General features: G+C 33.7%; 5 protein-coding genes, 1 long non-coding RNA gene and 1 pseudogene across 7 annotated transcripts; 5 read left to right on the forward strand and 2 right to left on the reverse strand.

The window, feature by feature from the left end:
- Positions 1-5,512: 5,512 nt before the first annotated feature.
- LOC140888567 (serine carboxypeptidase-like 18) lies at positions 5,513-7,356 on the forward strand (annotated as a pseudogene).
- Positions 7,357-7,361: 5 nt separating this feature from the next.
- LOC140892593 (uncharacterized) lies at positions 7,362-7,920 on the forward strand. Its single transcript, XR_012152858.1, has 3 exons — positions 7,362-7,458; positions 7,685-7,750; positions 7,831-7,920. It is a non-coding gene; the product is annotated as an uncharacterized lncRNA (long non-coding RNA).
- Positions 7,921-13,553: 5,633 nt separating this feature from the next.
- LOC140887432 (2-oxoglutarate-dependent dioxygenase 19-like) lies at positions 13,554-17,354 on the forward strand. Its single transcript, XM_073294675.1, has 4 exons — positions 13,554-13,837; positions 13,931-14,166; positions 16,052-16,379; positions 16,820-17,354. Exons 1-4 carry the CDS (start codon positions 13,604-13,606, stop codon positions 17,066-17,068), a joined length of 1,047 nt encoding a protein of 348 aa, XP_073150776.1. The 5' UTR covers positions 13,554-13,603; the 3' UTR covers positions 17,069-17,354.
- A 965-nt stretch (positions 17,355-18,319) lies between these two features.
- LOC140886882 (2-oxoglutarate-dependent dioxygenase 19-like) lies at positions 18,320-30,024 on the forward strand. The gene is made up of 4 exons (XM_073293790.1): positions 18,320-18,646; positions 18,732-18,967; positions 29,100-29,427; positions 29,508-30,024. The coding sequence occupies exons 1-4, from the start codon at positions 18,389-18,391 to the stop codon at positions 29,763-29,765; spliced, it is 1,080 nt and encodes a 359-aa protein (XP_073149891.1). The 5' UTR covers positions 18,320-18,388; the 3' UTR covers positions 29,766-30,024.
- A 42-nt stretch (positions 30,025-30,066) lies between these two features.
- LOC140886881 (BRAP2 RING ZnF UBP domain-containing protein 1) lies at positions 30,067-34,205 on the reverse strand. Its single transcript, XM_073293789.1, has 11 exons — positions 33,804-34,205; positions 33,212-33,320; positions 32,997-33,111; positions 32,737-32,834; positions 31,913-32,019; positions 31,545-31,791; positions 31,370-31,423; positions 31,013-31,156; positions 30,825-30,889; positions 30,560-30,614; positions 30,067-30,475 (listed from the first exon to the last, which is right to left on the reverse strand). Exons 1-11 carry the CDS (start codon positions 34,106-34,108, stop codon positions 30,317-30,319), a joined length of 1,458 nt encoding a protein of 485 aa, XP_073149890.1. The 5' UTR covers positions 34,109-34,205; the 3' UTR covers positions 30,067-30,316.
- Positions 34,206-37,035: 2,830 nt separating this feature from the next.
- LOC140886134 (probable ubiquitin-like-specific protease 2A) lies at positions 37,036-46,100 on the forward strand. The gene is made up of 15 exons (XM_073292640.1): positions 37,036-37,295; positions 37,926-38,155; positions 38,258-38,333; positions 38,433-38,482; positions 38,752-38,940; positions 39,057-39,132; positions 39,884-40,001; positions 40,695-40,835; positions 41,303-41,503; positions 41,583-41,638; positions 41,722-41,815; positions 42,786-42,876; positions 43,471-43,578; positions 44,582-44,947; positions 45,460-46,100. The coding sequence occupies exons 1-15, from the start codon at positions 37,055-37,057 to the stop codon at positions 45,796-45,798; spliced, it is 2,376 nt and encodes a 791-aa protein (XP_073148741.1). The 5' UTR covers positions 37,036-37,054; the 3' UTR covers positions 45,799-46,100.
- A 74-nt stretch (positions 46,101-46,174) lies between these two features.
- LOC140886136 (serine carboxypeptidase-like 13) lies at positions 46,175-51,943 on the reverse strand. Of its 2 annotated transcripts, XM_073292642.1 has the most exons (14): positions 51,816-51,943; positions 51,576-51,721; positions 49,956-50,032; positions 49,656-49,778; positions 49,135-49,237; positions 48,967-49,004; positions 48,793-48,894; positions 48,131-48,217; positions 47,604-47,738; positions 47,138-47,209; positions 46,915-47,036; positions 46,653-46,766; positions 46,523-46,577; positions 46,175-46,412 (listed from the first exon to the last, which is right to left on the reverse strand). In XM_073292642.1, the coding sequence occupies exons 1-14, from the start codon at positions 51,941-51,943 to the stop codon at positions 46,329-46,331; spliced, it is 1,386 nt and encodes a 461-aa protein (XP_073148743.1). In that variant the 3' UTR covers positions 46,175-46,328. The 2 variants fall into 2 exon arrangements, with proteins under 2 accessions (XP_073148743.1, XP_073148744.1); XM_073292643.1 differs by lacking the exon at positions 46,653-46,766.
- Positions 51,944-53,340: the final 1,397 nt, after the last annotated feature.

Raw genomic sequence — 53,340 nt, forward strand, 5'->3', positions numbered from 1 at the left:
GTCGAGGACATGGGCGTGGACGTAAAAATGATCGCGGTCGTGGTCGCGGCCGTGGATATGAAAATAATCGAGATAGTTATTTCAATAACTCATCTCAAAATAACGTCACGAACCACCCACCAAAAAGGCAGCATGAAAATACGAGTGAAAATGAAAATCACTAAAAAAGAACTGAGAGTGTTTGTTATAGATGTGGCACTCCAGGACATTGGTCACATATTTGTCGAATCCCTGAGCACCTATGTAAGCTCTATAAAGTATCGACAAAGGAAAAAGGAAAAGAGACCAATTTTGTTGAAAATAATGACCATTTAATTGGTTCAACTAGTTTCAATGCTGCAGATTTTTTCAAATGATTTCGAGAACATTGATTAATATATTGGTGGGACTGAAATGTAACATGCTATATTTTTCATGCATTCTTATGAAACATGCTATATTTTGCATATATATATTATCCTTGATTTTATTTATTGCATTTTTTAAGTATGGAAAATGCTATGAGCAAAAATAAACCCATGGAAGTTTGCATACCCGATAGTGGTACAACGCACACCATTATCCGAGATAAAAGATATTTTTTGGAATTAAAACCAACAAATACAATGGTGAATACAATATCAGGTCATGTAGACTTGATTGAAGGTTGTGGAAAAACACATTTTTTGTTACCTAATGGTACAAATTTTTTTATAAATGATGTTTTATATTCACCAGGATCAAAAAGAAATTTGTTGAGTTTTAATGACATATATTCTCATGGGTATGATACTGAGACGATAACTGATGGAAATCAGAAATATATGTGTCTTACCACATATAAATCAGAAAAGAAATATGTGGTTGAAAAATTATCAATGCTCCCTACTGGATTGCATTATACACATATAAGGTCAATCGAATCAAATATGGTGGTTAATAGTTCTTCAATATTAACCAATTGGCATGATCGATTGAGACATCCTGGTTCAATAATGATGCGAAGAATTATTGAAAATACGCATGGTCATCCGTTGAAAGACCAGTAGATCTTTCAGAATAATAAGTTTCAATGTAAAGCATGTTCTCTTGGAAAACTTATTATAAGACAATCGCCAGCTAAAATCCAAACAGAATCACCCATATTTCTTGAACGCATTCAGGGTGATATTTGTGGGCCAATTCATCCACCATGTAGACCATTTTGATATTTTATGGTATTGATCGAAGCTTCTAGCAGATGGTCACATGTATGCTTATTGTCAACTTGAAATGTGACATTTGCAAGATTAATGGCTCAAATAATAAAATTGCGGAATCAATTTCCCGATTATACAATCAAGAAAATAAGATTTGATAATGCTGGAGAATTTACTTCCCAAACTTCCAATGACTATTGTATGTCAATGGGAATTACTGTTGAACATCATGTTGCTCATGTTCATACACAGAATGGATTAGCTGAATCATTGATTAAACGCCTACAACTGATTGCTAGACCAATGATTATGAGAACAAAACTCCATATTTCTATATGGGGACATGCAATTTTACATGCTGCGGTATTAATTCGCATCAGACCAAGTGCATATCATAAATTCTCCCCATTGCAGCTTTCATTTGGTAAAGAACCAAATATTTCTCATCTGAGAATTTTTGGATGTATGGTGTATGTGCCTATTGCACCACCTCAACGATCAAAAATGGGTCCTCAAAGAAAAATCGGTATTTATATCGGTTATGATAGTCCATCAATCATTCGATATTTTGAGCCTCAGACAAGCGATTAGACTTGTCAAATTGGGCTAGGCCCGTCGGGCCGGCCCGCCCGCCATGGAAATGGGTTGGGTTGGGTTGGCCAAATCTCAGCCCGTTTGGAGGCGGGCCAAACGGGCTGAGCCCGCACGGGCCGCGGGTTAGGGCAGGCTGGCCCGCCGCGGGTTGGGCTGGCCCGCCAAATATTTTTTTATTTTTTTTTTGCAAAATTGTACTTTTTTAGTGTTTTTTATACATATTTTTTAGTTTTATTGAACTTATTTTGAATGAATTTTGATGATAATAAACTATGTAGTATTTTAAAATTTTTTCATATTTTTTTTTACTAATTAATTTTATATATTATTAAATTTTAATATTAATATTTTTAATATTGATTAAACTATTTGATTAAATTTTATTTTTCATTTTCTTACCATTTCAAGTGTTTTTAATTTTTTTTTGAATTTAAAAATTAACATTTATTTTATAAAAAAAATTAATAAAAAATTAGGCGGGCCGGCCCGCCCTACCCGCGGCCCAAGGCGGGTTGGGTTGGGCTGAGCATTTGGAGGCCCGCCCAAATGGCGGGCCGCCGCGCCCCGCCTAAAGGCGGGTTGAGGCGGGTTGCGGGCCTCCCCGCCCTGCCGGCCCGTTTTGACATGTATACAGGCGATGTGTTTATAGCATGCTTTGCTGATTGTCATTTTAATGAAGAAATTTTCTCAATATTAGGGGGAGAAAAGAAACACATCAAAAAAAAAATCACATGGTATGTACCATCATTGTTACATTTGGATCCAAGGACCAAACAATGTGAGAAAGAAGTACAACAAATTGTACACTTGCAAAGAATTGCAAATCAAATGTCAGATGCATTTGCAGACACAAAAGGGGTAACAAAATCATATATACATGCTGTAAATGCCCCTGCTCGAGTTGAAATTCCAAAGAAACAAATTGAAGACACTCATGATGTCATAAAACGCTTGAAGCATGGAAGGCCAGTCGGTTTCAAGGATAAAAATCCTCGGAAAAAAAAGGCATAGAAAAGTACGATGATCATAAAATAGAAAATGGTGTTCCAAAAAAAACACCTGATGATGAAAATGTTCTGTCAGAACCACAAACTGACGAGAATCGTGAAATCTCTATCAATTATATTAATACTGGAAAAATATGAAATCGAAAAGATATAGAAGATATTGATGAGATATTTTCTTATAATGTGGCATGTGACATCATAAATGAAAACGAGGACCATGAACCAAAAACCTTTGGTGAATGTAAAACTCGTCATGATTGGGCAAAATAGAAAGATACCATTCAGGTTGAATTGGATTCGCTGAATAAACGTAATGTTTTTGGATCTATAGTCCTCACACCTGAAGGTGTAAAACCTGTTGGATACAAATAGATTTTTATTCGAAAGCGAAATGAAAAAAATGAAATAGTAAGATATAAAGCTAGACTTGTTGCACAAGGTTTTTCTCAAAGGCCTGGAATTGATTATGAAGAAACGTATTCTTCTGTTATGGATGCAATTACGTTTCGATATTTGATTAGTTTGGCAGTGTCTGAAAATTTGAAAATGTGTCTGATGGATGTTGTTACGGCTTACTTATACGGATAACTTGATAGTGATATATACATGAAAATCCCTGAAGGATTTAAGATGTCTGAGGCACAAAGTTCAAAATCTAGAGAATTTTATTCTGTAAAATTGCAAAGATCATTATATGGGTTGAAGCAATCCGGCCGAATGTGGTATAATCGGCTAAGTGAGCACTTGATGAAAAAGGGATATGTAAATGATCCAATATGTCGTTGTGTTTTCATCAAGAAAACAACATCCGGATGTGTAATTATTGCTGTATATGTTGATGATTTAAACATCATTGGAACGAATAAAAAAATTCAAGAGGTTATGATGTACTTGAAGGAAAAATTCAAAATGAAGGATCTTGAAAAAACCAAGTATTGTCTGGGTTTGCAAATAGAACAAAAAGAATGTGGAATTTTTATTCACGAGACAAATTATACAGAAAAGATCCTTAAATATTTTAATATGGATAAATCAAATTCATTAAGTACACCAATGGTTGTAAGATCATTAAACATAGAAAAGGATCCATTCCGTCCATGTGAAGATGATGAAGTTATTCTTGGTCCAGAAGTACCATATCTAAGTGTCATTGGTGCCCTTATGTATCTTGCAAATTGCACTAGACCAGATATATCTTTTGCTGTAAATTTATTGGCAAGATTCAGTTCATATCCAACAAAGAGGCACTGGAACGGAATTAAACATATATTTCGTTATCTACGAGGAATGACAGATTTGGGACTTTTGTACTCAAAAGACACCAATCAAAGTATCATTGGTTATGCCGATGCTGGATATTTATCTGATCCACATAAGGCACGTTTCCAAACCGGATATGTATTTACTCGTGGAGGCACCACAATTTCTTGGCGTTCACAGAAACAAACACTCGTAACAACTTCATCAAATCACGCTCAGATTATTGCGCTACATGAAGCAAACCGTGAATGTGTTTGGCTAAAATCAATGACACAACATATCCAAACTTCTTGGGATTATCAGTAGACAAGAAGCCTATGACGTTGTATGAAGACAATGCTGCATGTATTACTCAAATGAAAGAAGGATACATCAAATGTGACAGAACAAAACATATACCTCCAAAGTTCTTTGCCTACACTCAAGAGCTTGAGAAGAATAAAGATATTGATATCTGTTATATTCAATAAAGTGAGAACTCATCTGATCTCTTCACAAAGGCACTTCCCACGACGATATTCAGAAAGCATATATACAACATTGGGATGCGCAATCTACGGAATATGTGAAGAATCACTCATGTTAACATGAGGGGGAGTTTACGTGGCTGCACTCTTTTTCCCTTACTATGGTTTTTATCCCACTGGATTTTTCGTAGTAAGGTTTTTAACGAGGCAGTATAAAACACGTAATAAATACAGTCATCATATCACGATCATCATCACAAGGGGGAGTGCTAAAAAATATATTATTATTATGTTGAATATTGAATATTGAATGTTGAATGTTGAATATTGAGTTGTAAAATGTGGAAAATTAGTGTGTGATGATGTAGATGATGATGTATTTATTTTTAGACTAATCTCAAATGTGAATCTATAAATAAGTCTTTATTTGTGATGAAAAATACAATTGAGTTGAAAGAAAAATATTATAAATTGTAGAGTTTGATATATTTTGAGTTTTGGAGTATTTATTTTTTACCGTAAATTTTTACTTTTTCACAACAGTGGACTAATTATGCTATGAATTGATTATTTGATCGAACATAACAAACAATGGTACATGTGAAATGTTGGATATATGACTTTCAGAAATTTTTATAAACCCAAGGTTTTTTCGACCCATTTTGATGGTCATGACATAATTGACCGATTTTCATGTGGGGTCTCATGTTAAAAATTGACATGATCTCATATGGACACTGCATGCTTAAATAAGAATCTAACGACTTATATATATCAAATGTCAAGAACCCAAAAAACAAAAGAAAATTAAAAAAAATAAATTTTTTCTGACGCTGATAAAAAATTTAATGTTGCTAGCTGCAGAGTTTTGAAAATGGAGATTGACCCAAACAAGGCGGTGGCACGAGCCCACATTTTGTACGTATACAGACAGTATCAGTATCTTTTGGCGGTGACTGATCATATTCATATATAAATCAATAACACAAAATCCATGCATTCAAACATGGAAGCAAAATCAAAGCTCAGTTTCCATATTCTTCTCATCCTTTTCCTCACCACTATTTCTTTTACTGCAGTTGCTGCACTATCAAATATCGTCGAGGCTCTGCCGGGTTACCCCGGCCCGCTGCCGTTCAAGCTCGAAACCGGGTCGGTTCAAATCTTGAATTGAATGTATGGTACTACGGACTGAGTTCATTAATTGGGTCACTGCTGATTGATTTTCTTGATTTCGTTTTCAGGTACATTGGGGTGGGATAGGACGAAGAGGTGCAGCTATTCTATTACTTTGTTGAATCCGAAAGAGATCCGGAGGAGGACCCGGTTCTGTTTTGGCTGACGGGTGGACCCGGCTGCACGGGTCTTTCGGGTTTCGTTTTGGAGATCGGTACTCGATTTATGTATTTCCCCTTGTCCATCTTCTTAGGTAGTGTTTGGAAATTCTCCGCAAAATTCTGATATTTTGTTAAGGAAAAGTCGAGAAAGCTTTTTCAAACACTATTAGTTTCTTTGTTCTTGGTTTAGGAAATCAAGAGGCATGTATATTTTACGTGTGTAGGCCCATTGAGGTACAATGTTTCAAGTGCTGATGGAAGCTTGCCTTCTCTGGCATTAAATCCACATTCTTGGACAAAGGTGGAGAAAATTTTGTTACTCTCTTGATTCCTAGTATGTATTTGACGGAATAGTTTACGCTACAGCGGAAGTAATATTTGTGATTAGGGCGCCATGACTTTTAAGTCTACATTCCTTGTGTTCTTCCAGATTGCGAATATTATATTCATAGACTCCCCGGTTGGAACTGGATTTTCACATGCAAATGCTCCCCAAGCATACATTACATCTGACACTAAGTCAAGTAAGGACAACTACATATTCTTGAGGAAGGTAAATCCTAAAAGGAACTTGTTGTCAGCACTCAGCTCCACCTATTTTTTGATTTATTTAGGGATATATGCATCTTATTTGTTGGAAGCTAATGGTTTTGTTTAAGATACAGTGGCTGTTGAACCACCCTTCGTTTATAAGAAATCGAATGTATGTTGGCGGGGACTCCTACGGAGGCAAAATCGTGCCAATGGTTGCTTTGGAGATATCAAGAGGTAGGATGTATACAATCTGACAATATATGAACTTGGAGTAGGTGGTTTGTATGAGATTTTGGATTTCTTATTCGATGCATGTATATTCTAATATGACTCCTTATACTAGGAAACAGAGCAGAGCTTGAGCCATTGATTCCCCTCCAAGTATATGAAAAATCATTTTATTTCAATACCGTCGAGGTTAATTTCTTCTTAATGATATTCCAGTTCACAAAACATTAATGCTTTTGAATACCGAACCAGGGATACCTCGTTGGGAATTCGGTAACTGCTGAGTCCAAAGATTTTAATGAAAGGGTTCCATATGCTCATCGAATGGCATTCATATCAGATGAATACTTTGAGGTATCTCTTCTCATACCCCACACCCTCTCTCATTTTTTCACTGTCGTATAGGTGAGAATTGTCATCACTTACACGATTATATTGTGACTATAGTCAGATAAATCAATAGCTTAGCAATCTTTTTTCAATAAAACCAAATGTTTCCTGAGATTGAATACTAATGCATATGGAAATTTGCAGCTAGCAAAGAGTAGCTGTAAAGGGGAATTTATCCATCCAGATCCAAATAACAAGCAATGTCCTTACGCACTTTCACTCATCGACGAGGTAAAATTTATATTTTATATGCTTGCAAGTTTGAGACACCTGGACTTGGTGAATTTTGCTAAGCAATCGATTGCAGAGCACCGAAAAAATAAATATGGGCTGCATTTTGTACCCAAACTGTGAGTTAATTTCACCAGAAAAGGATCATGGTCCGATTCAGGACAGAGCAATGCTAGAAGATGATCCAGATAACTTCCATTTACCATCCAAAGAACGGCCACCTTTCTGCACTGTAATGTCCTTATTCAGTCAAATCATTTGAAATCAATGGAAATCTGAAATGCATTAATGTTTTAGTTCAGAAGATGGACGTAATTGAAGTTGGTGGTTTGAAATCTTTGGATTTCAAAATAATCTACGCAATTCTTGTAAATTTGAGTCAAAAATTAAAACTCACACACACACACAAACCAAATCCTTCCATTCTAACAAGGGTTATTGATATATCATACTTGCAGACCGACTTGAACTCGAACGTTTGGGCTAACCATCAATCTGTCCAAAGAGCTCTTCACATTCGAATGGTACGCCAAACGTATGCGTAAGTAACAACTATGATTGAGTTCATTTATGGTGATCTCAGACGTGTGTATTTTTTGACAAGGGGACAATAAAAGAATGGGTAAGATGTAATTACAGTTTGACTTATGAACATGATGTGCCAAGTGTTTTGCCTTGTCATCGAATTCTGAACGAAGAAGGATATCAAATCTTGGCATACAGTTGAGCCTCATTTTCTTTCTAGTTAAGTATACTGGATCGAGCCGCTAACTCTTCCTACATTTTATTGAAAGCGAATTATATGATCTTTCAGTGGTGATCATGACATGGTTGTGCCTTACACGAGTACTTTAAAATGGATATGTGCTCTCAATCTCACCGTCGATGAACCCCGGAGACCTTGGACCGTCGATGGCCAAGTTGCGGGGTTAGTTTCCAATTCTTGACAGAGTCAGACATTTGGATTTGTTTACTTCTTCAAAAAAACAATAACACAGCTATTATATTTTATCACAGATACACAATGAAATACAAGAACAGGGGAGGCTATATCACATTTGCTACTTTGAAGGTAAAACAAGCTTGACTTTCACTTTTAAATCAATATACTTGGATTAGACAATGGTAAATGACACTAATCCTTGGAAGAACTTGAGCCAAGTATTGGACAAAGCAATGATGATTAATCAATCAATATGTTATCATTCATACCAAACCCTGACAATAATGTCTAATCAATCAATCTGTTATCCTTAAAGGTATATGCAAGACGTAAGAATATGATTTGATTCTCTGGGTAGCAGGGTGGGAGCCATACACCTCCGAAAGATATGCCAGAAGAATGTTTTGCCTTGGCAAATCGATGGCTCTCTTCATATCGGTTATAGATCACGAAAAGTGTTTGGTTTGTTACTCTAGCACTAATTTTCATTTTAGACATTAAGGTTTTTTCCCGATATATACGAAAAGTATACATCGTCATGACGTTTCGATTGACCCTAAATCTCCAATAGAATCGGCATGCTATGTGTACGACAGAGATTTGGGTATATCGAAATTTCATTATGATATACGTATGAGCGAAAAATTTTTGTGTACTGTACCAAACCACTCTGTTATGCGATGGTTCTAGATTGAAATATGTCAGCGGATCCTAAATACATATAGTCCCACATTTAACTCTTCTCTTTGTAATAATTTTATTTGAGGGAGGAAATTCCAAGAATATCCAAGGGGGGCGAAATCCAATACTAAAGATAATGAGCCCGTTTGGAAACAAAAGTTATTGGCTTAAAAAAGCACTTAAATACGTTCAGCTTTTTAAAGTGCTTTTATTAAAAAAAAAAGCAGAAGTAGTTTTAGTGTTTGGATAAATGTTAAAAAAAGTGCTTTTTAAATTAAAACATAAGCAGAAGCCAAAAAACCAAAATTTTTGGCTTTTAAAAAAGCACTTATTTGGGTTTAAATAAGTGTTTTTAAAAAAAAGTCTATTGTAACCAAACACATAATTTTTTAAGAAAAACACTTTTTTTAAAAAAATAAGTGTTTTTTTCCAAAATGTCTGCTGTTCCCAAACGGGCTCAATGTCTCAAATAGAGCTTGAAACAAAGCAATAATACATTGACAAATTAAACAACTTTCTCATATAGCCAAAGTTAACATGTAAATTAAATGGCTTCGAGTAGCCTACGTACAAATTTTATTTTTCCTATATAGCTATAGTTTTTTTTTTTTTTATTATTTTACTTTGATCACGAGAATTTCAATATGCAACTTAAGTTAATTATTATACCTGCCTACAATTGAAGCTTTCTCAAGATAAGAGATTAATATATCTTGAAGCTTTTTTTTTTATTATTTTACTCTGAAATGTCTTTTTCTTTAATGAACTTTGCAAAAAGTAATGGGTCGTGACGGAGAAAATGGACTCCTATGGCATGTGCTTTATGGTCAATTATTGAGTTTAGATGGAGACTTCTACAATTCCAATAATGCCGTTAAACTTAAGTTCATGTCATGTTTATTTTTATACCATACGGTCATGTGATCATCTTGTAGGTATCATATTTTTTGTTATGAATTTAGATGATCACTTCATGACCATGACCATGACCATCTTGTACAAATAAAAGTATATATTGAATGATCGAAGAGGTAACACCAATAATATAATGCATAGGCAAATATATATTTACTAAAGTTGGTCATATCATATTATTTCACTCAATCAAACGTGTTCTAAACATCTCATTTAATGCATTAATAAGATCTTTTTTACTAAATTCATCAGAAGTAAAATCAAGTACCTCTTCATTATCTGGAATGCCAGAGTCATTAGCCATAAGACATTTGACAGCATCATCTTCACTTTCACTTGACGATGTCTCTGAGTCAGATGAAGTAGAGTATGATTCAGCCCACTTGCTGATGCTTTAATATGCTAATAGAGCCTTTTGTTTTTTCTTCCTTCTGAATCTCTTCCTTTCTTCTCTGGAAATATTTTTGTATGATGTTCTATTCTCATCCTTTAGGTTTGGTACAATCAGCGATGAAGTGTCATTTTCCACAGTTGTAGCAAACTCGATTTTCTTCAATTGGTTCTTTTGGTTTGAAGCTTGTTCTGTTTGCTCTTTGAAAATTCTTGTGATTCTTCCTCATGAATCTTTCAAACTTTTTAACAAATAATGACATTGCATCACTACTGATTTGTTCTGTGGTTTTGGTTGCTGAGATTTCATCTGCTGCAGTGAGGGCCTTGGTAACTTGTGATGTTGATGTCTCTTCCTCAGTTCGAACACCCAGCTCGAATTCATAGACTTTGAGATCTGCAAAAAGATCATGTAATTCGATCTTATTGAGATCTTTGGATTCTCTCATAGCTACTGTCTTCACATCCCATTCACATGGTAGAGCTCTCATGACTTTGAGTGCTACTTCACGGTTGCTATAACTCTTTCCAAGTGCATTCAGCTCGATCATATTGCTGTTGAATCTTTCATCGAATTCATTCATTGTTTCTCTTGGTTTCATCTTTATGTTGTCAAACTTTTGGATGACCACCATGAGTTTGTTTTCCTTTGTTTGATCATTTTCTTCACATAATTGAGTGAGCTTCTCCAATATTTCTTTGGCAGTAGAACAACTTTTGATCTTGCTAAACATGTTTTTGTCCAAAGTCTTGTATAGTATATCTCTGACTACATTGTCTAGATTGGATTTCTTCTTATCTTCAGAAGTCTATTCAGCTCGAGGCTTTTCAATCATTTGAGGAGCACCATCAGAAATGGCAATGGCAGTGTTAGTCTTCATAATCTTCATGGGTCCATCTGTTACCACGAACCCATATCATCATCCTGTGCTGATAAATGTGTCTGCATACGAATTTTTCATTCATCATAATCTTCTTTTGAGAACATATGAATTTTACTAAATGAAGCCATATCTAAGAGAAGATTCAGGTGATAAGCAAGAACCTCCCTGATACCACTTGTTAGGATCGAAATACGTGTAGAGGGGGGGTGAATACACTATTTAAAATTTTAAAGATTCTTCGATCTAATTTGTGAAAATCAGACGGAAGTTTTATTGCTTAAAAACTTTGATCTGCTCAAAAGATCTGAAGTGATTAGGCGGAAGAAATCTTCCTCGCAAATTTGAATTGTTAAAAAACTAAGGCATATAAAATGATATAAATGCAGTATGTAAAGAGGGACAAAATTTTTTATGGATGTTCGGAGATGAATTCTCTTACGTCACCCCTTCTTCTGTTTTCAGAAGGATTCCACTAGAAGACTTTGATTTATACAACGCTTTGTACAAATCCAATCCAATCAATCCTTTGAGAGGAACTCCTAGCAATACTCTCTCTCGAAGCAGAACAAACACTATGCTTTGAGTTATAAAGTGAAGCCACAAAATGTGCTTCGGTATTTTGATCTGGAAGGCTACGAATGGCTTTGATCTGGATCGTTCTTGTATGTATTTCTTGAGCTCGATCAATCTTTGAAATACTCTCTAACTCAGTGTTTCGACACTTTGATATGATAATATGAGTTTTTGAGTTGGGATATTGAGTGAAGACTTTTTGGCTTTTCAGATGAACTTGATAATCTTAGATTTCAGTAGCTTGTGTTATTCACTCTTCGTTGCTTGAATCTTCGAATCACTGAGTATTTGTAGTCTTCAGAAACTAGCCAGTGAGCGGCCAACAATTTTTGAGATTGAGTTGCCAACATATCTCATAAATTGACTCACAAATCTTGACTTTTGAGAGAAGCCAACCAACGTTCAAAATCCCATTAAATGTTTGTGTCTTTTAGTTCAGCATCCTTAGCAACGTATACTTCAAAATGAAACTTTGATCTGGTTGATAGCTACTTGATCTGGGTTGAACGATCTGGATTGTTCTAGTGGAAATTTAGTGTATTTGATCCGTTGAAGTAAGTTGTCGTGAAGACATATGGATCAAATACTCGATTCATCCGGAACTTAAATTTCATCGGACATTTGATCTGGAAGCTTTGTTAATCTTTGATCTGGATGAGTTCGATTTGATCTGTCCTTAAATTCTTGTTTACTTTATTACTTGGTTTTGTTTTGACTCGTTATCACCAAAATTTTAGAGTTTGATCTCCAACATATTTTATCTCAACCATTTTGTTGCATATTTTTTTTTTACTTACTCATCTGATTGAAAAGTTGCATTAATGTAATTTTTACATGATCTTTAATTTATTGTGAGACGTGTCATCCATAATATTTCTAGACTTTTTTTATTTATTAAGTGACACGTAGTAGATTGATTAACATAAATATATTTACAGACTTCAATAATATTTAAATAATATCAATCTTATAGTTTTGCTAAAAACAATTGAAAATATTCATTTTCAACTCTTGTAAAAATATTCCTTCATTAATTGTAACATCATCTCATAAAATAATTATTATAGTTTTTACATTTTTGAGGAGGAAAAATAGTTAATTTTTTAAATGTCAACTTTTACTTATATGATATTTGTGTGTTGGTTTGTTCTTTATTTATTATTTTGGATTAAAACTTGACTCAACATAAATTGATTTATTTCAACACCGACGTGTAATTTAATTATATATATAGATATTAATTACGTTTAAAAATATGATATTTTGTTATATTTATGAATTCATGATATAATTATTTAGTTTAATAGGTCCTTACGCAAATTAAAATAAATAAGATTTTTTTTAAAAAAAATATGATATTCCATCTACAAACAAATAAAAACTAAAGTATTTTGGTGTTTCAATCTTTTAGAAAACTGGATAAGTATTTAATTTAATTGAAATTTTAATTGTGGAAAAAAATATGTTCACTTTATCTACAAAAAATAAAAACTAAAGTATTTTGGTATTTCAATATTTTTGGAAACTGAAACCTTATCTAATATACACGCATTGTCAATTTTGACTTTATCATAATAATTAATTTTACAAAAGTATTTATCTAAATAAAAAACAAAGTATTTTGTTATTTCAATCTTTTTGAAAATTGAAACCTTATCAAATATTATACACACACTTTGTCAATTTTGATATTATCATAATAATCGATTTTACATATAATATAAATATTAATTTACGTTTATGCCCTAACTAAAATGTTATTTTTTACTTTTATAACCCTATATATTTTTATATTGTTTTACTTGTAATGTAAAGAAAAAACAATTTTGTTATTTTACAATAGTAAAACTTTGACCTATTATTAACACTTTTAGATAAAAAGATAATATATATATATATATATATATATATATATATATATATATATATCGACTAGCTAGCCTGAAAAGCTATATACATGGACCAAAAAAATTGTGATAGTTGGCGAGTAAATGGCATCAAGCAGCATCAAAAAGCTTTCAGAATCTCTGAATCTGACCTCCAATATACCTTCCAATTATGTCCACTACTACTTCGAAAATCCCACAGAAACCACTGCTGCAGACGACCTCCAAGATTCAATCCCAATCATTGATATCTCCCTACTCACATCGGACGATCCGGATCAGAGGTCCAAAGCCATCCAGGACCTGGATAAAGCTTGTCAAGAATGGGGCTTCTTCATGGTATGTACGCAATTAAACTTCATCTTAATTAATGAGTATATATGTACATATTTATTATTATTATTATTATTTTGTGTGGGAGCATGCATGCAGGCAGTGAATCATGGAATACCAGAAGAGTTGATGCAAAAGATGATTGAAATTAGCGAAGAATTCTTCAATCTCGGGGAAGAAGATAAGCCGGAGTTCGAGCCCAAGAACGTGTTGGAGCCCGTCCGATATGGAACAAGCTTCAACACTGCTCAAGAGGAGGTTCACTGCTGGAGGGATTTCTTGAAAGTCTTTGTGCATCCCCATTTCCATTCTCCTCAAAAACCACAAGCTTTCAGGTACGTAACATTAACAGATTATTTTATTTTTCCTATATCTATTATATATATAGCTTTTTTTAATTATATATATATGATCACATATATATTTTATAACTACTTTTGATCACGAGAATTCCAATATATATGCATGCACCTCAAGTTAATTATCAATATACCTGCAGCTTACATTTGAAGCTTTCTCATGATGATTGGGATTAGGTAAAACCGCCATTTTTGTCATTTATGTTTGTCATTTCACGATTTCGGTCATCCATGTTTTTATATTTCAGTTTTAGTCCTGCATGTTTCAATTTTTTGCAATTTCAATCATTTTTATTCGAACATGTTTACGCATCACTATACACGTCAGCTACACATCAACATTCAACACTGCATTTGTGCGACATCATAAAAATGACTAAAATTGCCAAAAAAATAAAGATAGCGGACTAAAACTAAAATCTAAAAATATAGATGACCAAAATTGCTAAGAGAAAAAGCAATTTTTGCTTGAGATTAATAATATATCTAGCTAATCTAATTAATGAAAAACCATGCTAGGTTGCTTTGATTAATATTGTATTTATTAACGTTTTGATCTATATTTATTAATTGTAGTTAAATGTCATTTTCTTTAATGAATGAACTTTAGCAAAAACTAATGGGCCATGAAGAAGAAAATGGACACCTATGGTATTAATTTGCTTTATCGTCAATTATTGAGAATTTAGATGGAGACATGCATGTGATCATCTAGCGGGTCTCGTGTATTCCATTTAGATGATCACTTGTGACTTGATCATCGTCTTGTACGAATATCTTCTGTGTATGGTCATCCATCACTTAACATCTAGGTGTCTAGACGGTTTTTTAAAAAATATATAAATATTTTAAAACAAAGAATTGTAGTAATGTATTTTGCATGTTTTTTTAATATTTGGTCATGTTACCGTGAATTTTCATTTTTATTCATGTAACATGTGTATTAGTTTATTTTTTTTATTCTTTAACTTGTATTTTCTTGTATTTTCAGTACTTTTATGACCCATAAAAAATATTTAAAAAAATGAAAATAACTACAATTTCAAGGACCAAAAATAAAAACAATATACACGTAATAGGACCAAAAATGAAAATTACTTTAACAAGAACAAAAAAAAAAACATAATTAAGTTATATGACTAAAAATACTAATTCATCGCTAACAAGTGAGAGAAAATCATTAATATATATATATATATATATATATATATATATATATATATATATATTTACCACGGATTTTGGTATATCTAATTATTATTTGGGTTACGCCACATGTGCAATGACGCGCCGTTAGAATACATGTAAATCGTATATGCATGTGTAAAATCCTCACGTAGAAAATTATATTTTCCCAACTGCAAAGTTCTATAAACTAGAAAGTGATAATGGGGCCATGAAGAGGCTAAGAAAATGGACACCTATGGTATTAATTTGCATTATCGTCAATTATTGAGATTAGATGGAGACATGCATGTGATCATTTAGACGGGTCTCATATATTCCATTTAGATGATCACTTGTGACTTGATCAGATCGTCTTGTACGAATAAAGATATGTATATGGTCACCAATCATTTAGCACTTTTTTAAAAAATATATAAATAATTTAAAACAAAGAATTGTAGTAATATATTTTTCATGTTTTTTTAAAAAAAAAATTTTTTGATCATGTTATCGTGGATTTTCGTTTTTATTCATGTAACATGTGTATTATTATTATTTTTTTTATCCTTTAACTTGTATTTTTTTATATTTTCAGTGTTTTTATGTCGACCCATAAAAAAGATTAAAAAAATGAAAATAACTACAATTTCTTCGAGGAACAAAAATGAAAACAATGTTATACACGTAATAATAGGGATGCACTATTGGAATACCGTGCAAAAATGCGAGAGCTGGTGGGTAAACTGGTGAAAGGGATGTCCCAAGGTTTGGGGCTGGAAGACGGGGAGATGGAGGCAGCGTTGGATATGGGGTCGAGTTTACAAATATTTATTGCAAATCTGTATCCACCATGCCCCCAACCCGAACTTGCACTGGGCTTGCCACCGCATTCGGACCATGGACTTTTCACACTTTTGGTAGAGAATGGAGTTTGTGGGCTACAGATTGAACATCATGGGAAATGGGTTCATGTCAATGCTGTCCCCGGCTCCATCTTGGTTAACATTTCCGATCATCTTGAGGTACGTACGTACGTTACGTTACGTTACGTGATCATATATATGAAAATTCAAGCTGTAAATTGATCGATGATATATATATATATATGTAAGTTAAAAGAGAAAATTGCAAAATTAGTAAATTAGTCTTGTATGTTTGTCATTTTGCGATTTTGGTCCTCTATGTTTTCGCATTTCAGTTTTAGTCCTGCATGTTTTGATTTTTTGGCAATTTCGGTCTTTTTTATTCGAAAATGCTTACGTAACACTGTACACGTCAGCTCCACATCAGCACTGAATTGGTGCCGCATCAGCGCCACGTCGGAAAAAAAAATTAAAATTGCAAAAAAAAAAAATAATAAAGATAGCGGACTGAAATCGCAAAGTGACGAACATACATGACAAAAAAAACAATTTTTCCTAAATTAAATGATTGTTTCATTATATTATATTTGGCGGCGTAGATATTTAGTAATGGGAAATACAAAAGCGTGTCGCACAAAGCTGTTGTGAACGACGGAAGGACGAGAATTTCCATTGCCATGGTGAATGGTCCATCCCTGGACACAGAGGTTTGCCCTTGTCCAAAGCTTGTTCAAAAGGATATAGGAGGTGCAATACCAGCATATGTCCCCATGAAGTACAAGGAATACCTCTTGTACAAACAAAGTAACAGACTTGATGGGAAAGACATATTGACACAAGTCAAGTGAAGCTTTTAATTGGGTGACTCATGAATACCTTAATTTGTCAAGCTCCACTCCACTGTTATATATGGAATAATCGATCTCTTTGTGGGAATTAATACTCTATAGTGCATGGAAGCCTTTGATTCGAATCCACACGATCTAAGGGCTGTCATTCTACTAGGAGCATAAAATATTAATTGCGTCATTATATATGATCTGCAAATTGTAAGAAGCTACGTTGCTCTGGGTTTCGTATATTTATGTGTTTGGTTGGTGTGGATTGCATAAAATAAACAAGTTTATTATGTAATGATCCATTTTGATAATTTGCCTATATGCTATAATCCAAATGTTTAACGACTTAGGTAGCTCTTAAAGAGCGAAAAATTGTTTTTTTGGCCCTGCATATTTAGCACTTTGCGATTTCAGTCCTTTATGTTTTCATATTTTAGTTTTACTCCGTTTTTTTTTGTTTTTTTTTGCAAATTTAGTCATTTTTTCGATGTGGCGCTGATGTGGCATCAATGCAGTGCTGATATGAAGCTGACATGTTTATATAGTGCCACAAAAGTATTTTCGAAAAAAAAACTAAAATTGACAAAAATCAAAACATACATGACTAAAACTGAAATATGAAAACATAAAGGATTGAAATCGTAAATTGACAAATATACAAGACCAAAATTTCAGTTTTCCAAAAAAAAAAAAAAAAGTATAGTTCATGAAAAAAGTAGGTTGCATACTTTGTACGTATACTACTAGTGACGTACTAGTCATATATGTTTTTATACAAGATGCTCATGTGCTCATTTGAATTTCAAATAAAAATATAACATATGAACATCTAATATATATGAGGATCGGAAGTCGACCTACGTACGTACTAATCGATGCGTCAAATAAAATTAAAGAAGTTGCGTACTTCATACGTACTACTAGAGACGTACTAATTAATCATATATATATATATATATATATATTGACATAGTCGATATGCTTTTATACAAAAAAGCTCATGCGCTCATTTGAATTTAAAATAAAAACATAACATATGAAAGCCGACCTACGTACTAATGGAGGTGTCAAATTTAAAAAGTTCGACTCATATATACCTACCGGATCAGCTAGCTAGCTAGACTTCGCATATTGTATTCCATTATTTTTGCAAAAAGCAGTACATGTGGATATTTTAACAAAGAAATCTTTTTATTTTTTGAAAAAAAAATAAAAAAATAATAAATCCAATACTCCTCTGCAAAAAAAAAAAAATATATGTATATATATATATATCTGAAACAATTAATTCATCGACCAAAAAAAAATTCTCATATTTGGCGAGTATAAATGGCATCAAGCAACCTGAAACCTTCTAGCTTAATCTGCATCAAAAAGCTTTCAGAATCTCTGAATCTGACCTCCAATATTATACCTTCCAATTATGTCCACTTCGAAAATCCCACAGAAAGTACCACTGCTGTAGACGACCTCCAAGATTCAATCCCAACCATTGATATCTCCCTACTCACATCGGACGATCCGGATCAGAGGTCCAAAGCCATCCAGGACCTGGATAAAGCTTGCCAAGAATGGGGCTTCTTCATGGTAATTAAACTAATTCATCTTCGTATGCACATATCGTAAGTTTTTTTGGGTTTAATTTTAATCTTTTTTTTTTGTGGGAGCTAAGGCGGTGAATCATGGAATAGCAGAAGAGTTGATGCAAAAAATGATTGAGATTAGTGAAGAATTCTTCAATCTTGGGGAAGAAGAGAAGCCAGAATTTGATCCCAAGAATGTGTTGGAGCCCATCAGATATGGAACAAGCTTCAACACTGCTCGAGAGAAGGTTCACTGCTGGAAGGATTTCTTGAAGTTGGTTGTTCATCCCCATTTTCATTCTCCTCAAAAACCACAAGCTTTCAGGTATACATACAAATTCCTTAAATTAAATTATTAAGTTTTTAAATATGTTTGACAATATCGTGGAAAATTAAGATTTTGATCATGTTGATTTGTTTTATATTTTAGTCCGATAATTCATCAGGTTTGATTAGACGTGTTAAAATGGGCCAATGGGGCGGACTGACCCACAACCCATCCTACTACATCATTAGGCGGGGCGGGGTTGGTCGGCCCATCTTTTAGGCGGGTTGGGAAACCATCAACCCAACCCACCTATTTTAAGTGGAGTAACACTCCTATGAGACCGTCTCATTCGTGAGACGGATCAATACTACTCATATTTACAATAATAAGTAATATTTTTGGCATAAAAAATAGTACTTTTTTAATGTGTGACCCAAATAAGAGACCCGTCTCACATAATTAACCGTGAGACCGTCTCATGGGAGTGTTTGTCTTTTAAGTGGCGGGGCGGACCAACTCGGTGGGCTCACGTGTAAATTAACGAGTTTTTGCGGGCCAACCCGCAACCCACCACAACCCACCATTAGGCGGGGCGGGGCAGCCCATATTTTAGGCGGGTTGGAAAATTGTCAACCCAACCCACCAATTTTGTACGGCGGGGCGGGCCAACCGACGGACCTAGCCCATTTTAATACCTCTAGGTTTGATTTCCATCTATCAATTGGATTATTTATGTTTGGAATCACTAAATATAACTAATATTATTTATTTGATATTGCTGTTTTTTATAAACAAAATATATATTAAATGTTAAAATATATCTAAGTAAAATAAAAAGTTTTTGAGCAAATTGGTGATAAATCCCCAAACCCAAACTTGACTTTGCCCTAGCTCCCTACCCATAAGATTCTTTGCAATAGCTCCCTAGGACCACAAAACTTGAATATTTAATTGTTTAATTCTTGTACTGGATTTATGTTTTTTTATGCTTAAAATCTAAAGACTTTATGCTAAAATCTGGAGATTTTGTGTTTATTCATGGTACAAAAAATTCTTGTACTGGATTTATGCTTTTTTATGCTTAAAATCTAAAGACTTTATGCTAAAATCTAAAGATTTTGTGTTTATTCATGGTACAAAGAATTATCCGTAAAAATGGTATCAGAGCCTTAGGTTAATTATTCAGACATAATATTATTCGTTAATTTATGTTTTTTTTTGTTGAGAAGAAGATTTTTTTTAAAAAAGATGACTTCAAACGAAGGTTTGAATCAAGAGGATTTTATTCATATGACTCCTATAAACAAGTTAATCTATTCACAATAGATTACTTACAACAGGTTGTGATTAATGATCTTAATTTTGAAGAGATAAAGAAAAATGATTTCTAACTCTCAATTTTTAGAGATTATCCCAGATTCCTCTAAACTCTTCGGAGATCTTAGAGAAATTCAAAAGACGGTACAATATTACAGCAATCATCTGTATGAAATACCTCGGCAAATTGAAGAAATCCTTAAGAAACAAGAAGAAATTCTTGGAAACCTAAAGGATCTTCAAAATAAAATCATAAATGTAGAACACACTTCGGGTTCTAGAAAATGAAATACAGGAGAAAGGTTACCACTCTCATTTGATACCGAACATTTGTTACACCAGAAAAGTAAAACCAAAATGGTCCAAAAACCTTTAACCAATGATGATTAATCTTATAAAAGCAGTATCAGAGAAAAACACTATCTGATGACTATTTTAAAAAGATTAAATCTCGAGGATCTACAAGATCTTGCGGATTCTTTTGCGAATTTCAAAGTAGTAGATCTAAAAATGAATTCCCCTGAGGGTGAACAACCCATAGGGAATCCCCCAAGATATGTGGTTAAAACAAAAGAACCACATAGTGAGTTTCAGGTTGGAGAAAATTCACATCCAGCAGGAACCAGATCGAGAAGGAGTAAAATCCCACTCCATCAAACTACTTACGGAAAAACTGTTTTAGATCCAATGCATCCTTACGGGGTTATGTTAAACCTTGATGTTTTGGACTTTAAAAACAGAGAAAATCTTATAGATGATTGGACGTCAGCTATGAGAATAGCAGCAGGGACATTAGATCTCAATAAAGAAAGATTCATTAAACTTCTAGAAATGAGTCTAATGGAATTTGTTAAGATCGCATGGGAGATGACTATGCAAGAAACTAAGGAATTAATCTTAGCAGGAGAATCCCTCAGCGAGATTGGAGAAAGAATGACCACCCTATTTAAAGCACAATTCATAGTGGTAGACTATTTCAATAATCAAGATACAGAAAAAAAGAGAAGATATACTCAAGCTCTTTATAGCCTCGAGTTACATGATATCTGCTTAGTTGATGAATACATTATGTTATTCACTAAATACAGATGGAATTCGGGAGTCGAGGAAAATATAGCTATTCAGCTATTTTTTGCAAAAATGCCAAGTCCCTGGAGAGAAATTCTGATTAAAGAATATGTTCCAGGCAATCTTAATACATTGGCAAGACGTGCCTCCTTTTTGAAAAGAAAATTAGCAGAATGGTGCCATATGGCAGCATTACAGAAGAACTACAAGAAAATAAGGGGTATAGATAAGCGTACACATTTGTGTTGTAGAGAAAATGATCTTCCAACGATCATTGGAAACAGATCACAGGGATTTAAAATGAAGAAATTCAGAAATAATCTCTATAATAAAAGAATGAAAAGTTCTTGGAAACCAAGAACATTTTGGTCCAAACAAAAGGCCAGATCCTATAGATCAGGTAGAAGAAGTGGACCTACAAGAACATCTCCAGCAACAGGCTCATCACAAAGCAGGGGAAGAACACCATTAAGAAGAACTTTCAGAAGAACTCATACAAGAGCAAGTGAAAGTTTTAAGGATTGCAACTGCTGGACATGTGGAGCAAGAGGACATATATCTACAAATTGTCCAGAAAACGAGAAAAAAAGAGTTAAACTCTTTGAAGCAACACCAGATATGGATGATGCGGTCTTCTTTCAAGATCTAGTCCAAGTATATCAATTTGAGGATATCCCCTCAGATGAAAGCATATACGAAAAAGAGATATTGTTTAGTCGAGAAGTTTCTGAAGATGAATCAGAATCAGAATCAGAGTAAAGAGGAAGTGTTTCGCCATGAAACACATGAAAGTTTGGCTGGGTTCTTTAGTCAAACCACAATATCTCATAATATGGTCCAAAGGATTATGAGAGAAAATCCAATATTATAGAAGTACCAAGGATTTTCGGCAGGACAAGTTGAAAGAGTCTTAGGAAACCTAGGGCTAAGACAAAAAAGACATAATTTGATTTATAAGATATCCAGAAGGAAAATGATGATCCCTATGAAATTAACCAGTAATCAAATTGAAATGCAGTTAATTCCCTTTGAAGAAATTCGAGAAGAATTACAGAAATTAAAAGCAGAAGTAGCAAAGACAATGTCTTGGATTCATATTGGAGCAATCCAGATTATGATCAAGGCTACTTTTAAAGAGGGAATAGATTCACCCATAGATATCGTAGTATGCGATAAAAGAATGGGAAATATACAAGATGCGGTTCTAGGAACTATCTCGGGAAATTTATGTGCAGGAAAAAATGTGGAAGTTATTTATCCAAGAATAGCCTACAATTTAGCTGATAGAGATTTTAGTCGAGCCTTGACTTTGCATCAAAACTTCAAGGAAGAAAAGACTTGGAGGATTCAATAAGAATTCTACGAAATGGAAAACCAAGAGAATTGGATAAGGGACAATCCCTTAATCAGATTCGAGAACTCTGTTCACAGACAGAGGAAGAAGCAACAGTTGAAATTAGTAAGTCATTAACATAATTTACTAGAACGCATTAAAGAAGTAGAAAGGAGTAACCATACTCTACCTTCTGAGGCCTTAGGAAAACTAAAGGTAAATGGTCTTAATCGGATTACTGAGTTACAACACAGTCTGTTAAAAATGGCGGGGCCATTTAGTAATCCCTTTAAAAAATGACAACAAGTCTTTTCTCCATATACATTCCGATAGGGATGTTATATGAACAATATAAGGCTGAGTATTTTGCAGCTTATATTGACTCGGGAGCAGGAATTTGTACAGCAAAAAAAGGAGTCTTTCCTGAAGAATGTGAAGAAGAATTGCCAAAAATTGCTGGACGAGATTTCTCTCGAAGAATTTTAATTCTTTGCAAAGGAATAAAACAAGCACAGATCCTTATGGGAGGTACATGTCAAACACCTTGGTACAAGGTAAAAACACCACCAATCTATTTCTATGATACAGGAGCTGATATCCTGTTAGGAAATAACTTCTTACAAATGTTTAAGAAGTACACACAAGACACTGAGTCAAGAAGACTTATGTTCACTACAATTTGTGATCATAAAATTATCGTTCAAAGACTCAAGGTTGATTTTTTATCGACAATTGCCGATAATATTTCGCATCCAGCGTGGTGATAAAGGACAACTTTTTCACCCAAAAATGAAAGATCCAAGAAGGTTTGGAGAAACCATGTTGAAAATAACAACAGAACAAAAACTCCAAACAGAGGATATGGAGCTTCTCAAGGTAACTCTAAATCACAGAGATATAGAGTTAGAGAATAAAATATCCCTTGAAGATGCCAAAAAGAGGCTCAAAGAAAGTTACAACGAGCATACTTTGGCATGGTAGTATAGAAATCAACTCAAAGCCAGTCTTACTTTAAAGAAAGGCAAAGAGTATGAATTCGTCAGATATAAGCCTATCCCGATGAACATAACAGATCAAAGGGATATGAGAATGATTATCAAGGAACATTTGGACCTTGGTTTAATCAAATAAGGAGTTTCACAATATAGCAGCCCAGGTTTTCTGGTTAGAAATCATGGTGAAATAAAAAGAGGGAAACCCAGGCTAGTTATTAACTACCAAGGTATTAATAAAATCCTGGAGTTTGATGGATACTTCATACCGAGTAGAGAACACCTAATTAGCTGTGTACGAAATGCTAGAGTGTTCTCAAAATTTGATTGTAAGTCTGGATTTTACCAGATTCGAATGGAAGAAGGAAGTAAGAAATTCACAGCCTTCTCTACTCCACAAGGACACTATATTTAGGAAGTTATGCCTATGGGATTAGCTAATGCACCCCAGATATTTCAAAAAAAGATGGATAACCTTTTTAAAGATTATTTCAACTTTATGTTTGTTTATATTGATGATATTCTTATAGCATCAAAAAATATAGACGAACACGTTAAACACTTAGAGATTTTCTCTAAAATTTGTAAACAAGAAGGACTGGTTTTATCTGAAAAGAAAGCAGTCATAGCAACGAGGAAAATTGAATTCCTCGGTATTGAGACTGATGAAACTGGAATAATTCTACAACCCCATATTGTGGAAAAGGTAAAGAATTTTCCAGATAAACTCAAAGATGTAAAACAACTCCAGAGTTTTCTTGGAGTAGTTAATTTTGCAGGGATGTTCATTAACAATCTAGCAATGTACAGAAAGGTGTTCAGTCCTTTGTTAAAAAAGGATGCTAGGTTTATATGGACCGATGACCATACTAAAGGGGTAAACCAAGTAAAAAAAAATATGTAAGAATCTCCCAAAAATGGCTATACCCGTAGATGAAGATGATCTGGTATTATTTACGGATGCCAGTGACGATTGGTGGGAGCAGTCCTTACCAAGATCACTGCAGATGGAAAAATACCATGCAGATACTGTAGCGGTCTTTTTTCAGAATCTGAGGCCATTAGATGACATATCAACGAGAAGGAATTTTATGCAGTTAAAAGGGCTTTTAAAAAATGGCCATTATTTTTACTTGCTAAAAAATTCACTCTGAAGGTTGATAACACCCAGGTAAAATCTTTCCTAAAAAAGATTGAATCTAAACCTGAGAAAGCTAGGTTATTAAGATGGCAAGCATTATGTCAAAATTATATTTTTGATATTGTTATTATTAAATCTCATGAAAATATTCTTGCAGATTTCTTAACAAGAGATGGAAGGCAGTGACGTGGATTCCATCATGAAAATACAGAGGCATCTCAGGGAACACATTGGGTTGCTTCAAAACGAGTTCAACCAGTTAGCCATTAATGCTGAAATGGCCGGCAGGTTACAACAAGCTGATTGGATCAAAGTATCTAATCGAATTACAGGATGTATGCAAGCTCAAACACAACTATGAGCTGCTATTCAAGGGCCAATTATGAAGGCTATAGAGAAACCATTGGTTTCTCATAAAAAAGATATGCTAAAACCATTGGTTTTACAAGAACAATAAATACAGCCACCGATTGTGAAACAAGATGTTGAGGAATCTAAAACTCAAGAAACAAGTGCTAATCTATCATCAGCCTTTGATGATCTGTATGAAGCAACAATTGATGAGGATAACTCATCAAGTCAACCCTCCGCCTTTGGGGTAAAAGAGGAAGAGATCAATCTTAGGCCCAACACTGGCAAGGGCAAATCTAAGATTGATACTAATCCATCTATTATTTCTCCATTCCAGGTTTATCAACAAAGGTGGGAGAAATTGAATACAAGGAGTGAAATCAACCCGAACACTTGCAGGGTTGATGTTGCAGGAATATATCCAAGGGTTTGGCTAAAAAACAATGTCAATCCTAAAGATGTAAAACTCTAGTATGAATTTGGGGCTTTGGCCTCAGTTTATACAACATCACCAAGCTTCCCGGAGATATCACAGTTACCAAAATGGATCCAGGAAGCAGTCCAAGAAACATGGGCAAATAATGATCATTTGGCCAGAGGAGATCTGCTTGAGTTATACTTTTTCAATGCAGCTCCAGAACCAACAATGAAAGGATCACACGAACCCTTTCATTTTATCAAGCTGAGGAGACCTGATATAAACAGTCATAAATTTATCAAAGATCCTAAAACTGAAGAAATACCCTTGGTGTCCACTTTCGGGGAAAATGAGATCTCAACCAGAAGGGCATGGGGTATTTGGGTCTGTCTTACTGAGATGGATAAAATCAAGTTTCCATTCAAATTTTATCAGAATACTGTGAATGGATCGTTTCTGTTAAACACAATGACAGGAAAAACTACAGCATTTGCGGAAGAACTCTTCGAAAAGAAGAAAAATCTTTTGTGGAACAACAAGCTGCCGGGGAGTAAAGAAACTCGCCGGAAATTCTGTAACATGGCTCATATTGGACGATGGTCAGAGAATATCTGCTCAGAATGCCCAAATCAAAAGGATCCAGAATTTAGAAAAACCTTTAGACCCCGAACGGATCAAAAAGGTTTTTCCGAGACAAGCAAAGGTGGACAAGGACCACCAAAGATGCGTTTTCACAGGGGCCTACTTCAAAAGCAAAAGATGGCCCGACAACAATAAAGCAGGCATGTGAGGAGAATAAAGCCAAAAGAAAGTGGCAGACATGTGATTACTCCACTAGTAAAAGATGCCATCAATAATGGCATAAAAAATTCAAGACAACTGTCTCCTCCACTAGTAAAAGATGACATCAATAATGTCATAAAGAAATACAAGACAGCTGTGAGATTTCCTGAAATTTCTCGGTGAAACGAGTGGAACTACAGCTATAAATACAGGCATTTGAGGAAGCTGAAGATATCGATCATTCCCTTCAGTTTTCTTACAAATAAATTGTTGTAATATTTCTTTCTCTTTGTATTAAGTTTTCTTTTATGTATTTTAAGAACAAGGCTACTATGAGTAGCTAAACAAGTTGTCTTCTCCTCTTCAAAGGAGTTGATTTATGTAATAATATTATGTCTGAATAAATTTCCTAATTCTCTCGTTCTTTCATGTTCATATTTTATAATTAAATTTATATACCATACGCCTTAAGGTAGAAAACGAATTAAGGCTGTGCTGGGTGTCGTTGAAAGAGCTTGTGCAGAAACCATCTGTTGCGACTGCGTGGTTGGAGTGTGAGGAACACTTCGTAAAACTCGACAGGTATGACCCGACGACATTATGGTCAAAAAAATATTTAAATTTAATTCATCTTACGAAAGCATGTTGGACCCTAATCTGAAGTATATCGGCTGGAAACCTTGCGTAACTAATAGTCTTGCATGGCCGGGACTGGTTCGATAGGTATAACAAAGCCACGTACAAAGGATTAGTTTTAATTATATTTTAATTCAAATATGAGGACCACTAGGGAGTGAAAATAAAGAAAGGGGTGGGTAAGGAGTTAAGTTAAAGAGAAGTTTGGTAGTAGGGAGTTTAAAATAATTTGTCCAAAGTTTTTTTTCCCCAGTAGTCATAATTTCTTCAAATATAAAAAGAAGGATAATGTCATGTGTATATAGTATATACATAGAGGGTTACACTAAATTAGGAAAATATATTAATTTTTTTTAAAATATCTTTATTTTCAATTGTTTGTCTTTCTCAAAAAATTCTTAACGAAAATATTATTATTTTTTATTTTATTATTTATTGTGCAATTTTAGGGGTGCCGAAATTGAACCCAATCCGAATTGACAAAAAAATTATCGGATTAGGGTTTGATGTTTTGGAGGTTCGGGTTGAACCCAAAATATTTGATTTCTTTAATTTTTAACAATATAATTAAATACACGTAATAATAATCAATATATTTTGATTTAATTACATAAATAACAAAAATCCCATTTATATAGTTTTATATAATTAAATTCGAAAGTTTAATTGTACGAAATTTAAAATATGTTTACTACACAAAATAAAACTATTTTTAAAAATAAATGTTTAAGGGTGGTATATCGTATTGTAACGAAAATTAAGGTATAAGAAAATGTTATACCGATATCGTACTGAAACTTTTGGTATACCGAAATTTTCGGAACATATAAATAGCATACCGATCATACTGAGATTTTACAGTATACCGAAATTTCGATACGATATTGGCATATACCGTTTTATACCGAAAAAAACCTTATATTTTAAAAAATTTAAAAATTTATTGTTTATAAATATTATATATTTTTTCGTTATATCGGTATACCGGTATATATCGAAATTTTTAAATTTCATACCATTACCGTACCCAAAAAATTCAGTATCATTACCGTACCGTACTGAAATCTTCAGTATACCGAAAATTCGATATTTTTTCAGTAAGGTAACTTCGATATTCCAAAAATTCGGTATTTTTCTCAACCCCTATATTTTACAAAATAATTATTACATGTTAAAAATCTATGATACAATATACAATAATTTTTTTCCAAATATACAATATATATAAGTAAATATTTCTTATCTTAATTCTATAAATAAGTACAAAATTTTTTTTAAAAATTTCTCAAACCAAACCCGAATAAATCAATAGCGAGACCCGAACTCGACTAACACAATCAACTCAAACCTAGCTACATGATTTGATTTTTTAATTTTTTTTAACAAAATATTAATTATTACACATAATAATAATAATAATAATAATAATAATAATAATAAATATATTTTAACTTAAATACATAATAATAAAATTTCGTTTATATATGATTTAAATTTGAAAGTTTAATTTTAAAATATATTTACTAAAAAAATATAAATAATTATTATTTTTGTTAAACTCAGTAAAAAATTATATATATTTTCATTATTATTTTTTTAAAATTTTATAAAATAATAACTTTTATTGAACTCGGTAAAATTAATTCTATAAGTCATAGAATAAAAAAATAATATTTAGTGAATTTTTTTTAGCAACACAAAGAATTGTATGTTGAAAAAAAAAAGAAATTTTTAAAAAGTTTTGAGAAACTTTCCTAATTTTATAAAATATATAACTCTCTATATAAAACTTTATGTACATATAACATTATCCAAATTATATACATACACACGAATGGAAGGATTTGTTCGTTTCGAATAGTTTTGTAACTTTAAAAGTAGCATGTAAATTTGTAATCGAGTCTGTAATCAAACATGCATATATAGCATTTTTTTATTGTTGATGTCTTGAAACAAAGAGAAGTATTAATATGCCATACCTGCGTATATCCATTGAACCAAACCATTTGGAAAAATGAACTTTGGATTATGGAAACGAAAATAATATTGTGATTGAATATTTGGTTGGAAAAAAAGGTTGAAATTAAGATCAATTAAAATACGATATTGATCAAGTTTTTTGTACATATACTTGCTGCATGATATCCCAGGGATGTACTATCGGAATACTGTGCAAGAACACGGGCGCTGGTAGGTAAATTGGTGAAAGGGGTATCCCAAAGTTTGGGGCTCGATGACGGTGAAATGGAGGAAGCTTTGGATTTGGCATCGAGTTTTCAACTTTTCAGCGCAAACTTTTATCCGCCATGCCCGCAACCGGAACTTGCACTGGGCATGACACCACATTCTGATCATGGGCTCTTCACAATTCTGATACAGAATGGAGTAGGGGGGCTACAGATTCAACATGATGGCGTATGGGTTAATGTCAATGCCATCCCCGGCTCTATCTTGGTCAACACCGCCGACCATCTCGAGGTAATTGGTTGGATCTTTTTCTAACTGTACAACAACTCAATCGCCATGTGATTGATACATGATTGTTTTATCTGGCGTAGATATTTAGTAATGGTAAATACAAAAGCGTGTTGCACCGAGCTGTTGTGAACAGTGGAAGGACGAGGATTTCCATTGCCATCGCAAACAGTCCATCGCTGGACACAGTGGTTGCCCCTTGTCCAAAGCTTGTGCAAACAGAACTAGGATGTGCACCAGCATATGTCCCAATGAAGTACAAGGAATACCTTTTGTCCCAACAAAGTAGCAAACTTGATGGAAAAGCCAGATTGCAACAAGTCAAGGTCTTGGGTGGCTGATTCCGGATTCTGTATGGAATTATTTTCGTGTATTTTCAAATAAACTTCTGTTTGTAATTGCTTATATGATTCATAAAAACTCCTATGCGACAGTTCATGGGTCAATTTCTTAAACGGGTATCCTATTTGACTTGACTCATGATCCGTGAATCCCGTCTCACTGACTCATAGGTGACCTACTATATATAATCAGCATGTTGTATTTGTGGATCTGATCGATGGACTTTTAGGTTTACCAATGAAACGCAATATTAATGTATACGGAAAGATAATCGACCATATTCACAAGACCTTGTTTTTATTTACAAATTCAATGATCCACAAGTACGACTGGTACTCTTGCATGAGTTTTTCACTAGTATATGAAGAGACTGACTACAAAACATGATAAATTCCTTGTGGAATGAATTAGTTTGTATGAAACAGAAATTGCAATTTAAAAATCATTGCACTATTCTGTTATTATGCCACATGGACTCTACAACAAATGGTATAGTTGCTTCTGAACTTGTAAAGATTACCTCCGGGGAATCTGGAGATGGAAATGAAGTCTAATTTCGGCGGCGGTGGGCTTTTTTACGTCGTCTTGAATTGTCGGAAGCCATTTGAGTTGATTCCACAGGCAGCACAGTACCTCCTCTAATACCATCTGAATCTGTCATGTTTTTGAGTTTTCTTTGGGCTTCAAGATAAACCTTTAGGTCTCTAACCTGCAATTGAAATGCAAAACTTCTTACATCGATGGGTGAGTGAGGAAGCTGAAAGTAAAGAAGGTGAAGAAGCAAAACCAATACCTGTTCTTTTAAATCCGTTATTTTTTCATCCCTAGACTTGAGAGACAATCTTTCCCTGCAAAAGAACGTTTTCTTGAGATGAATCGATCCACTTACAAAGCCTTCAAATATCCAGGTTAATTTTTATTTCAATAAATGAAAACTTCTTGATTCTATCCTCGAAGTGGCCTTTCAAGAATAGATGGTTGTTCTAAGTAGTACATTACAGATTTATACCAAGCACCGAGTATTTAAGACAAAACTGAAGGGGGCGAAAGAGGGTTACCTTTCCTCCAGTTCCCTCAACTTAATCTGCAGGAGTTCTTGTTTCTTTGTAAGATCTCGATTCCTCTGAAACAACCAAAATTGAAGATACATTTTACATCAACATCTATAGGGATGCTATTTTCAGTAATCACACAAAATCACACTGATGAAATCCAAGAGTCCTGACGCAGAGAATTGGAAGCTCACATCTTCGACAACCTTCTTTTCCTCTCCATATTTTTCTAATTTATATTGTAAATCATGGGTCCTCGAAAATATGGCCTTTTCAACTGCTTTCACTATCGAACTTTCTTTTCTACTTTTCGCCTCTGCGAGTAAAGATTCATAATGCTGCAAGATGATAGAAGATAAAATCATCGACAAATTAAATGAAACTCGATAGGTTTCTTAAAACTTGTTTATGATTTATGAAGGTAACAGTCCACCCAATTGACATCTCTATGTGAGAATTAATGTTTAAATATCATAAACAACACGTTATTACAGCGTCGAGATAAAATTCAAGTCAATACTTTGGTCTCAAATAGTCTAGGCTGAACTTACTTGTCTCTGGATATCCAGCTGACTCGCAAGAAGACGGTTGTACTCATCCAGAATCTATCAGCAAAAGAAATAAAAACAACATAAAAATGAAATACATCTAAACATAAAGGTTACTAATCTGTATAATAAGTAGTCTATTCTGACAGGCTTGATACTATTTTGCTTTTAGATATACCGCTTCAGTTTTGCTGGTAATGATGGCACCACCTAGTCCATCCTCTTCATTATATCCATGAGAATCGTATTCGTCAACTGAACTACACCGCGAATTGACAATCGCTGCTTTCCCATCAATTTTTGAATGATTCAACCGATGAACATATTTGTCGCCGACATAATCCCAGATTTGTTGCGTTTCCAGTTCGAGTGAAAAATGATGTTTCTTGTCACTCCAATGTCCACTAGCATGGCCTTTTTCATACCTGTAGTGCCAAAAAAGTATAATTTCACATCAAATGAGACAAGATATGAACAATTAAAATTGGTCATGAACACCAATATTCAGAGCCTGAAATTAGAAATTTTCTAATGAAAAGATTTTACCTTCCACATCCAACAAAACCACAGATCAAACAGATCCAAAGGTTCTTGAAAGTTCCACACACAGCACAGGCAGGTTTTTCATCCTCTCGCTGACAAAGTCGACAAACCTGCAAACAAGATGGGACAGGAAAGACCACGAATATTTTGAGAGACAGAGAGGGAAGAAATTTGGAATTCATTTGGCTCTCTGGAATCACACTGAACGTGTTGGTTAAATTGAGCTCCTCAGAGTTCACTCATTCAAAAGAAAGTTACAAAATACTTATTCATGAATTTGTCACTCCTTCACTACATCTCCTATAAATTTAAGACCTGAGTTCAATGGTTTATCGCGTCTTTCTGAGTTTGATAGACTGCCACATTCCAGACTGCTTAACTATAATATCCCAATCACTAGTCCAACAAAATTTCCATATTATAGCATGTTCCAGCAACTCATTGATCTCATCCATTCACCCATTTTCCAGTCTAAAAACACGTTACAAAATTTATTTAACTGTTTAAGCAATGCAACCCAATGTGAATAGGATTTGTCACAAAACAACTCTCACAACAGTCCTAAGCCGAATTTAAAGAAATTTCAAGAAGTTGAAGAACTAACAACAGCAATACCACGTCAAAATCAACAGAGTCTTTTATAATTCCAATCTAAACACACCTAAAATTAAAGTAAGTTAATAGGAACATAATCAGCAGTAACTCGACCAAATATTCCATAGAAAAGTGAAGTTATTGAATGAACAATATGGTTAACACAGTATCACATCTGGAAAAAAGAAGAGATAAATAAATTAAAAGTACGACAAGAAAAATAGGTGACATACCTGGCAAGACAAGTAAGTCCACTTCGAAACACAAGCACATTGAAACGAATGGTCACACAGGGTGCTCTGTATTCCACTAGTGTCCGGATCTAATCTCTCTAAAATTTTCATCGAAAAGTACCGATCAGGAAAAGAGTCATTCGGTGCATCATGATCTAGCAAAAATGATGCCGATGCATATGACAATGCATAAAAGAACACGAAGATAGATGTGGGCATGCTAAAAATAAAATGATAAATATTAAAGCATGGTGAAGTACCGAGACAAACTGGACATGATGGCAATTCAGTGTAATCATGCGGAGGTACACAAGCAAGTTCATCTGATTCGGTATACTCAAGCGACTGGGAAAAATAAATATGACAAACTTCAACCTGGACATCACAAGCCGTTACACACCAAAGAAATAAAGTGAAACTGCAGTAAAAGCTGGTGTACAAGGGTGCTTGCTTCCAGCAAAATCAATTATAGTACCTCGGATGGCTTGAATCTCTTCCCATTGAAACTACAATAGAATCCATCAGCAGCTAACTGATTTTCTAACCATATTAACACACTGTACCTGTCCTCCATTCCTTCGTTCCTGGCAAACAAGAATGAACAAGCACATTACAAAAATTACTAACAGTGTAAACGGCCTATAGAATAAAAGATTCAATTCCACCAATGCAACATAGGAAAACGAACTATTAAGCTGAACAAATCAAGTTGTTGACTTGTTGTACACATGAAGTTAAGGTATAAATCATTGTACTTCATTCTCGCATAAAAGCTGTTGTCAAATGCATGATCAATGTCCTATAACTACACACAAGAACTTGTCTTTAACCACCATTCGTGGTAAGGCCAACAAACATGCAAGAATCCATCGATGTTTACACAATGGCATCCGTTTAAATTTCCATCTGAAATCCAGGAGAAACCAAAAATAGATATTAATGAAAATGGGTTTCACGCCATTTTAAATATCAAGAAAACGGCAACCCAGAAATGGAAAATATTCATCACTCGCATAAATGAGAGGCGGAGAGTACGAAAACACAATGGGCATAGAGGCATAACTAACCTGAGGAAGAGGATATCCGTAAAGCTAGAGAGGTCGGGCCCACAGAAGATCAGGAAATCATCCGAGGACATGTAATTGGGCACGGCCACCACAAAGACAAGGGTGGTTCGTATGCTTATGTTTGCCACCGTGGAGAAGACGGCGGCGGAAGGAGTCATTGGAAGCTGCCGGAAGAGGTGAGCCACGCCCATGAGTTCCGCTGGCTTCACATCTCCGTCGCCGTTGATCGCGTTGCCGGCGGCGAAAGTCACGGTGGTGCGGAGCTGTTGAGGGAAGTCGATGGTGTGGATTTTGAGGGTGAACATTATTCTTCCTTTGATTCAGAAACACTCCGGCAATCGGAAAAGATTTTGTATGTGTGCGTGATGATTCTGGTGAATCTGCTGAAGCATTTCTTGGAAATTTCTGAATTATGTTGTTTGATAATTATATTTTCAATTTAAACTTGATTAGAACTATTTTTGATTTTATATTGGCTTGGTTATTATAATTTTCAAAACTATCATAACCATATATTAATATTTCATGTCAAGAAGTAAATAATAAATAAAACCCTATTAACATTTTGAGAGTTAAATATGATCAAGGCACATGAGTCATGTACAATTTTTTTTATTATAAAACCTTAGTTTTATTATAATAATAATAATAATAATAATAATAATAATAATAATAATAATAATTTCTAATCTAATTGAACGAGCAAATAATAGAAACTAACTGATTTATTATAGGGAATTAAACCAAAGTAACCGAGATAAAGATTATGGATTAATATTTTATACCTCTTTGACAAATTTTAAAAGTAAATTCATGGGGGATTGACAAAAAAATAGACAATATTATCATATTATTTCGGAAATATTCGGATTTCGTTGATTAACAAATGACCCCACGTCTATGGAAACGAGTAACGATCTTAACGAAAAATACATAGTTTTTTTATTTTTATTAAAAAAGAAAGATTTGAGTCGAATATATAGTTTAAACTCGATTATAGTCTCTCGGGCAAGCTAATTAAGATCCTTTATGGCAAATTATAATGCCTCAAAATTCAAATATAGTAGTATTTGCAAGTAATTATAAACTTATTTGATATGGGATATTGAGGAAGAGTTGAATTGTAGATGACATTAAGATTTTTTATTTTATTTTCTGATAATTATGAAATCCAGAATCATTGTCATTCGGTGCGTATTGAATAAATCTCAAACTAACACAATAACATATAAATCACGCTAACATGATAATTCACACCTGACAAACTTGGTGTGATGCTCATTCGAGAAAGCGTGAGTAAAGAAAATCGAATTACTAAATCTTAACCAATGGTCAAATGTTTGATCACTCCACCAACTCAAAACCTCTTTGAGTTGACTCATTTATTATTTTCATAGTTAATTACATACAACACATTGATACTTGTAGTATTTTTTTTTCTTGTTTTTTGAACATGACTACTTGTAGTATCAGGATATATACGTTCAGTTATGATTTATAACATGATCATATGCACGGTCATTCAAATAGTTATCGGAGATTGTGTATGTTTACTCATGTGGGGAGTGATTTACAATTCAAATGAATTCAAACCTTTCAAGTGCGATTTTAAAATAAATGTTGGTCTGAAAAGGAAACCAATTTGCCCTAGCTAGGCTTGGAAATGAGCTTGGAGAGCATATGCATGAAGTAATGAAGAGAGGGTTGGATCACGTTGATGATATATGTTTAGATTTTTGGAGAAAATTGTATATGCGGGTGAACAAACAAAGGCTGATATTCGAGTCCAACGATGGGGCGAATCCAAGCTAATACGAGTCACAAAACAAGACCCTTCGGCCATTCCACAATAGGCTAGCTAGGAAGTTGAGGAGGCAGTAAAAGGGTAGATGAAGCATATATATTCCAGCCGAGACTTGGAATATTGACCATTTGAAAGAGAGAGAAGTGAGGGGTTGAAACATTAATTTGAGCCCATCTAGCTCCTACTTACTTAATTAACTTGTGTAGATATATAATTATACAGATACGGCAGGATGTAACTATATTCTTAGAAAAAATTGCAAATCAAAATATTTTCAACTTAATTCCCATTTGTTTACAAGGTGATCATGGCGTGCATCAACCTCACAATGCTCACAGGATTTTTCGTCGGGGACTTCTTCATAATCATTGATCGATTCCGTAAGTTCTATCTTAATCTAAAGTTTTGGATCTTGATTTGATATTGTAGTGAGTGATTCCAACCGTAGTCATCCCAAAAGATTGAGATTTGGAGTATTGAGACATGATATATATATATATATATTTTTAAAAAAAGGTACCAAGTTGTTTGCATGCATACATAAATACGTACAAAAATCAGATGTTGTGCAAAATGATCACATTAATGGTTAGGTTAAAGTGAGTAAAATCTCCGTTCAAAAAAAATAAAGTGAGTAAAATCTAACCCAGAATTGAATTACCTTTCCCATGCACCACCATGTTTGCGATTGTCGAGACTTTTTTGTTAATTCAAGAAAATTTGAATTTGAAGATATAGGGATTTGATATGACATTGATTATTGCCTTGATGCCTATAATATACTGGTTTATAATAAGTTTTTTCTCCAATCATATACTATCAATTCATAATCAAGTTATTATACATTCCTGAAATATGTTATTATATTTTGATGACTAAAATTAAATTATTTATTTTTATAGAGCTGTTTCTACCACTGTTTCTTGTAATGAAAACTCTAGTTATTAAATTTGCTTAAGTTCTGGACTGGGTAAAAAAACACATACACACAAGACCGTTACAAGTAGATGAATCTTATGAATCTTTTATTTAACTCGATAAAAAATATGATTTTTTTTTATGTTGACACCCACTCATAAAGAATCCCAAAAATTTCTTGAAATATAATAAATAATTTTCTTCTGCGTCATTTTGTTATAAAATGCATGAATATTAAAAGAGATTTGCATTTCTTTTCTCCCACATACTTCTTCAACAGTATTGTAAGTATTATATATAACTAAAAAATCCAAAAATATTTATAAAACATGATATATTCTAGTAATTAAATGAAAAGACATTTATTGTTCAAATAAATATTCTGATTAATTACCTTAAAACTATTTCTAGAATTTTTTTAATTTAAATATAATATAATTTTTCAAAATCCTCGCACAAAATTGCCTTTATAGAGTCTACAAATATTTCTGAAGTAGGCCAAATCCAAGTTTTGATCAATCAAATCAATATGCGCAAAACGAGAAATGTAAAGCCTTTGTCCGCCGTCGAAAGCCGCGGAAAGACCACCGGCCGCGGCGATCAAGGCGGCGGGAGCAGTAAAAATAAATTTTCAGTGTTCGAATTCGCCGAAGATGACGAGCGCGTGGAGGTGGATTCTCACCGTACGCTATCTAAATTTGAAAATAAAACCCGTTCCAGGAAACACGATCATCATCATCCCGTCGACAAATACCATTTCTTGTCTTTCTGTAAGCCCACATCCCTAGATTATGTATGTTCTTCTGCGAGTGTGTCATGCACGCTAAGTTCATTGACTGAAGAGGACTGATGCTTTTGATACTGTGTTAGAGACTGGTACGGGGTTTCTTTAGTTCTAGCCTTCTAGGCTGATGTATACGTTAGCATATTGGGGGAAATATCGAAATTTTGTGTATTTTGTGGTCGCTTTTGGATGGAGGATTTGATTTGCGTGGATGTGTGTTTGGATGGCCGGACTTAATCTGGAGTGATGACTTTAAGTTTGAATTTTAAGTGACCTGGATAATGATTTGTCCGCATTTGAAATCAGTTATGTCACTGATGCAAGAGCTAATATTGAGAATTGGGGGATGTGAGATTATAAACAAGTTAAATGGATTTAAACTCATGTATTGAAAATTAATCAATTCAATTATGTAGATCCTAATGGTGTTGAATTTGTGTAGCGGGAAAATCTGTGAGCGTACGGAAAATTGAAGTGTATATTAACTAGTCTTTTGTTTTTATTTTTTAAAAAAGTTGTTTTGTACATTTTTTGGGGGGTTATTTTCAATTCAATTTGATTTGTCTCTGAGTATTATAAAAATCCTTCTTGTGGAATTCTTGCTCAATTTTCGCAGTTACTCGAGGAAACACGACTTCACAACATGATTCTCGGAAAAAATCATCAGCTGTTGATGTTAGTGATGATTCTTTGAAAGATGAAACTTTTACATCTGATGTTTCGGTATTGCATGATTCTTCGAACTGTAGATGGCGGCCCTTGTATTCTCAAAATCATCATGATTCTGAATTATTTTCCGGTGAAGAAAATTCCTTTCGATATGGAAAAGGATCTGGCAAGAAGCATGTAAAGAGTTAAATATCATTTTACATTGTATTAAGTCATATTTGACTTTTTTGCTTTGACAATTATATCAAAGATGAATCTATCTATTTCCTTCTCATGTAGAACAAGGTACTTTGTGGAAATTCTGATGATGGTGAAATGAAATCAACCATTTATTTTGATTTAGCAGCAAATGGAGGTAACTTGCGTAACTGGATTAATTTCAAGCATTTATTTGGTTAATTTTATTTCTGTTTCAGGAACCAGTACAATTTCTAAGTTTCTCGATCTTTTGCAGGGTCAGTTGAAGAACTATCATCAGATCATGTCACCAATGTGAATGATTGTGTAAGCATACTAATGCACATCTATGTTTTTGGTTAAGCTATATCACTTAGAGGATGTGGAACTTGCAAAGTTTCTGTATACAAGAGTTTTTGGAACTTCTGAATCTTAAATTCTCTATTGTGTAATCCATGATAATACCAATGTCCATGATAAGTAAATTATTTTCTTACACATTTGGAATGGATGTTTGCAAAACCTCTTCTCTCCGCGTGTGTTGGATAATGGTTTAATTGTTTGATATCTACATTTCCTTCTGTTATGTTTTGCAGGAAGCAGTGGTTGTCATTGCTCCCAATTACGTTAAATATCGGAGTAAATCTTATACAAAATGTCACTTGACATTTTCGCAAAGGTGTATCAAACTGAATGGATCATTGCTCTGCGAAGAAAAAAATCCTCATTGTCTTGAATGGTCGATAGATGATATCATGAAAATTGAGTACCATCCACGTGAAAGTGTGAGCATAATAGTTAACCATCTTGAATTTAATTTTACCTTGACTTCTTCCTATACCTGTAAAACAGATCTAGCTTCCTTCATCAGCATGATTTTTGTTGGCAATTCAACATACAGGTGGAAGCAGATTTTGTGAACCTTCAATTAAAATCTAGGGATGAAAATGTCTCTGGAGCTTATAATTTCGATTCAGGTTTGTTCGCAATGTATCCTAATTGATGTTTTAAAAATGTAGTTTCTCTGCATTTCATACAGCTCAAGGATTGAATGTTTCTTCTAAGCAATTACTCTGAAATCTTTCTTTTAAGCAATGACTCTGAAATTCTTTTCTTTCTTCCAGAAGGTTCCACTCTGGCGTAAAATGTAAATGCTTTGCTAGCCTCATCGCCTGGGATGTGATTTAAATTCTTCTAGCTTTCTGGTTTATTCAGGTTTTGCAGTCAGGCAAACATAGTTATTAATAGGATGACCATCAAGTCAATAAATAGTATATAGCATGTATTTTTGGATAATGGGCTGGTATCTTCTATGGGAAAGCAGATTAATGTGACTTGTAATTTGTTGGCATGGATAGTGACGGTGCAATGCTTTAAGAACCCATTTTATCTCCAGCACATAGTGAGTGAAATCCGATTGGTGCATTATTGAATGGAGATGGTGGCAGCTCATGCCTGCGGGCTGCAACATAATTGGTCCATCAAAACGTTTATTCTGTTATGTTCATTAGTAGCCATTCAAATAGTCAAATGGTAGGTTAGTTAGTTTGTTGCTTCTTTATACTTGCCGACATGGACATGTGCAGGTGAAATTTAAATTTAAATTATAAATGACCTCATCTTAATTCCCTTATTGCACATTTCTGTTATTGATCGATGATTGATACGAGCACATCCACATGCTATGAATTGTTTTTTGACCAAGATTCAAGGCTTTTTCTCCACTAGATGCAGAGATGGTTGAACTAGAATTTGTTCTTCTTGGTAACTCTCAGTGGTCCAAAAAAATGGAAGAGATCAAATCATTGGATCCAAAATATGAAGCCGCTTGGGAAACTATTGCGCAGTAAGTTATTTGTTGACAAAATTTATGTTAAGTATTTTGGGTGATTGAAATTTTTTTTTCTCATTTTTTTGTTTGGAAAAGAAAGTTTAGTTTCTGCCCTTTAAAACACTGTCTTCTAGTTGGCATCACAGGCAGGTTTCAAAAACCCTGATTGGGCTGGATAGTCGAGACCACTGAGCCTCATCTTTGGTCTGGTTTTGCTAGCAAATCATTTCAGGCAAAATACCTGTATTTATCATAAAAGCATTCAATCTAAGTTGACAAACTGTGAATGCCAAAGAGCCATTGGCTTGATGGCATAAAATTTGTCCACTTAGAAGGAAAAACCAATTCATGTTTTACTCTAGTTTTTATCAAGGCCTTTCGGAAAAATGAGAGGTGCAATCAAAAACAAAAAAAATGATGTAGTTCTTGGGATGTGTTGGAACATTGATGGTGGTTATGTTGACATACAAACTCATTGAGGAAATGAAATAAGACATATCAAGTATATGGTTTAAACTTTGATGCCACTAAGAGTAATGGTTGGTCCCATAGTTAAACCAGTGAGCTATATTTCTGTTTAACGAATCATCTAGGCCACCAAACATTGCATGCATCTAATGACATGTCAATCTCAATTATCTTTAGCAGTTTCTATGCTGCTTTAAAGCTTTGATTATGTGACAGATGTTTTTTTTTATGGATTATCAGTGTAAATAGTTCTGACGTGACCTTTGAAGACATAATATATCCGAAAGGTGATCCTGATGCTGTCTGCATAAGTAAGAAGGATGTTGATTTGTTGCAGCCAAGGACATTTATCAACGATACTGTTATTGACTTCTATATTAAGTAAGTTTTTCACGTATGGTTGGATTCCCTGTGGCCCATAGCTATGTTATATCAATAATGGGCCTTACCGGTTTTGCGTGATAATTGTCATTTCTTTTCCTTCCTTTCTCGTGGAACTTGGATATCACTGTTAGTTTTTAAGTTCAATACTGCTTGTGATGTCTGTTTTCTTTCCTTATATTTCACAATCCAAAGAAGAAGATTATTTGGCTTTATAATCCAAGGGGTGTTTGACTTCTTTCTGTGAAACACGTTTTGGCTTGGGCTTCTATGTTCTTGGTCTAGTACATTATTGAGGATATGCACATATAAAATCTGCAACTACATATTTAATTGATCTTATATAGGTTGTCTTAAACAAGAACACTGAGCTGTTGATACTTTCTTATGAAATAATTTTGATTGATACTTTCTTTTAAAAAATTTGATAATCAAAGCATATTGACTGTCTCGTGACTGACTTGCAGATATCTTTTAAATAGAATGGCATCAGTGGAGCGGCACAAGTTCCATGCTTTCAACGCATTTTTCTTTCGGAAGCTTGCTGATCTGGATCAAGATCCATCGAGAGCTCGAGATGGAAAAAAAGCTTTTCAGCGTGTTCAAAAATGGACTAGAAATGTAAATCTGTTTGAAAAAGATTACGTATTAATTCCTGTAAATTTCAGGTAAATAATGCCATTAAGGTACTGTCAAATATTTAAGTCTTAGGTTTAATCTTCATGATTGGTTTTCCACTTTTGGCAGTTTTCATTGGAGTTTGATTGTCATCTGCCATCCTGGAAAAGTGGCTAATTTTAAAGGCATGATTTCTTTGCATTCTATATTTCAATTTGTGTTGTTAAACTCTGCTATTTCCTCGGCTTGAAATATGGGTCCATTGCAGCAAAAGATATGGACAACTCATCTGAGATGACATGCATTTTACACATGGATTCTCTCCGGGGAATCCATATAGGGTTTGAAAACCTTATTCAAAGGTAAGCTGCTGGTACTTGATTTTATGATAAACTAGTCGCATTGTCCTAAACCAGTTGAATCTTTCTACATTTCCATCAATGGAGAATATGTCAAGGAATTTCAATGGGTGTTGAGAGAGATAAACATGGTTAATCAACCATGGAATAAGTTTAACTTTGAAAACCTAGAGCTGCAGCCTGAAAATGGTGGATTGGTTTAATAGTCCTCTTGGGAATGGGCTGATTCAACAAATCTTTGTCAGTGAATATGTTCAGAAGGTGCTTGTTTGCAATTATTATCCCACTTGAACATCACTATGGCTGGTGCAAAAAAAATATTTCTGGTCATTGCGAGAAACTGAACTACTCTAGCAAAATTTATATCATGTATGCTCTCTTGTGATCTTAGATCTTTTTCCCAAATAACTCAATTAAAATAGCATGACTTGGACCTTATTTTAGTTAACACTATGTAGAATGGTCCTGCTTGACACTTTATGCTGGTATCAAGAAAAAAAGATCGATGAACCATGTGACAGGATATAACTACAGAGGCAGTTAAATTTCTAACCCCGTTTGAAAACTAGTCCTCTCTATGTATTTTATAACTATGGGGGCAGTTAGATTTCTAACCCCACTGTGTTTTATTTTAAAAACTAGGTATCCCAATAACTGTGAATACTTTGGACGAGAAATAAGAGTAAATGATCTGATAGTGAATAGGGGCTTTTTGTTTTTTTCAATCTGCGTGTGTTTTATTTTGAAATTTTGGTCTCCCCCGTGTATTTATAATTTAAAAACCAAAAAGCCCTTATAACTATTGGATCATCCAACTGTGATAGAAATTCTGATTTGTTGGTGATCAGATTTTTACATATTATATATTATATATTTTCAATCTTTCCTATTTGATGATTGGGGTTTACTTTCTTGTTTGCTATTTTCCCTAGTCATATAACACATCCAAGTGTTCTTATCTTGAAAATGGCAGTTACTTGTTGGAAGAATGGAAAGAGCGACATAAGGAACTGGAGGCCGATGTGTCAGTAAAGTTCTTGAATTTACCTTTTGTTGTCCTTCAGGTCTGTTTCTTTCTGGCTTAATCCACTAGTGAATTCACCTTAGTGTTGCCCTTAAAGTTACACATTTGTATAACTAACTTTTTGAGGGTTACACGTAATATCTTTAAATCATCTTTCATTGTGGATAGGAAACTCGTTTAAGGACCGCTTAGGAAATTTTAATGACCATGTTTTTCCTGTGCATGGATAATGTAAAGTATTAACAGAATTCTAATGAGATGGGATATTTGGTTGGGGTCACATATCTATGTGAAAGAGTCAATTGGATATTAATTCGCATTTTGAGGGAGACAAGTTTGAAATTGGTTTTAAAACGGATACAGGACTTTGAAATTGGTTATGTTGTTTAAATGTAATACACAGGCTCTTTTCCATAGTTAAGGTTTTTTCTTGTTTTTTCAATGTGTAAGCGGGTATGATATTTGCCTTCATTGATCGATGTTTTTCATGTTTATTGTTGGTACAAATATGGAGACCCTAAATTTTCATGTGAATTGGATAGAAATGGAAATTTCATACCTCTGTTCCATCTCAATTCGCAATTTATCAACAAATCTGAACTTTTCTCTCTTTTCATAATTTTGTGTTTCTCAGGTGCCACAACAAGAAAACTTTTTTGATTGTGGCCTCTTCTTGCTTCATTATGCAGAGCAATTTCTTCAACTGGCTACTAATTTCAGCACAAGAAAATATGCTGACTGGGTGAGTTTCTTTGTCTCACTTGGAACTTTGGGCATGAATTTTACTATCAATCTTTTCGAACTTGGCTGAAATGGATTACGTGGGTTTAAGTTTGTGGTATATTTTGCACGTTTGGTTTATATTTTTCACTCACATGTTGAATTTTTGGTTGAGAGAATAATGATAATTATTCTTAATGATAATTATTCTTTGAAAAACTGTTTGTCTTTTGTCCTCCCACTGGAAGAAGGAAGTGACGAATGAAGTAGCAGATGATGTGGGGGACAAAATGGCCTAACAGTTCCAGTATAAATGGCGCTGAGACAATTGATTTTTTCTCCAGTTGTTTCTATTGACTGTTTCAACTCTATCTTGCTGAAGTAGCTGGTATCAGTGCCAGACTATGGCCAACATGTTTACTACTCTGAATCCCTGATCAATAAAAAGAAGCACGCTCTGCTTTAACCATTCATGTTGTATAAAATAATCCATAGAGAGGGATAGTGCGTAAACATGGATAAAAAGATAGTTTGCATTTTTAGCAAACTTAACAACACGTTATTTTGTCAACATTTTTTTAGCCCTTTTGCTGCATGGATTAAAGCGTTTGTCATCACTTTAGAGTATTCATAAACACATCAAAGCTGAGTCATGCTTCGGTTCTGAAATGATGTTTTTGTGAATATGAGTGTTTGTCGCTTCTGAAAATTGAGTGCAGTACAATTCATTGAAGAACACATTCAATGAACAGGGTGCATATTTTTGGTATGTATTCAGTCAAATTGCCTTTAACGACCAACGGAGGAGCCATTTTTGTGTTACTGAACATTTTGTTAGCTTTAGTTATCAGCTTTGAAACATGTCTGCTGCATTATGTTTTTGTTGGCTTTTGATGAGTGTTAGCTACTGAACGACCTAGAAGACAGTTTTGGATTAAATTAATCAATTTTCTATTGGGGACATTGCTGCAGTTAAATAACTAAACTAATATTGGAAATTTGACTTTACCTATCTGTTTATGCAGCTTAACGAGAATTTATTCCTGCCTGCTGAGGTGTCTCTCAAAAAACGTTATCATATTCGAAATTTGATTTATAGATTAGTTGGAGATGATGTTGGGGAAGATCCTTCTGCTGTATGTAGTAACATATGTCTTCCAGTTGATAATGTGAATAAGGAAGATAATAGCGCAGAGTTCGTGAAGGAAACCATCGTGAAAGACGTGTGTTGTGGCAAAACGTATGACTCCAATGTTGATCAACAAATTCACATGACATATACCAGCACAGGTGGGCAGCAACCTTTTGTGGGCATGTTAGAGCCAAGTGATTTTGCAAAGTCAGCAAGTGATGAATGTTGTCAACTTTTTGAGCCGCTGCTGTCAATCAAGGTATGGAATATTTGTTTTGGTATATATTTCGATAATGTTACTTTTTAAGGAGTTCTTGTTAGCTATTTTGAGAATACGTGAAAATTCAGTTTCTATTTGAAAATTCATGGAAATTGATGGATGTAATTGAAAATGCAAATCAGTTCCCTGACACGAGTTTTGATTTTTTTTTCTTTTTTTTTTTTGCATATAAGAGAAAACATGATTTGCGTGAAAAAACTTCAATTTCAACGATTTTGCTAACACGAGTCTAGCTAATTGTGCTTGGGTTAATAATATCCAACGAAAAGTTATCTAAGATTTCCATGTAAACTTACCATGATGCAATATGCTCAAAATCTTCTTACACGAAATTTGCCTCTTCTTTTTATTTGGTTCCATGCCATGCTTTTGCTTGATTCCTTTTATGTTTTTTTATGTTGTATTTTGTAAAGAGAGTATCCCTTGATTTGGAGATCACCCAGGCAAGTAAACAAAATGATATCTTTTTGGATCTCTTTTAATTGAAACAGGACGAAGCACATGAAAAGCCCACAACTTTTCGACCACCATTTGCAGCAAGCTTACGTGAAGCTGATGGTAATAGTGTATCTTTGCCTTCCCCCTACTCAGTTAGACGTTTCAATAAATCCGAAATGGATGTTCAATTCGAAATTGGCTCAACTTCTGCTGTGGCTTCTATCATAATTGAAGCACATAATGGGGAAAACACTTTTCTTGAGGTCAAATCCAGTGCTGACAATGAGAAAAATGAGAGTGATTGTTCTTCACCATCAAGCGAGGTTCTTGCAGCATGTGTTGCAGATTCTGAAGAGGAAAACGAGACACAAAGATTCCGTAGGAGACATTAGCGTCCTGCTGTGCCTCATCTTTTGTTGCCAAGTCACCGATTGGTACGTGTATGATTCTAGTCGCTCTTCCATTCCATGGACAAAGGAAAAGAAGAGTGCATGCGCATGCATACTCATGCGCATTTTTTATATATGCGTCTAGGCCACGGGACTTGCTGATTGCTCTCCTGGTTCATACATATGTTTCTATATTATCAGTTATCGAAGGGTGTTGGGTACTTGGGTTGATCAGTGTGGATGGAACCATATGTTCATGTATATATATATTTGCTTCTATATTATCTAAGCGCATATTCTGGGAATTATCTGGTTGTCGTCAAGTCAAATTACAAATATACTCTTAAAATATATAATATACTTAACTTATAAATCCAAATTATACAACTTATATTTTATACATATAAAATGTAATTATTCATCGTGTGATTCATAAGCAAATTATGCTGATACATACCATCGGCAATACTCTTCTAATTTAGTACCAATCAGGCATAGATCACCATGTCGACAATCCATACCAACATTTTCCTCTACAGTGGAAACAAAGAGAGCCATCTTTTTATCATGGCAAGACACTGTTTGGGCATGTATTCTGGAGCTGTGTGACCTGCACCCTGCAAAACAAGAGCATTCAGTTACATCTATATATATATAATCACCCTCTTACCATCTACGTCGCGCCATCCCGGCCCTATAAATATATAATAGAGCTGATTTTTCTTGCCTTCACAGTAACGAAGGTGATATAGGCTTCTTCTCCTTTGTGTTTCTCCGTGTATCTATAACAGGAACATAGCAAATTAACATATTTCAAAAATAATTTTGAAAAACAGGATCAAGAATTTAAAGTGAACCCTGCGACTTGGCCATCGACGGTCCATGGCCTCCATTTATCTTTAACGGTGAGATTGAGAGAGTGTATCCATTTTAAAGTGGCTATGTATGGAACAAGCATATCATGATCCCCACTGGAGATAACAAATACAAAATTTTAGCTCAGACTGTAACTTATATTGTTTTGTGACCAACGAAAATTATCTTTATGCCAACTCCTGAGCTCAATTTCGTCCACAGTAGAAAACTGATACAAGAAGGAAAAAAGTAAATGAGACTCACCTGTACACCAAACTTCCAAAGCCTTTCTGATTCAGAATCTGATGATACCGGATGACGCTATCGACGTCATGCTCGTATCCAGGTAAGCTCCTGTTACATCTTTTCCATTCTCTTATGGTTCCCTTAGTAGTTGAAATAAAGTCATACATTCATTAGATAAAAAAAAGTTGTTTTATCAAAAAAATAAAATTAAAAAAGTTCTTCCTTTTGAGGTAGTGCATACATTTCTGATGTAAAGAGCCTCTTGCACAGTTTGATCATTTGCCCAGACAACAGATTCCACGTAATTATTATTCTACAACCAACAAGATTTCATCCTTAAAGCACCATAGAAATTCATAGTCACATCTTTTAAGGATTATAAATAAAACAACTCTTAAAACAGTATTCATATTCAAAAAACTTCAGCAAATAATTATATCCATTAAACCCGTTTAGGATCAAAAGTTTTTTAAGATACTTCTATTGAAATGGTAAAATCTTCAAAAGTAAGAATTCATACAACTTACTTGGGAATAGGTTCATATATTTTGTATAAATCATAAAAAAATAACCAATAATTTATCTGTCAAACATTGGAGATTTTTAACACGTTAAACGCATGCTGGAGTTTCCAAAATTTATGTTAAAGAGTTAGTCATTTTTCATATACTAAGAAGACATGCCATAGGAAAAGTTGAAGAAATTACACGACACCATTGCTCCTCTTCTTTGAACATGAAGAGGAAATCGTCTGGATCATCTTCTAGGATACGATCGTGTTTTGGTGAAAACAGATTACAGTTTGGATCCAAAATGTGGGAGCGTTTGATGTTCTTTGTGCACTGCATATATGAATAACAGTAACCACTGCCATAAATCATAGAGAAAAGAAAATGAAGAACATGCAAGGAGTGCTTGGTTTCCATTTTCTTGAAATAGTTTCTCATCCCCTAAAACATATATTAAAAACATCATTTTATTTTCATTCACTTTCTCCAAACCAAGTTTCGAATCATTTTCATATTCTCGAAAATGGTCAGTAATTTTAGCTAAGGTTTTCACCGTTTCCAAAAATACTCTGTTATTATTATATCATATTTTCTAGCCAAAAATTACATTTTTAGAAATTTTATCCAACCACGCTGACATTATTCAACACTTACACCGAAAAATCATTCTTCCAAGATAAAATGATCAAACATACTTTTATAGTTTTTGTAGTTTCTTATTTTACCTCATCACATAGTTCAAGAGCATAGCGGCATTGTGCATTACTTGGGTCTTCATCGATGTAGTTCCCATTACAGCTGCTCTTTGCTAGCTGAAAATAGGAAAAGAATTCACCCCTCATATACATATTTGATATTACCTTGCATGCAACATTGTGTCTTTTTACAATAACATGTGTATAAGTGGCTAAATCAATGTTCGACTCGAACTAGAGGTATTTAGTTTCTGGTTGAATCGAACAATAACATGCGTATACTCAAGATCAAGCATTTGTTAAGCAACTTGAACTTGAATAATTTATATTTACTTGTTTCTGAAAAAGTTCCACAACTAAATGCAAGTGATCATTTATTTCTCCCACTGGGAAAATTACAACTGTTTGTACATTAGTACATGTATACCTCAATGGTTTCTTCCTTGTATTAGAACGTTTGCTGAAAGTGTGCATTTTACTTCCATTCCTCGATGGAGTCCATCCCATAATTCGGTTAATATTTGAAAATTTTCAAGCTCTAACCTGAGAAACTTCGCCTTAAACATGCTACTCTAGCTAGTTTAATGCTCAAGTTCACGAGTTCCCATGAGTCAAATTAATCAGATGAGTATAATCAAATGTAAACTCAACTCGGTCTCTATAAAAGATCCCAGGAAGGATTTGGGGCCTACCTCAAAATATTCATCCGATATGAGTCCCATTCGATTAGCATAAGGGATCCTTTCGTTACTATCCAACTCTTTATCTGCCCAAGGATTTCCAATGAAATATCCCTGGTTCATTTTTCGCCACAGTTGAAATAACTAAACATGGTCGAAATCATAAATTTAAGTTTGAATGCGTACTTTGAGGTTCATTCGTTGCTCCAGCCCTCCTTCATTTCCTAATTAGTTTACATCGCGACATGGTCAAATGGCTGGATGAATAACAGGATATACTATAACAACACATACTTAATTCTGTCAAAAAACTTAAATTGAGAAATATAACTATTAGTTGATAGTAAAAATTACCATTTGCAATTTCTAAAGCAAGCAAAGTCACAGTTTTGCCTCCATAGGAGTCACCTCCAATGTACAGTCGATTCTTGACGAATCTTGGATGGTTTGATAACCACTGCATCATAAACAAAGCATGATGTATATTACTTTAAAAATGAAAATGAAACTTCATTTCTCAAAATAATCCAGTTAGTATTTTATTTATTTTCAATTTGAGAACCCCATTAATTAAATAATCCAACTTCATTAACATATATAATCTCTTCCCAAGTCACCTAAGGACCTCCCAGTTCTCAAAAACTTGAAAAGTTGTCACCTTCGTATCACCATATATAACCAAAAAGTAGATAAATATTACCAAAGCGTGGTTATATCTCCGGATAGATGGAACAAAATTTTCGAGTTTTAGTCGATGGTCCTAGTTATATTTTCTTGTCTCTATTGTTTTAGCCAAAAACGGTCTGATCATTCTAGTTTGTGACGTGCCAAAAAGGTTTTTAATTCCGGGCCTCAAAAGAAAAAAAAAAACTTACCTTCTTCAAGAATGTGTAGTTATCCAAAGTGGATTTAGTATCGGAGGAATTGAAACCTTCTGAGGTTGTTGCATAGGAGAATCCAGTCCCAACCGGCGAGTCTATAAATATGATATTGGCAACCTACAAAACATATGAACCATATATACTTGTTTTGTCAGTTACATTAATCAAGTGCATGCAAGTATACATGTATCAATGTTGTTTGCAGCCTGTTGCGTTATTCCGGATTTACATGCACCGAAGGATAGCGACTGGTATCCACATCGTTAAAAAAAAAAAAGTATGTTCCAAACTAACCTTTGTCCATGAATATGGGTTGAGAATTAGAGGAGGTAAACTTCCATCAAAACTTTGAATATCAAACCTCAATGGACCTGTGCTGTGCATATTGCAGATAAAATAATTTAATCCTCACACGAGACCACTAAATCTAATCTTTTAATTAAGGTAATTTCTACTATTTTGAATATGGTTTATATCAATGCATTACGTTTTTTGAATTAATGATTTTGAAAGATGAGAAATAATATTTATGATCCTCAGTTGTCATTAGTGGATATTTGATTAGTTAGTTTAATTTGTTCCCAAAAAAATTTATCTGTTAAAATTTTCTACTGTTTTAGGGTCAACATGATTTGAAGAGCCATATATTATATTCTCTCTTCTTTTAATTTTTTTCCCTTTTTTGTTTGGGTAATGCTAGAGGCCACACGTGTATTTTGGATTTAGAGATGGCAGATAAAAGACTTGTGCGGTGAGAGAAAATTGTCAAAGTTTTTTAATATATACGTACACACGATATAATGAGCCAATAATAAATAAATAATTTACGATAAATATAACTTGAGTTTTGTTTTTTAATTTTTTTTTAAAAATCCGTATTATTAGTAACGTATTAATTTTGTTTCTTTAATCTTCAATTTTATTTTATTTTTGTGACGTGGGAACCCGCAGTTGCTACCTTTTGGTGCGCTCTGGGTAAACTCCCGGATTAACTCAATAGTCTGCAAACTACGCTAATCAGTTAAATCACACTAGGCAAGCTCTGTGTGCAAGAAGGTGTTGGAAGAGAGAATCGAACTCCTAACTTATTGTCAAGAATTCACCTATTTCATCAATTTAGATACTTTGAAGGCTCTTTAATCTTCATTATTGTCAAAGGTAAGCTGGCAATGGCTCTAGCTAGCTTAGTAGTAAAATCATGGGATATTATTATATTATTAAGTATGCCCCATATATTCATTTTGATTGAAAAATCATCCGTGTGACAACATGACAACTAACGCATTTAATAATAATAATAAAACGTGTTGCACGGACTGACAAGCAAACACTTCCACTTGTTTTTTTGTTTTTTCTTTCTTTTGACGACGTAACCAAATTTTTTTGCGTAAGTTTAGTAAAAAAAAAAAATGTTAATAGAAATTAATCAATCTACTAATTTTTAGTCGAGCGTTCACCTGTTCAATCAACTTGACTTGAATATTTCAGTCCGTTGAGATTCTTTCACTAATATCATCGATCGTAAATTTTTCGAAACAATATACATATGACTCAGGTCAAACAGCTCCTATATATCTCATGAGATTTGGTACCGCACACGGATCAATCCCATTCATAAAATATTATAAAGTCTGGCATGTTTATATCGATTACTTAAATTAAATAAAGATATATATATATATATATATAGTTTTGTTATGATATCAATCAACTATGTCCAACTCCGTGTTTATCATGTACAATAGATGAATTGATTGGTACAATAGATGGATTGACTTACTTACTTGTACATGACCCAGAGTTGGACGTTGGTGGTACATGACCCGACGTTGGTGGGCAACATAACAAAACTCTATATATATTCTGTATTTTTCAATAAAAATGATTGGAAGAAGAGGAGGCATTAATGGTTACCTATTTCATAAACGAGACCGGAGAAACCAGAGCAACCGGGTCCGCCCGTCAACCAGAGCACAATCGGATCCTTATCCGGGTCTCTTTCGGACTCAACAAAGTAATAGAATAGCTGCACTTGTTCATCTTCTCCAACTCCGATATATCTATGAAGTGAAGTCAAACTCACTCACACATTATATATCAATCAATTCTAAAAAAATTAAATAATAAAGAAATATATAAATGGACCCAACCCACCCGGTTTCGAGGTGGAATGGCAGGGTATCCGGGTAACCCGGTAGAGTGTTGATGATATTGGCAGCTGCAGGGGTGAAGAAAAGAAGAAGAAGAAGAAGAATAGCCGTAAAATATTTATATGGTAACATTTCTATTTTCTTGTAATGAGAATATATTTGAGATTTGGAAATAAATAGCAAATCAGATGATGTTTACCGGCTTGTCGGTCAACCGTCAAACAATACCAACTTCTTATTTTCCTTTTTTTTTTATTTATTATTTATGAATATTAATTGGATTAACTAGCTAATTTTAACAGATTAACAGTATACGATTTTTGACACCCAATGCATGCATGTTTATTCAATTTTAATTATATAAAATAATTTTTTTCCCTAAAATTTGTTTTAATTTTTATTAGTATAAAATAGAAATTAGTAATAATTTGTATTTAGACCAAAACTTATAATTTTAATAATCGTTCTTACATTTTTTTAAGATATAAAATATATAATAATTCTTAAATGCATGCATAATTTATTTTCTAAAAAATTATTTATCACTTTTTCCATTAAACCAACCATCAATAATATATATATATATATATATACATATATATATATATATATATGTATATATATATATATTATTTGGCCATTTGTGGAATAGATTCAACAATATCAATATGTCGTTGTCTTTCAAGATTTTTTTGTTGTTAAAAAATTAAGAATAAATGTAAAATTCTTATAAATTTTTTTTTTACTTTCACAAGAAATCATTAAAGAATGTGTCGTTGTCTTTCTAGTTTTTTTTTTTTAAAAAAAATTTAAATCATAGAAACTTAGTATTTAATTTTTATCAAAAAAATTAAAATGTAATTTGAAATTCGAAATAAGATAATTAACCTAAATTTTTTTTGTCTAAAAAAATCGCGTAGAACTTTTTACGTGTAATGTTATCATTCTAAAATTGACCCCTTTTTTCACTCTTTTCCCAGAATTGAAGCTGTTTTTTTCACGTTAATCCACAGTTTAGCTAGCTTTCTAGCACAATTATCAAACCTAGAGTTCAAACATGTAAAAATAAACAGTATGACATTTTGGTAAAAATAAAGAAATTCAAGCATAATTAAGAGGTATTTGGCTGAACTTATTAAAAACAGCTGAGCTTATAAATTGTTTTAAGAGTTTATAAGTTGTTAGGTCTTATTTTAAAAATAAGTTGTTAAAGTGTTTGAATGAACTTATGTTAAACAACTTAAAGATGTTGATGTGTTTGATATAATAAGATCTTTTTACTGTGAAAATTACCATAAATGTATAATAATATCAATGTGATGTAAATTATATATATACATGAAAATAATTTTAAAATTTTATGATGAATGTTAAACTTAAATAAAAAACTATTTTTTATTTTAATTTATAAAAATAGTGAAATTTGATTTTTTTTTTAAAAAAATATTTAATGTTATAATATTTTTAAAATTACTCAAATATATCGTCATAATTTAGTTTTTTAAAATTATAAGGAAATGATAGAACGA

This window comes from Henckelia pumila, chromosome 3 (genome assembly GCF_033568475.1).
Source record: "Henckelia pumila isolate YLH828 chromosome 3, ASM3356847v2, whole genome shotgun sequence".
NCBI classification, from domain to species: Eukaryota; Viridiplantae; Streptophyta; class Magnoliopsida; order Lamiales; family Gesneriaceae; genus Henckelia; species Henckelia pumila.

Excerpts from the sequence above, each read along its gene's own strand:
- LOC140887432 (XM_073294675.1), top strand. The coding sequence starts at position 13,604 with ATGGCATCAAGCAGCATCAAAAAGCTTTCAGAATCTCTGAATCTGACC. Across the intron at positions 13,838-13,930 it reads AAGAATGGGGCTTCTTCATG|GCAGTGAATCATGGAATACC; the intron begins GTATGTACGCAA and ends GCATGCATGCAG. Across the intron at positions 14,167-16,051 it reads CAAAAACCACAAGCTTTCAG|GGATGCACTATTGGAATACC; the intron begins GTACGTAACATT and ends ACGTAATAATAG.
- LOC140886882 (XM_073293790.1), top strand. The coding sequence starts at position 18,389 with ATGGCATCAAGCAACCTGAAACCTTCTAGCTTAATCTGCATCAAAAAG. Across the intron at positions 18,968-29,099 it reads CAAAAACCACAAGCTTTCAG|GGATGTACTATCGGAATACT; the intron begins GTATACATACAA and ends ATGATATCCCAG. Across the intron at positions 29,428-29,507 it reads ACACCGCCGACCATCTCGAG|ATATTTAGTAATGGTAAATA; the intron begins GTAATTGGTTGG and ends TATCTGGCGTAG.
- LOC140886881 (XM_073293789.1), bottom strand. The coding sequence starts at position 34,108 with ATGTTCACCCTCAAAATCCACACCATCGACTTCCCTCAACAGCTCCGC. Across the intron at positions 33,321-33,803 it reads ACGGATATCCTCTTCCTCAG|GAACGAAGGAATGGAGGACA; the intron begins GTTAGTTATGCC and ends CTTGTTTGCCAG. Across the intron at positions 32,020-32,736 it reads GGACTTACTTGTCTTGCCAG|GTTTGTCGACTTTGTCAGCG; the intron begins GTATGTCACCTA and ends TCTTGTTTGCAG.
- LOC140886134 (XM_073292640.1), top strand. The coding sequence starts at position 37,055 with ATGCGCAAAACGAGAAATGTAAAGCCTTTGTCCGCCGTCGAAAGCCGC. Across the intron at positions 39,133-39,883 it reads AGCTTATAATTTCGATTCAG|ATGCAGAGATGGTTGAACTA; the intron begins GTTTGTTCGCAA and ends TTTCTCCACTAG. Across the intron at positions 41,639-41,721 it reads AAAAGTGGCTAATTTTAAAG|CAAAAGATATGGACAACTCA; the intron begins GCATGATTTCTT and ends GGTCCATTGCAG.
- LOC140886136 (XM_073292642.1), bottom strand. The coding sequence starts at position 51,943 with ATGTTACCATATAAATATTTTACGGCTATTCTTCTTCTTCTTCTTCTT. Across the intron at positions 49,005-49,134 it reads TGCTTTAGAAATTGCAAATG|GAAATGAAGGAGGGCTGGAG; the intron begins GTAATTTTTACT and ends TAAACTAATTAG. Across the intron at positions 46,767-46,914 it reads TTTGGAAGTTTGGTGTACAG|TGGGGATCATGATATGCTTG; the intron begins GTGAGTCTCATT and ends TGTTATCTCCAG.